The sequence below is a fragment of the Tamandua tetradactyla genome, chromosome 1 (genome assembly GCF_023851605.1).
Source record: "Tamandua tetradactyla isolate mTamTet1 chromosome 1, mTamTet1.pri, whole genome shotgun sequence".
NCBI lineage: Eukaryota > Metazoa > Chordata > Mammalia > Pilosa > Myrmecophagidae > Tamandua > Tamandua tetradactyla.
The window spans coordinates 112,125,489-112,197,577 of NC_135327.1; positions in this window are offsets into that span (position 1 = coordinate 112,125,489).

Here is a 72,089-nt window from a genome sequence, read left to right on the forward strand (position 1 = left end):
TGAAAAAGTGAAATGGAAAGGGAATCGGAGAAGCTTTATAAGGATCAGACATCTAATCTTTAAATAAGAAAGATTCTACATTTTTAAAAGTATATTCAAAAGTAAACAACATGTGCACACATACAAATGCATGGACAGAGAACAAAGTATTTTTTCTTAATCTTTCTGATTTTAATTTTATGAAAGTTCTCTGTAATTTCTTTAATAGCAATTCATTTTTGTTATATGAACTAAGTTACATGAAATACAGTTACAATAATCCTAGTAATTGATAAAATAAAATAATAACCATTCAAATTATCTGTAATCCAGACAAATGTGTTATTACCTCATTTGCCCTTAATTTTGCAAAACGTTTTACTAAGACATATATCAGAAATTACAGTGTAATGCTAATTTAATTATATAATGTTTGCTCTAATATTCTTCCAAAGAGTTCTGAGTGTTAAGAGTGGGAAAAAGAATAGGTATGAGTCCAATTGTTGATGCTGTCGATATTATTTTAATGATGGTAATGTGTATTAGAGAACCTACATACTGACTGAAGAATAAAAACAGTTGGAAATTATGAAATAGTGGTATAGAGGAGAAAATTTCTTGAGTTTATATATTGTGTTTATGGTGGAGAAGGGATAAATATATAACATTATAATAATTGATCATCTGTTAAATAAGTTGAAAGAACTTTTCTGGAATTTTTTAATATTACTAAAGCTTGCTATTGTAATTAAAAATTATTCAGAGGGTGTAATTTATATTTTATTAGAAATGACCAGGTTAATGCTTGATGTAACAAAATTTGAAATAAGTGATTGACATTTCAAGGATAATCACAGAAAGAGATTTTGTTTTGATTCTTCATTCTCAATCAAAGGAAGAGGATTAGACACACAAAAAAATTGAACAAGTTCACTATTTTGATCCAAACAAAGGCATAGAGTCAAGTAACAGAGCCTGTGCATACGACTTTTATTAGGAACCATCTTCTGGAAGTGACACCCTAATATCTGAGCCTATGAAAAGGTGAAAAAAAAGTTTTTATTTAGTACATAATACTTTTGAGGTCCAGAGAAAACTACTTCTAAATGATATAGTAAGATTTGAACAATACACAGGTGCCAAAAAAAGAAACCCAAATAGAATGCAGATGCTATCTGTCACTCAAAACATCACTGGAAAACAAGTGTGGTTTAACATGATTTGATAACATGACATTTCATTTCATAAAAAACCTGTTATTATAAAGGTCAGCTCCACATGAACACTGGTATTACAGTAATATGGATTTGGGGGGGGGCAGTTGTGTTTTTATTAAAATAATTGGTTCAGGATTAAAATTAGTTCAAGCTTTCATATCTCCTAATTTGGTGTATTCTTGTTACATATTACACAGAAAATGTGGAAAAAGTGATATAAACTTTTATTTTTATTTCTTTCAATTTTGGGAGAAAACTTTTCCCATCTTTTGGTCTGAGTAAAATTGCCTGTGAGTTTATAATAAAAAGGAAAGTGTTGGAAACAGTAAAACAATGAGGTATTGTAGATGACCCTGGGGTTCCTGAGTAATCAGGTAGGAAATGCCCACTTCAAGGAGTTCTTAGTTCAGTGGACCGCGTAAACTACCCAGCTTAAAATTTCTGAGGACTGAAAGTTTATGAAGTTACTATTAATATAAAGACAATTTTAAATAAGAAAATACAGATTAACCTCTGAGATCAATTGAATATAAGGTACATATAGAGCGTTTCTCCCCTCATTTTAGGACCTTGGTACCCCCTGTGGATAGGCATAGAGTACTCTAATTTTATCAGGACTCCCCAATATCTACCAGGGATCAAGGTGACTGGGACTAGCAGATACAGACTGAATTCAGATAAAATTTATTTCAGTTAACTCAGTCATCAATGCTTATTGTTACTTATATTAAATACCGAGTTAGGCTTTTAAAGATGATAAGCAAGGCTCTGATCCACGAAGAAATTATAGATTACAGGGTGAGTAAAAGCTAGAAAGAAATGCAATTTCAACATCATGAGATAAAAGCAAATGAAACCGAAGGGATATGTTTCCATGAATGTTAGATGTGAAGCAGGAAGTGTCAGGAGGATGGCTTAGGAGGTGGAAACAGTCCAGAACACAGACAACTCTATGTTACCTTGGTGTTCTGAATTAAATCTGAGCTGATTAAGTTTATATTTTCCTTTTTCTCAGAAACTCATTCCTATATGAAATTTAATAGCTCCATTTATAAAGTAATAAGTGTAATCCAGGGCTGGGTTAAGTAATTTCCATTCAATACCCATAACCACTTCCCCTTAAAGGTGGAAGAGAGAAATCAGACAAAAATAAAGTTCCAGTGGTTGAGAGATTACAAATAGATTCAAAAGGTTATCCCAGAGGTTATTCTTGTGCATTATATAGATACCCCTTTTTAGTTCATGGTGTATTGGAAGGCTGAAGAGAAGTACCTGAAACTGTTGAGCTATATTCCACTAGCCGTAACTCTTGAAGATGATTGTATAACGATATAAATTTTAAAATGTGACTGTGTGATTTGAAAACCTTGTGTCTGATGCTCCTTTTATTCAGGGTATGAACAGGCAAGTAAAAAAATATGCATAAAAATAAATAAATAATTGGGGCCATAAAGGGTAAAACAAATTGGAAAGATTGAAATACTACTGGTCAATGAGAGGGAGGTATAGGGGGTATGGGATATATGAATTTTTCCTTTTTTTCGTATATTTCTTTTTCTGGAGAGACACAAATGTTCTAAAAATGATTGTACTGATGAGTACACAACTATGTGATGATACTGTGAGCCAGTGCTTGTACACCATGTGTGTGAAGATAAGTCAAATTTAAAAATTTAAAAATATTTTTAAGAAATCAAAAGAAGAAGAAATATACTGCTTTGTATATAGAGGAAGCTTCTCAAAGTTTATATAAATGATCTTTATGTATCAAATATTTGTACACTTCTGGAAGATGAAGGAAAAAATTTGGAAAGAACCATTTCTTTCAAAGGTGGATTAGTTTCCATGAGAGTTGATTGCATTACTGTTGAATAAAAGAAAGCTCCATGATCTAAAATGAACACATGGTTACAGTGGCAAAAATTGGACGAATTAATGTGTGAAATCCATCTTTCTCCAAGTGATCCCTTTGCATCTTCTATTCCGCATGCAGCCCAGGGTAGTGGCCCTAGAGAATTAAGATGTCCCCAGAAACGTCAGGCCACCAGGGCAGTGGGACAGGTGAGCTGTGAGATGCAGGTGCATGCAGAGTGCCTGGAAACTGTCATTCTGGTTTACAACAGAAAACGCTAGAGCCTCATCAAGCATAGCAGGAACTCTGATTTATTTACCCTACCTAAAAAAATTAAAGATTATTGAAAATGAATTCTGTAGTTACTCTACAAGCTGATTAAGAATTCTCGTCATGTTTGGTACACATAAACATTCAAATGTGTCCGATATCATTCATGAAATTTCCCCCTAAAAGCAGTAAAGCTTGTTAAGGTTTATTGGAGGAGGAAAAATCTATAGAATAATATCAGGTAGTAGATTTGTTTTGAAGTTGCTTCATATGCACAAAAAATCATACCTATATATTTGCCTATTCTCCTTTATGTCTTCATTAATGTTTTGTTTATTATGAGGTAAGATATGACTCTTGATAACAATTATCAATATAAAATATTTTGGTATATTGTTGTTTCCTGTATCCTATATTCTATCCTTTCTTACCTTACATTATGATCGTATGACCTAAACATGACTGAGGAATGACTTGTAAGAGAAATGGCACATTATTTTTGTCTTTTATTTTAAAACAGTTACTCAAACAGGAGAGAGTAATTCAAGAGTTAACAAAATAGGTTTGGAAGAAAATATAACATACTTATTTCCCCTTGTTACCTATGCAGACTCAGAATCTCATACACCTACTCACCCAGCCACACAAAGAATTTCCCTGTACACAATAAGAGTACTAGCAGTGTCCCCAATCCCCATGACTTATACATTTCAGGGCTAGGGAGCTTAACCATAAATGAGATTTTATTTCATGGGAATGGAACACCTCATAAATGCCATACATATTCTATATTATTTTGCCTTTAAAATGGCATAAATAAAGTAATTAACATTTACGTTGTTATGCCCACTTCTTAGAGTTTTGGCAAAATGTGTACGGTGTATTCCAACCTCGACTAGCAAGATATACAACAGATACTCACTCGAAGGTATGTCCATGACTCTTTAAATGCCACCACTTCCCCAATCCCCAACACTGGCATTGACTATCTATTCTGATAGCATTGCCAAGGCATGAATGCTGCATAAATGGAATCACACAGAGTACCTCTCTTACATTAGCATAATGCAGTTGAGATTAATCCTTATTAAAAATGTCAGATTTCCTTCAAAATTACAGTGGTGCATCTTCAGCAATGTTTTTTTCTCTTCCTGAACTGAATCAGATGATATATCTCAATTCCAAGAAATAATTTGGGATTGGCTTATAAAGGTATCTAAAATACAACTTGGCAATCACTATGCACCTTCCATCAATCAAGATCAACAACAGTGAGAGAGGGGAATAAAGCAATGAATGTGACGTTGTGGGTTTCCAGGCTTGTCTTGGTAATGAATCGATAGCACTTTCAACAGTATTTTTATTTCACCTGAATCATGAAGAGGATGTTGCCAGTCAGAACCTTTAGGGACGGCAACTGAACATGAGCAAGGGCCTGGCTGTATGACCACAAGTGACAGATTTTGAAATCATTCAGCCATAAAATGTAGGGTGTAGGGTTCAGAGGCCTCAATTTCTTAATACTTGAAATAAATAAGGAAGTCTTACAATGCAAGAATTAAAACACAAACAACCCAGTTATAAATTGTGCAAAAGACTTCAATAATTTTGGGCAGTTGCTCAACTATGGTGTACATGTAATATATAGACTAAATTAATTATCTGTTAGGTGTATAAATAAAGTGCCCTTGGAAAGGCTGTTTCAAGGTAGGCGGCATTTCCTCTATCGCAGCCAAACTGTATCTATTTTGGGTGCTTTCATACTCAAAGATTTGTGGTTCAAAGGACAAATGAGAGAATGAGGAAAATTATCACACTGAAGGTGGACTAATGGTTACTACCATTAACATTTCTAGAGTTCTTAAGAACGGATAAGAAATGTTAAGCCACTGTTAAAAATGGCTAATTATAATGAAAAAATCAAGAAATCCACATTGGCTATAACTATAAAAAATTCTGATCCTCATCACTGCTTGGAAAAAATACAAATTAAAGCAAAAATAGGATTTCATCATTTATCTATCGTATCACCAAAAATTAAAAAGAAGATACTATCCACTGCTGTCATGAATGAGAAGAAAGGAAACTGTAATACATTTTTGGCTGGAATCTTAATTATTTTCCTTTTACACATATTCATATGCTAAAATTAATTAAAAATTTAAGAAAATAAACATTCAACTAGCATGTCTTCATTTGAATATAAATTCCACAGAGACCAAAAGTTGTAATCAACTTGATTATCCATCAAGCAGGGCATTGTGATATGTACATAGTGTAGAATAATACATTGTTGCTAAAAAGTGTTAAATCTATACTATGGGCACAGAGGAATGTATAGTATATGTTTTGGGAGAAAGAAGATTTGCAGAATGAATGTAATATACCCTCAATTTTGTAAAAAAGAAATCTGTTAGCATCTCGTATGGCTGCACATGTGGGTGGGTGTGTAAAATGAGTGTGAGCATGGAGAACAATATATATCACATGGTAATAACTGATTATTTGTGAAATAAGTTGAAAGTGATTTGTGGAAATTTTTGTTATACTTAAAGATTATCTGATATTATAATAAAAAACAATTCACAAGAAGTACTTTATATTTTACTAGAAATGATTTGATGAATGCTTGATGAAAAACCAGAATGATGTTTTAGTTTCCTAAGGTAGCTGGAATACAACACACCAGAGATGGATCAGCTTTTAATAAGGGGATTTATTTAGTTACAAATTTACAATTCTTCAGAGGAAGGGCAAAGAGCTTTCATCTGAGTTCCTCTGTCACAAGGAAAAGCAAATGGTGACATTTATTGGCTTCTCTCCTGGCTTCTGGGTTCTAAGAGCTTTCCCCAGTGTGGTTCCTTTCTGCATCTCCAAACTGGCTCTGAGATTGAGCTGCATTGTCCTCGGCTGTGCTGAGTTGTACTGAGCTGTTTCTCTTCTGACTTCTCCTTTAAAGCCTCACTCATTAAGGAAGACACTCCCCTTAGCCAACCACAGATGTAATCAGCCATAGATGAAATTCACATGCTGATGATTTAAGTCCCTAGCAACAGAACTACAGGACATCATCACTTGGCCAAGTTGACACCTGAACCTAACTAATACAGATGGCATAAACATTTCAAGCATAATCAGAGAAGAGTTTTTGTTCTTTATTTTGTTTTTGTTTTTGTTTTTGTTTTTTGGGGGACAGGCTAAGAAAGATATGTTTCTAAAAATAAATTAAACAAAAACACGATTTTTCTCAGGGACCCCTAACAAATATGTAGAGTCCAGCTCAAGGGTCTATACATAGAACATTTCATTAGGAAAAATTCTCTCAGGGACACACTAATTCCTGAGCTGTGGTGAGAGATAATAAGTAATCCCCCTCAGCCCTGGCTTCTGCTGTCCATGCCCTACTCTTGATTCATGAAATATCTGGTTTTCCAGTCTCTTACCGGCGGGTGGCTGTAGACTGAAAGGGTAGTAGAGGTCCACTCTCCCAAGAAAAGGGTGGGACACTGTTTAGCCCTGTTTCAGCTTCTGGATGGAAAATTTGAACTGTGAGGATTAGCAGTTTCAACTCACCCCACCTGGAGTGACTGTGCCATTGTCTATAGCCAATAGCTAAGAAAAGCCTGCCTTCTGAGAGCTGAGAGGAATAGGTCAATGAAGATTACATCTGCGAGCAGACAAGAAAAGTAAATGTCCGGAAAGACATCTAAAAAGTTTTTGGGTGAAGAATACAATAGGCTGGGCAAGCCAAGAAAGAATACCCTTGGGGAATGGAAATAGTGAATTTTGCACATCTTTACCTGACCGTCTGGCTGGGGCCCTGGGGAACTGGCATGCCTCCCTTTCTTGGGTCTCTGTCCCAGCCCTGGTTGGATAATACTGACAAACCAAATGTCAAAGAAAAGTATTAACCCAAACCCAATCAACACAAAGCTTTGAGTTTCAGAGTAAACTCAGCAAGATAATCCAATGCCCAGACACCAGCAGAAAAATAAAAAAACTATGTTAAGAAACCGCAAAATATGTCTCAGACAAAGTTGCAAATCAAAAGTTGGAGGAGATACAGTATCTGGATTAACTAATCAAAGGTATTTAAACAAATCTCCTAAACCAAGTCAAGGAGATGAGTAAAGAGATAAAGGATATTAAAAAGACATCCAGTGACTATGAAGAAGAATTTTAGGGACTTCCAGGATATGGCCAGCTAGGGCAGTTTGAGATTAGCCCTGCTCCACAGAAAAGTTAGAGAAGGGTCAGGAGTATGACTGAGGCAGCAATTCAGGAGTGTGGCTGACATGGGAGAGCCTTCTGCACCACATGTGGCAGCCCTGATTGCAGAGGCTGAGGAACTGAAAAGCAGAAAGCTGGAGACTGGCATGGAGTTGCAGAGCCCATGGGAGTGCACGGATGGGTACACGGGACTAGGAAGTAAGCCAGGCCACATTCCCAGAGTGTGCTACCCTCACTGGCGCAGCCCCATGACCGGCGACTCATCCCACACCCCATGCACCTGAACCCCCTCACCCACTCCCATTCCCCACGCTCCAGGTGCCCCCACCCCACAAACCCCCAGTGCACCTACCTACTCCCTACCCCCACCCCAAGTGCAGCCCAACCCACCTCTCCTGCACCCCTCCTGAGCACTACCTCCCTCTCCCTGTTTCCTGCATGCTGTTACCAGCACATAAAGGTTGCGGGCACTAACCTCCATACCTAGGCTACCCCACCCCCACCTATCCCATAGTGTCACACAGCCTCACCTCACCCTCCCTGAGCTCAGCACATCTGTTTAGGGCACTCCAAGGCCCACACATGTGTATGGGCCCCCAATCATATCATTCATCTCTGGGAACTGCACATTACAGCAGTCCTAGAACCACGCATGTGCACAGCCCTCAGCCACACTTCCCAGATCTGAGAAAGTGCCAACTGTACAGCTGGGTTGCATCTGCCCCCCAATCCACAAAGGAGTAATGCCGGCCTGCTGCCACAGCTCTATGCATGGGCACAAATGGCCCCATCCTTAGACCAGTGCACACCAGGGTTACACCTCCCAGACCAGTGCACCCACACAGCTACATCCTCCCTGGCCACTGCGTGACCAGTTCACAAGAACCAGTATAACATCCCCAACTGTGCCCATACCTGCCCTGAAACAAATTACCATACTGAGTACTCCACCCTGTACCCTGCTCCCTGCTGTACAACCATCCCACAAACACAATGCCTTAGACTACTGAAAGAAATTAATTCCCAAAGTAAATCAATCAAGATATCTACATGCAACAAAGACAGCATATCACAATGCAGACAGAACAGCCCTGCCCAATGACCAAATTAAAATACCTGAGGAGATGCAGATGTTGGAACAACTAATCAAAGATGTTCATACAACTGTACTTAATAAAATAAGTGGGATAGCAAATGACATAAAGGAGATCAAGAAGACAGTAGAAGAGCACAAAGAAGAATTAGAATAAATAGAAAAATAGCAGAAATCACAGAGATTCAAGACTCAGTTGGCCTAATAATAACATACTAGAGGCACACAACACCAGATTTGAAGGACAGAAAAAAAAGAATAAGTGATATAGAGGACAGGATATCTGACTTCGAAGATGCAAAACAGCAAATGGCAAAAAAAGATAGAAAAAATTCAATGGGAACTCAGGGAAATGATATAAAAACAAAGCACACAAATAAAAGAATGATTACTCTCCCAGAAGGAGAAGGGAAGAGTAAAGGGCTAGGAGGGTAGATGAGGATATAATGGGGGAAAACTTCCCAACCCTCATAAAGGAAATAAATATACAAGTCAAAGAACTCCAAACAGAATAAATCCAAATAGACCTTCCCCAAGGCACATACTAATCAGTCTGTCAAATGTTGAAGAGAAACAGAAAATCCTGAAAGTGGCAAGAGAAAAAAAATCTACTACATACAAGGGAAATCAAATAAGATTGAGTTCTGACTATTCAACTTGCACCCTGGAGGCAAGAAGCAATGGTTGATATATTCAAGATTCTGAAAGAGAAAGACTTTCAGCCAAAATTCTGTGCCCTGCCAAATTGTCCTTAAAATTGAAGGAGAGATTAAAGCTTTCACAGACAAAGAAGTCCTAAAAGAATTTGTCCAGAAGAGACTGGCCCCACAAGAAATAATAAATGGAGTTCTGCCAGCTAAAAAAAACAAAGGAGAGGGCCATCTGGAGGAAGGCACAGAATTGAAGAGTACCACTAAGGGTAAGTTAAAGAATACAGAGAGAAGGAGGGAGGAAAATATATAGATCTGACAAATAAAATTAAAAAGATAAGGTAGTGTAATCAAGAAATACTTTTTCAGGAATAAATTTGAATGTTAATGGGCTAAACTTACGAATTAAAAATACAGATTGGCAGAATGGATTAAGAAACATAATCCAGCTATATGTTGTTTACAAGAGACTCATCTTAGACACAAGGACACAAATATATTGAAAGTGAAAAGATGGAAAAAGACCTTCCATGCAAATTGTAACCAAAAGAAAGCAGAAGTAGATATACTAATATTGGACTAAATAGACTTTAAATGTAAAGACATCATAAGAGACAAAGAAGGACACTACATACTAATAAAAGGGTCATTTCACCAAGAAGATATAACAATCATAAACGTTTATGCTCCCAATCAAGGAGCTCCAAAGTACATGAGACAGACATTGGCAAGACTGAAGGGAGTGGCAGATGTTTCAACATAATAGTAGGAGACTTCAATACATCACTCTCCTCTATATAAGGACAACTAGACAGAAGATCAGCAAGGTAATAGAGAAGTTAAATAACTTGATAAATGAATTAGACCTAACAGACATATATAGGTCATTGCACTCCAAAGCACAGGGTTAAACATTCTTCTCTAGTGCTCATGGAACATTCTCCAGGATAGGTCATATGCTGGGGCACAAAACAGGTCTTTATACAGTAAAAAATATTGAAATTCTTTAAAGCACTTCCTCTGATCACAATGTAATGAAGCTGGATCTCAATAATCACCAAAGAATGAGAACATTCACAAATATATGGAGATTAAATAACACACTCTTAAACAACACATGGGTCAAAGAAGAAATTGCTAGGGAAATCAGCAGCTATCTGGAGATGAATGAAAATGAGAACACAACTTAACAGAACTCATGGGGTGTGGCAAAGGCTGTGCTGAGAGGGAAATTTATTGCCTTAAATGCCTATATTTAAAAACAAGAAAGAGCAAAAATTGAGGTCTTAACAGCAAACCTGGAGGGACTTGAGAAAGAACAGCAAAACTAACCCAAAGCATATAGGAGAAGAGAAATAATAAACATTAAAACAGAGATAAATGAATGGGAGAACAAAAGAGCAATAGAAAGAATCAATAAAACCAAAAGATGGCTCTTCGAGAAAATCAATAAAATTGATGGGCCACTAGCAAGACTGACAAAGGAAAAAGAGAGAGGATGCAAATAAACAGAATCAGAAATGAGAAGGGATGCATTACCACAGACCCTGAAAAAATAAAAGAAATCATGAGAGGATTCTATGAACAACTATAGACCAACAAACTAGAAAACGCATTTGAAATGAGCAGATTCCTGGAGACACACAAACAATCTACACTGACTTAGGGAGAAATAGAAGATCTCAACAAACCAATCACAAGTAAAGAGACTCAATCAGTCATCAAAAATCCTCCTACAAAGAAAAGCCCAGGACCAGATGGCTTCACAGGGGAATTTTATCAAACATTCCAGAAAGAACTAACACCAATCCTGCTCAAACTTTTCCTAAAAAAATTGAAGAAAAAGGAACTCCACCGAACTCATTTTATGAAACTAACGTCATTTTGACACCAAAACCAGACAAAGTTGCTATAAGAAAGAAAAACTACAGGCCAATCTCCCTAATGAACATAGATGCAAAAATTCTCAATAAAATATTAGCAGTTCAAATCCAACAACACAATAAAAGAATTATTCACCATGAGAAAGTGTGGTTTATACCAGGAATGCAAGGATGGTTCAATGCAAGAAAATCAAGTGATGTTATACAGCACATTAACAAATCAGAAGGGAAAGCTCACATGATCATTTCGATTGATGCTGAAAAAGCACTTGACAAAATTCAGTATCCTTTTCTCATAAAAACACTCCAAAAGATAGGAATCAAAGGTAACTACCTCAATATGATAAAGGGAATATATGAAAAACCAATAGCCAGCATTGTACTCAATGGAGAGAGACTGAAAGCCTTTCCCCTAAGATCAGGTACAAGACAAGGATGCACACTGTCATCACTATTATTCAACATTGTGCCAGAAGGTCTAGCTAGAGCAATCAGGCAGGACAAAGAAATAAACAGCATCCAAATTGGAAAGGCAGAAGAAAAACTCTCATTATTTGTAGATGATATGATACTATACTCGGAAGACTCTGATAAATCTACAGCAAATTACTTGAGCTAATAAACAAATTCAGCAAGGTGGTGGGATATGAAATTAATGTGCAAAAATCAGTAACATTTCTATACACAAGCAATGACCTAGCTGAGAAGGAAAAAATTCATTCAAAATAGCAACTAAAAGAATCAAATACTTGGGAATGAACTTAACTAGGGATGTAAAGGACTTGTACACAGAAAACTCAAAGGAGAACTAAATAGAGATGGAAAGGCATTCCATGCTCATGGATAGGAAGGCTAAATATAGTTAAGATGTCAATTCTACCCAAATTGATCTACAGATTCAAAACAGTATCAATCCTAAAAAAGAAGAATGAAATGGGAGGATTAACAATCCCAGACTTTAAAACCTATTATAAAGCCACAGTGGTCAAAACAGCATAGTACTGGCACAAAGAAAGAAGCATTGACCAATGGAATTGAATTGAGAGTGCAGAAATAGACCACCAAATATATGGTCAATTTTTGACAAGGCACCCAAATCCTCTGAACTGGGATAAAATAGTCTTTTCAATAATTGGGCATGGAAGAACTTGATATCGACAGCCAAGAGAATGAAAGAGGACCCATATCTTACACTGTACACAAAAATTAACTCAAAGTGGATCAAAAACGTACATATAAGAATTAGCACCATAAAGCTTCTAGAAGAAAATGTAGGGGAACATCTTCAAAATCTAGCAATAGGATGTAGCTTCCTAAACTTTACACCCAAAGCCCAAGCAACAAAAGAAAAATTAGATGAATGGGAACTCCTCAAAATCAAATGCTTCTGCATTTCAAAAGACTTGGTCAAAAGGTGAAGTGGCAGACAACTCAATGGGAGAAAATATTTGGAAATCACTTATCAGACAAAGGTTTGATTTCTTGTATATACAAAGAAACCATGCAACTCAACAACAAAAGAACAAACAATCCAATTATTAAATGGGCTAAAGATATGAATAGGCATTTTTCTGAAGAGCAAATACAGAAGGCTCAAAAGCACATGAAGAGATGATCATTTTCACTGGCTATAAAGGAAATGCAGATCAAGACTACAATGAGATACCACCTCACACCTATATGAAAGGTTGCTATTAAACAATCAAGAAACTATAAAAGTTGGAGAGGATGTGGAGAAACAGGGACACTTATGCACTGATGGTGGGAATGTACGATGATATAGACACTATGGAAGACTGTTTGGAGATTCCTTAGAAAACTAAATACCTAGTTGCCCTATGACCCAGCAATAGTACTACTTGGGATATACCCAGAAGAGCTGAAAGCAATGACACAAACAGACATTTGCACACCAATGTTCATAGCAGCATTTTTCACAATCACCAAAAGATAAAAACAAACCAATACCCACCAACAGATGAGTGGATCAACAAAATGTGGTATATGTATATGATGGAATATTACGCAGCAGTAAGACAAAATGATGTCCTGAAGCACAGGACAAGATGGATGAGCTTTGACATAATGCTGAGCAAAATTAGCCAGACAAAAAAGGACAGATATTGCATGATTCCATTTTTACAACCAACAAAAAGGTATAATCAGAGGTTTATAATACAGAATACAGGGGACTTAGGGATACATAGAAGCTAGAGATGGGTGAACCGTTAACTAATGAGGTTGAACTCCAATGTAAGGGAATAGATAGGAGTGAAGATGATTCTCTAGTGGATCTAAAAGTAATATTACTGTATTGAAGATGAACAAGATTGAAAGGGGTTGTATAGACCTATGTGTTCCACTGATTCACACTAGAAATATGAATGAGTTCTTGTAAGAATTACTTGAAAGATATGATTCTTGTACAAAGAGTGTTTAAGTCCGGAGTACAGAGGAAAACTGCTATTGAATGTTATGAGCTATGTTCCAAAGGAAACCATCAGCGCTACTATAACAACAGCAGAGGTGAATAATGGGGTGAGAGACAAGAGTTAATAGGAGGTTTAGATTTCCTATTTGTTGAGGGTATATTTATTGGTTTTCTGTCTCTTGGGAATAATGAAATTATCTAAAATTGTGAGTATTGATGGACTGAGGACTTTGGGCCCTCTACATGATGACCGATGAATGCAGGTGGCTGAAGGATGCACTGATGGAGAAGTAGAATGGTGAATGATGATGTATACTTATGAACAAAGGGTGTGCTAATATAAAAAGGAACAATGTTGTGAGGCATGCAACAATGTGAATGAATATGTGGAGATTTGATGAGAAAAAATAAGCCAGAAACAAACAAAAAAAACAGCAACAATGGTATGGTCACCTTTAGAAAATGCTTATAAGAAAACAGGGACCTCGAATGTAAGCTTGTAGAGCAGACACATTAAGTCTGGAGTGGTGATTATTATTTCTGAATTTTGAGAAGCTATTTTATTTAGATATAGGAATGAAGCTGAACAGGTTGGGGTTAAAATAATTTAGAACATAGTGGTAAGGAAGAAAAGTGTCTATATTTTAGAACCACACATACTCTATGATACCAATGGAAGAAAGGTTTATTTGGTCTGGAACTGAAATTTTTTTGTAGTGCATAATATAATTCAACCTATCTGTATAGTTCATTTGAACAACTGAAACACAGGAAGCACAGAATAAGAAAGAGGTCCTTCAATCCTGTATGGATTATTGTAATACTTGGAAACATCCTAGAATATATTAAAGAGATAATCAAAAAGTATTGGCAAAGTCCCCAGAGGGAGGTGAGAAAGACTATGGAACTATTAAACCTTAACATCAGGGAGTCCCCTGATACTATGTTAAACTTTAGGGATACCCAAATCAATAGGCCATTCCCTCAATCATGAGGCTTACTCTTGGAAAACTCATGTAGGTAGTAGAGAAGCTTAGACTACCTATAGGTGTACCTAAGAGTTACTTCTGGAGGACCTCTGTTGTGGCTCAGATGTGGCCTCAGTCTCTTTAAGCCAAACTCTGCAAGTGAAATCATTGCCCTCCCTATGTGGGGCATGACATCTAGCAGTGAAAGTCTCCCTGGCAATGTGGGAGATGACTCCCAGGGATGAATCCAGACCTGGCACCATGAAATCAACAATTCCATCCTGATCAAAAGGGGGGAAAGAAGCGTAATTAATAAAGTATTATTGGCAGAGAGAGTTCAAATAGAGTTGAGAGGTTACTCTGGAAGCTACTCTAATGCAAGCTTCAGTTAGACACTGCTACTTATCATAACCCGCCAACCCCCAACCAGGAACATTCCAGCCAATCCTAAGGAGCACCTAGGGCAATTTATAAGATTCCACAAGGGTTCCAGGCACTAGAGTAACTTTCCAGAAACCTACAACCTCCAGTTGGGTCCTTGGTCCAGATAAGTCCTGAAACCTAGCCCAGCCTCTCCAGAACATCAGATTGTTCTATCTTCCTACCCTATATTAGTGACAGACCCTTCCAATATCAAAAATTTAGAATTGCCATAGCCCAGACAACCCTAATGAGAGGTATGGAAAGATCAAAGGTGATGGTGGAATTATACATAGAAGATAGGACTTAATAAATGAATATGAATGCTGAATCATTAAACTGATATTTCTTTTAGTCTCCAGTATCTTAGAGCAGCTAGAAGTAAAAACCTAAAATTGTGGAAGTGTAACCCATGTCAATGTCTGAAATATGTTCTACTACTAATTGTAGTGTTTTGCTTGGAAATTTATAGCTTTTTTTTTGTATATATGTTATTGTTCACAAAAAAAGGAAGGAAAAAAAGTTGATTGTGATGATAAAAAAGTATTTAAGTCCTCTATCCTTCTATATTCTGGAGTAGCTAGAAGGGAAAATATGAGAGAATCGTATGGTAGCCCATGACAAACTTTGGGATCTATCCTGTAACCACTTTTTGAAAAGTGCTTTGAAAACTATTGATTTTTTTATTTCCTTGCTTTGTATATATTTTATACTATACAATAAAAAAAGTTTTAAAAAAAGAAGAATTTTAAAGCATGCAAAGGAAAATAGCGGGTCTTATGGGAATGCAAGGCACAATAGATGAAATTAAAAATACACTAGAGACACACAACAGCAGATTTGAAAAAGCAGAAAAAGGATCAGCATGCTAGGAAAAAAAGCAAAGAATGTAAAAAATTGAAGATAGTTAGACCTTGCTACCTATCATAACCATCCAACTCCCAATCAGGACCATTCTAGCCAATCCTAAAGAACACTTAGGGCAATTTATAAGATTCCACAAAGGTTCCATGCACTAGGGTAACTTTCCAGAAACCTACAACCTCCAGATGGGTCCCTGGTCCAGATAAGTCCTGAAGCCTAGCCCAGTCTCTCCAAATCATCAGATAGCTTCATCTCCCTAACCCATATAAGCGACAGACCCTTCCAATATGAAAATTTTAAAATTGATATAGCCCAAAAACCCCTAAATAGAGGGATGGAAAGATCAAAGGTGATGGTGGAGCTTTACAGAGAAGTTAGGATTTACAAATGAATATGAGTGCTGAATCATTAACCTGGTATCTCTTTTAGTCTCTAGTATTTTAGGACAGCTAGAAGTAAAGTCAAAAATTGTGGAATTGCAACCCATGTCAAACTCTGAAATATGTTCTACAATTTATTTTGTTGCTGTACTTTCAAATTTATAGCTTTTTTGTATACATGTTACATTTCACAAAAAAAAAAGAAGGAAAAAAAGTCAATTATGGGTGGGCAACAGTGGCTCAGTGGCAGAGTTCTTGCCTGCTGTGCTGGAGACCCGGGTTCAATTCCTGGAGCCTGCCCACGTGAAAAAAAAAGTTTGATTGTGATGATCAAAAAATATTTAAGCCCTCTAGCCGCCTATAATCTGGAGTAGCTAGAAGGAAAAATCTAAGAGGATCCTATGGTGGCCCATGACAAACTCTGGCATCTGTCCTATAACTACTTATTGAAGAGTGTATTGAAAATTATTGCTTTTTTAATTCTTTACTCTGTATATATGTTATACTATACAATAAAAAAAGTTAAAAAGCAAATAAAGAAAAAAAATTGAGCAGGGTCTCAACAGGCCTCAAACAAAAATTCATGTCATGGGTGTCTTGGAAGGAGAAGAGAAAGGAAAAAGGGGCATAAAGAATATATGAAGAAATTACAGGTGAGAACTTTCCAATTCTTCTGAAAGGCACTGATATCCATGTCCAAGAAGCACAAAGTACTACAAACTGAATAAGTCCAAAGGGACCTAGTTAAGAAACATACTAACCAGAATGTCACATACCAATGATGAAGAAAGAATTCTGAAAACATCAAGAGAAAAACAATTCATTATATGCAAGGGATGCCTGAGAAGACTAAGCCCTGATTTCTCATCAGAAACCATGGAGGCATGAAAGCAGTGGTATGACACATTCAAATACTAAAAGAGTAAAAACTGCGAGCCAAGAAACCTATATCTGTCAAAACTGTCTTTCAAAAACAAGGGAGTTTAAGATAATCACAAATAAGCAGAAACTGAGTTTAACAAGAGACATACCCTACAAGAAATATTAAAAGTATTCTGAAGGCTAAAGGGAAAGGACAGGGGAGAGGGGCTTTGAAAGAGAGTATAAAAATGAAGAATATCAGTACAGGTGACTAAAAGGGTACAAAGAGAGACAAAAATAAGATACAACATATAAAAGTCTAAGGTTAAAATTGTTGAAGTAAGTACTGCCATTACAGTAATAAAATGGAATGTTAATAGATTAAATTTCCTAATCAAAAGATGGAAACATGTACAATGGATAAAAAATATGAGCCCATTTTTATGATGCCTACAAGACATGCATCTTAAACCCAAGGACAAAAATAGTTGAAAGTGAAACAATGGAAAAATATATTCCATGCAGACAGTAACCTATAAAACCAGGAAAAAAGCTGGGGTAACTATATTAATATCAGAAAAAAAATAGACCTTAAAGGCAAAGCTGTTATAAGAGGCAAAGAAGAATATCATTAATAAAAGAGGGAGTCCACAAAGAAGAAATAACAATCATAAATATGATGCCCAAAAGTACATGAGGCAAACACTAGCAAAACTGAGGAGAGAAATAGATGTATCTACAATAAAAGTTGGAGACTTCAATGTACCACTTACATCAATAGATAGAACATCTAAATAGTGAATCAACAAGGAAATAGAGAACTTAAATAATTTGATAAATGAACAAGACATAATAGACCTATACAGAACAATATACCACAAAACAGCAGGGTATACATTTTTCTCAAGTGCTCATGGATCATTCTCCAGGAGAGACTACAAGTTGGGTCATAAAACAGGTCTTAATAAATTTAAGAAGATTGAAATTATACAAAGCACTTTCTCTGCTCATAATGAAATCAAGCCAGAAATCATCAGGCGGAGAACTGGAAAATGTACACATTCATGGAGATTAAACAACAGACTTTCAAACAATCAATGGTTTAAGAAGAAATTGCAAGAGAAAACAGTAAATATTATGAAATTAATGAAAATAAAAATCAAAATACCAAAGCCTATGGGATGCAACAAAGGCAGTCTTAAGAGCAAAATGTATAACCCTATATGCCTACATTAAAAAGGAAGAAAGAGCTTAAATCAAAGGCCTAGTGATGCACTTGGAAGAACTAGAAAAAGAACAACAAACTAATCCCAAAGCAAACAGAAAGAAAGAAATAAGAAAGATCAGAGCAGAAATAAACGAAATTGAGATGAAGAAAAAAAAAACAGAGAGAATCAATAAAACCAAGAGTTGGTTCTTTGAGAAGATCAACAAAATAGACAAGCCCTTAGCTATATTGACAAAGAAAAAAAGAGAGAGAAGATGCAAATAAATAATCAAAAATGTGAGGTACTTTACTACTGCACTTTACCACTGACACCAAAGAAATAAAAAAGATCATAAAAGGATACTATGAACAACTGAATGTCAACAAACTAGACAACTTAGAAGAAATGGACAATTTCATAGAAATATACAAACAACCTACATTAACTTCAGAAGAAATAGAAGATCTCAACAAACCAATCACAGGAAGGAGATTGAAACAGTCATCAAAAACTTTCCAGCAAAGAAAATCCAAGGACCAGGGGCTTCACAGGAGAATTCTACAAATCATTCCAAGAAGAATTAATATGAATTCTGCTCAAAATCTTCTAAAATATTGAGGGAAAGTGAACACTACCTATATCATTGCTTGAAGCCAATATCACCCTACTACAAAAACCAGATATATATCCTACAAGAAAGGAAAATTACCAAACAATCTCTCTAGGGAATATAGATACAAAATCCTCAACAAAAGAACTGCAAAGCAAATCCAACAATATATTAAAAGAATTATATACCATGATCATGCGGGTTTTATCCCAAGTAAACAAGGGTGGTTCAACATAAGAAAATCAGTTAATGCAATACACCACATTAACCATATCAAAGGAAAAGAACCACATGATCATCCTGATTGACATATAAGAGGCACGTGACAAAATCCAGCATCTCTTCTTGATAAAAACATTTCAAAAGATACAAATCAAAGGAAGCATTCTCAACGTGATAAAGGGAATATATGAAAAACCCACAGCTAATATTGTAATCAATGGTGAAAGACTGAAAAATTTCCACCTGCAATCAGGAAGAAGACAAAGAGGCCCACTGAGACCAATATTATTCGAGATTCTGCTAGAAACTCTAGCCACAGCAATTAAGCAAGGAATGGAAATAAAAGACATCCAGATCAGAAAGAAAGATGTTCAATTTTCACTATTTACAGATGACATGGTCCTATACCTAGCAATCCCAAAAAACACCTACCACAAGGCTACTTAGAACTAATAACCAAGTTCAGCAAAGTAGCAGGATACAAAGTTAACATACAAAAATAAGTAGTGTTTCTATACACTAGTAATGAGCAACCTGAGAAGGAAATCGGAAAATTTTCCAGTTGTACTAACAACTAAAGGAATCAAATAACTAGGAATAAACTCAACCAAGGCTACAAATTTAATGCTCTGAAAACTACAGGGTGTTGCTAAGAGAAATGAGTGAAGACCTAAATAAAAGGAAGGACATTCCATATTCATCAATTGGAAGACTAAATATAGTTAAGATTTCAATTCTACCCAAACTGATATATATATATATTCAATGCAATCCCAATCAAATTTCCAGCAGCCTACTTTGCAGAATTTAAAAAGCTTATTAACAAATTTACTTGGTGGGGTAAGGGTCCCATATAACCAAAAACATCTTGAAATAGAAAAATGATGTTGGAGTACTCTCACTTCCTTAATTTAAAGCTCATTACAAAGCTAACAATGTTGAAAACCTGCTCACCTTCCATATGGGAGACCTGGATTTGATTCCCGGACCATGCACCCCACAACAAAAGACAGATATATTGACAAATGAAATTGAATTGAAAGTTCCAAAATGGACCCTCACATCTATGGTCAACTGATTCTTGACTAGGCTACCACTTTCACTCAACTGGGACAGAGCAGTCTTTTCAACAAATGGTGCTGGGAGAACATGATATCCATATTCAAAAGAATCAAAGAGAACCTTAAGTCACACCTTATACAAAAATGAACTAAAAATGAATGAAAGGCCTACATATAAAAGCAAGAACTATAAAACTTCTGAAAGAAAATGTAGGAAGCATCTCAAGTTCTTGTGGTAGGAAGTGGTTTCTTAGACCTTATCTCTAAAGCACAAGCAACAAAAGAAAACCATAAATGGGACCTCCTCAAAACTGAATGTTTTTCTACTTCAAAGGACTTTGTCAAAGTAATGAAAAGACAGCCTATTTAATGTGATGAAATATTTGGAAACCACATATCTGATAAAGTGTTGATATCTAGGATATACAAAGAGAGCCTACAATTCAACGTTAAAAAGACAGCCTAATTAAAATGTAGGCAAAAGATATGAATAGTCATTTTTCCTCAGAGGATAAACAAATGGTTAAAAAAACACATGAAAAGATGCTCAACAACACTAGCTATTAGGGAAATAAATCAAAACCACAATAAGATATCATTTCATACCTACAAGAATGGTCACTATTAAAAAACAGAAAACTACAAGTTTTGGAAAGGCTGTGGAGAAATAGGAACACTTATTCTCGATTGGTGGGAATGCAAAACGTGCAGCTGTTGTGGAAGACAGTTGGGTGGTTTCTCAGAAAGCTAAGTACAGAACTGCCATATGATCTGGCAATCTCATTATTTGGTATTTATTTGAAAGAACTGAAAGCAGGGAGGCAAACACGTTTGCACACCAATGTTCATAGCGGTATTATTCACGGTTGCTAAAAGATAGAAACAACCCAGATATCCATCAATTAATGAATGGGTAAACAAATTGTTGTATATACATATGGTGGAATATTATGCAGCTATTAAAAGAAATGAAATCATGAAGCATGTGACTGCGTTGATGAACCTTGAGGACATCAGGTTGGGTGAAGTTAAGTCAGACACAAAATGATCGCTATTGTTTGACTTCACTAATATGAGCTAATTATAACTAACAAGCTCATGGCGTTAATATCTAGAACATAACTCAACAGAGGATAGATCGAGGGCAGAGAATGTGGAGCTGATGCTTAATTTGTACAAAATATGTAATAATCTTGATTGCAAATGTTTGGAAATAAGTAGAAACTATGGTAACACATTATAGTGAGTATAATTAACAAGAATGTGTGGGTGCGATTGTGATTAAAAGAGAAATTTAGGGTCATGTATATCACTAGAAGGAAAGTCAGAGAATGAAACATGGGACTGTATATCACAATGAATGCTCTTGAGGGTGAAAATATTCTAGAAATGATTGCGATGATGAATGCAGAACTCTGAATTTCCTGGAAGATACTGATTGTACACTTTAGATAGATTGTACAATATATGCATTTATTTCAATAAAACTGCTTTTAAAAAAGTTACTGGGCATAACCAGTCACATTTCACACTTCTCACCCAAAGCAGTGACAACTCAAAATGATAACTCAAAGAAGTCTGTTTTTCATCAGTCATCCCATTTTGAATGTGTGGATCATATTGTCTGCACAAATAACCCATCTGGATGGGTTGGACATTCCTAAGAAAAAACTTGGCTCATTAGACATTAACACAATCAGCACCCATGATGAAGCAAAGGATGTTGTTTATATCGCTATCCAAGGAGATGCAGGAGGTGTAATTCTTAAGTTTACAGGTTTTTCCAAAGTTACACACAGCTTAAGCATGGGTTTGCATCATCTGCCACAAGAACCATCATTATTTCACCAGAAAATCCCATATCAACCAAAACATCAGCATGTGCTGTTTTACCTTGTTTTCTTAGTGTTTCGTGTATGTCAGCCACAGATGGTCACTTCAAATATGGATGCTGTCCTTTCGAGTATTATTGAGATGGCATCAACTGCAGAGGTAGTATGAAAACTCTTCAGAAGATCCAAATAAACTCTGTGGCTCAAGTTATGTAATTAAGATATGCTGTTCTACTTATTCATTCCTGTTTTTTTCACATACTATTTCTTTTTATACAGTATATTTATTTTGAATATATTTCACATTTTGAAGAAAAAATAAAAGTGTGTTTTACTGAGTTTTTAGAATAATAATGTAAATATGGATAGCATTATAGTTACATTATACTATAAATGTAATAGTTATTGAATATATGCCATGCTTCAGGGTTTGTGGAAACATACTGCACAAATTATGTCAGATAATCCATAAGAACCCCACCTACTGACTGTTATTGCAGAGCCTCAGAGAATATTCCTGACATTAAGCAGCAAAGCAGATACAAGAAGGACATGGCTGTAGGTCTGATGAACACTGTCATCTTGGTTCTTTCCAGCTCACAGGGGGCATGTAGCAGCTCAGATGACGGATTCTGACATATTTCCCTATTTGCATGACCCAGGACTCTCTCCAATTCCTTCTCTTCTTTTGAGAATAAAAGAAGTTGTGGATGACTTTAATTCTGAAAGAAGTGTTTATCAATATTGTTTTCTTTTTTACAAATCAATATTTTAGCATTGACAATTTGAATCTTTTTTTTGTTATTTTTTGTGTGTTTGTTGTTCTGTTCTGTTTGTGCTTTGGTTTGCTTGAGGCCAGTTTTAAACAATAGACCTGTTAGAAAATTCCCTTTGTTCTCACTATTACTAGAGGTATTTTGTTTTTTTCTTTTTGTCTGTAGGAATAATAATAACCCTTTAAAACCTAAATGTTCTTAGAATTAAAACTCATTACAAGGAACAAAACACAAATCAACCTCATGCATTTCAGTCATTTCACTAAATGTTAAATATCAAATAATTAAAAGATATCAGTTAGAAATTTAAGGAATATAAAACTATAAGTTCATAATATATTCCTGGCATTTTGCTCTTTGAAATGTTAATTATCCCTGTCATGCACATATTTGGTAAATTAGTATCTGTCTCAGTTTCCTGGCTGTTACAACAAATACCATACAATGGGTTGGTTTAACAAAGGAATGTATTGGCTTGTGATTTTAAGAGGCTAGAAAGCTTTCTTCCTCCCAAAGCTCCTGATCCAGGTCAGTATATTCTGGCTTGCCAGGAATCCTTGGGGGTCCTTGGTTTTTCCTTCACATGGAGATGAACTCTTTTTCTCTTCTAGGTTCTGTTGCCTCCAGCTTCTACTCTTCCATGTGTCTTTGTCTTCACAAAGTCTCCAGTAATAGGATTAAAACCCATTCTTATTGGGCCAGACTTTAAATATCTTCAAAAGTCCTATTTAGGATTGGTTCACATCCACAGGAATGGATTCAGATTAAGAACTTCTTTTTTCTGAGGTACATATTTCTATCTACCCTAATGTCTAAATTTCTCAATTGCGCTCTGAAAGATTGCAATCCCATTTGTGGTTAGCAGCCATTCCCAGCATCAGGTTCCGCTATGGGACTAATTACCACATATGATACTGCTTTCCTAGCTCATTATGCTTTTCCTCATTATTCTAGAAGTAAAATAAATATGAGGGAAAAAAGAATTATGATGGCACATATAGTGGTTATTGTTTAATACAAGCATCAAAGTTTTCAAATTTCAGAGAATTTTATTATAAATAATTCCTAAGGGCAACATGTGTAGACTATATGAACAATTTAGCCTTCTCCCCTGAATTTTAGTGGTGATTTGTAGGCACCTATGTGGAAAAAGCAGGGAATGTGTTGCCCCAAATATATGCAAATATAAACCTGGTTACACAGGTTTAACTGTCAAATTGGTAAGTACAATACTCATTAGTTTGCATAATGAATTTTAACTGATAATTAATATTTATAAACCAGAGACTTTATTTTATACAGCTATATTCCAGCCCAATTGCAAAAGCATGGAAAATATATTAAGACTAACATTGTGAATATCCTCCAGGACTTGGTGGAGCAAGGTGAGAATTCAAATAAAAAATCAAGCTATAGAATTAAAATATAACTTCATTTCCTTTAAAATCTTCTAAAAATACAATTCAGTTTTATTGCACCTATACTAATATATATTCATTAATGCTAGTAAGACACTACGAGGTTTTTATTTAATGTTTATTAAAAATCATTTGCAGATTAAAAAAACTCAAAATTTCCAAAATCAGAGTTCCAAACACCAGAAACTGTTTTGTAGTTGATAAACTCAATGAATGAAAAGAGTTCATTCTCTTTTGAAATGATTTCTTCAGGTTTAGTTTATAAGGTGCCAAACTATTGCTACAAATATTTTAGCTTCAAGCAAAGGATACGTAATTATTGAATGATTTCTCAAATATATGATTTCAAGGAAGAATTAAAATGCCAAACAGAAGTTATCAGGCAGAAAAAACCTAAGAAGTGATTTTTTTTTAAATGTGTGTTTGTAGCCATATAATTCTGTTTCTTTGGTTAAGATCTTAAGAAGTAAACTAATGCCATGTAAACTAATACATGGCTTTCCTAAAATGTATATTTCAAATAAACAAATTTGTTGTTTATTTTGGTAGATGGCATATATAGTTATTAATAAATTAAGTTATTAATAAATTGTGACTCACCTTTCATGATTTGTTGATAAGGCAAAGTGTAAATTAACAAATTAAAGTAAGTTTAGGGTGAACAAATGGAAATATCCAATACAAATATCATATGAAAATAACTATAAAAATATAGAAATGTATTTTTTCTATTTGTGGAGTACTGATACTTCAGTCCAAGTCTCACTTTTCAGATGAATCCTAGGGTCATGCATTTCCACCTAGTTAAGTAAAAATTGTATAAACCAAAACATACTGATTATTTGTGGGTGTTTTCCAAGTTTTAACCATTTATTCCATCCCACAAAGCTAAACTCACAATAAAAGAGAACTAAGCCCATTGTTAATTCCTCTTACAACAAGATTTTTATCATGACTGTGTGTCATAAATAAAAACTGACTTTTTTATTAAGAGTTGCTGTAATAACATAATCTGTTTCTGGGATAACGTAGTAACCCTCCTTTTCAACATGGTGGCACATGTTTGGCTGGCAATCTCTGTATTTGTCCTTATGGTTTTCTAGGACCAGTGTGTAAAAGAAGTAAGAAAAACTCTCTTGTAATCCATTGAAATGGAGCTGCTCCTTTGAATCACTGATGGCTTTTATCACTAAATGAGATGACAGGAAACCCTAAGGAAAGAACACATTATTCGTGATTTAGTACCACTATTAAATGGCCATCCAACATATCACTGGGAGCAGCATGATGACCAGTATTAAGATAGAGAAGTTTGTTTTTAGAAGCAATGCTGCTCTTGACCACATCTGTGAACCTGGCTTTGAGAAAACAGAATTCCCATTTGTTGATTTGCCTGTAAACTTATCTCCTCTAATTTATGTCTATAATTACTTTCATCAGTAACTTATAATTTTCCCAAATAGCCAATTTTTATTTGCTGCCCAATGGTTTTCTTGCCAATTATGTGTGAAGGATGTTGCAAAGGGAAGCAAAGATCAACTTGATGTTTGCCTTGGTTTCTAGTAGCAGATCGCTGGCAAAGGAGACTCACATTGTAGTTATTAAAAAAAGAGACTAAGGCAAATTGGGATATGATATGTAATGCCCACAAACATGGAAGCAGAGAAGAAAGAAATTAAGTCCAGCAAATGGCATTCAAAAGAAAATATCATCTGAGGTAGATGTTGGATAACGTGTAAAATATGAGCTGAAGAACAGAATTGCAGGTGCCTTTCTTAGTGGAGAAAAGGTAAAGAAGCAAAAACAGAACTTTTTTTTACGTTTGCCAGGACTAGTGGGCAGAGTTTCTGTTTGAATTGAGGAGTGGAATTTAAGAGGTATGGATGGCATTGGCAAATTAAAAGTTATCTGATAGTGCTGTTGTGAACTGTCTTCTCTCGACTGCCAAGCATTTCTTCAGTTTACCGAGGGCATTCTGAATTCTAATCACAGCCTGCACATTCTTGGCTAGGCATTACTTATAAAGAAACTTCCGAAGCTATTATTCAGTAATTTCACTCCTCTTCTTTCATGTTTGGCAAAGTCTAGTCACTTATAGGTTATGGGTTTTACTTGGAGTAAAACTGAAGTATTTCATTATCTACTGTTTTGTGCAACTTTCATTTTTTAAAATAATAAAACTTTATGGTCTCTTTACCCCCTTTGTTCATGGGCCTGTGTGACCCCATTTGCCTCAGTGGTGGTTCCTGTAATAAGCCAAACACTTGCCCCTCTCTAAGTGGATTCTTTGGTGTTCAGTGTCAGAATGGTAATTATTCTTCTCATATAAATAAAAGGCAAAGGGAAAATTAGATGTAAATAGAACTATGAGTAATCAAAATAATGCAAGTTTCAAAGGAGAAGATGCCATTTTGTTTTTTCCTCTATTTTTTCATATATTGCAGGTTTTACCACCAAATGATGGTTCATAGAAATATACCAGAGTTATTATAAAAAACAGTTATATTTATCCAACGTGTACTTGGCTTGCAACTTTGGCACTTGTCTGTACAATTTTGTAGGACCAGTCTGTTACAAAGAAATGGTGTCATTTTTGCTATTTTAGCAGTCAAAATGGTTGATTTATGGTCCACTTAATGCCCACTATTATTCCATGTTCTCTCTTAACTGCAGTTTCAGTAAATATTCATGGAGAGGCCACGACGGCCAGCACTATGCAAAGTGATGTGGTGAAACAGAGATCTGCCAACTTCCCCCATCATGGCCTATTTGTGACACCTTCTAACATATAATTAGTGATCCAGATTTTTTCAGAATAATGGGAATGCTCTGAGGCTGACAGTGTGTGCATGGATTCATGATAATAAACAGAATTTAAAATGTACTCTGCATTTTCATATTTATAAAATATTTACAAAATGTAGAATACATTTTTACCGTAGGCCCCATCATATTCTCATTCATAAAATCCATACTTTCCTTCCCATATTACACTATGATTTGCAGTCACTTTTTTTTTAATTTGGAGATTGGCTGGGATTCTTAGGATGAAATTGACAGAAGATAAACCATCACTCTATTACTAGATATATGGGCTTAAGAAATGAGTTAATGTAATTCAGATATCCTTAAGGAACCAGTTTGAGAAATGAAAAGAAGTAAAGCCTAAGTTAAAGCAAATCTCGAAGGTTAGATGAAATAAACCCATTCTGAAGAGATACAGACATATTGAGAAGCAGAGAATGTAAGGAAGGAAATGAGCTGCCTACATTTCACATGCTACTTGCAATAAATTGAAAATATAATAAGAAAAATTCTCCTTCTCCATAATTTAGATGCTAACCTGTGTGACTGGATAAAGGAGGAAATCTCAAAATTATTCATTTGAATTAAAAATTATTGCTGAACATATGCTATGTGCATAAAGGCTGGAAAACAGGTCATTGCTGTGGAGAAAGAGCAGGTCATGGAGCTAGCTAGTCGCTACTGGTATGGACTTTGGAAATCTACTTACATTTTCTAGGCCTCTGCCTTCTTCACTTTCATGTTTGACATTGAGAATGCTGTGAAATATGAGACATACAGTGGACCACCGGCACGTGCAGTGGCCAATCAGTACACGTTTGGACACCACTAAATAGTATCATTATTGTCATTAAGACAGGCTATGGATGATGCAGAAGAAATAGAAACATGATATTTACCCTTACCAAATCACATCCACTTAGGAGGCCAAATGGTGGGAAGGAAAGATGGCACACCCACCAAGAGCAATTGAATAAGGTCAGGCCGAATATGACTAAATGTAAAAGTAAGGAGCATATACTGTATGTGCTATAGCATTTCAAAAGAGGAAGAGAGCAACTGAGCTGGAATAAAAGAGGAAAGGGTTAAGCTACTCTGTTAACAAGCATGGGTTAAAAATGTTTAGCTGGAAAGATGTTTGTGTCGTGAGTCCATTACACAAGGAAGGTGTGCCCAGATTATTTGGTTCACTTTGGAATTTGATGAGAGATGCATCTGAGACCTATAAAATCTCCAAAACAAACGTATGATGGATTTTTTCATAAAATCCCTTTTCCTAAAATGAATTAAGTGTGGGCATGGCCAGGTCTAAATTTTAGCCTTTTTCTAAGATATTATTTTACATATATACTTGTTTTCATATAAAAGTGATATTATAGAGAAAATTTGGCAAGGTGGTGGTTTAGTGAGGTGTGGAAGTTAGCTCATCCTCCATGGCAGTTTATAAATAGCCAGGAACAGTACAGAACAACTGCTGAGGGCCACATCAGTAACTGGACACATAACAAACACTAGTCTGGACAAGAGGGACCAGCTACCATCCCACACAGAACTGTAAGCCCCCAAGATGTAGAGGCTGGTGCCTGGCTCCCTAAGGGGGAAGGAAACAGACTCTACTGGCAGCAAAGGCTTTCCTCAGCCAAGCTCCAATTGCAGAATTAATTAACAAATTTTGACTACTGAAAATAGGCCCCCAGCTCAGATAAACTTGGAATAAGAGATAAAAGTACTAGGAGTTTTTGCTCTGACAGAGAGGGGATGGGGTTGATGAAAAAAGAAGCAGGCTTTTGACACAAAATATTTGAAAACAGATGGACCCTAAAAAAAGGGGACACAAAGAGCCTGGAGATGCATAGAGCCATGTACCAACTTAAGCTCTTGATTGACAAAAGCCAAGGAGCAGGGGTCTTGCTTTTTATTTTTTTATTTTTTTGCCTTGTTTCTACTACTTAACAGTTCACTAGATGCAATGGTAAGCCTTCACAGTCTTCAGCCATGCCCCAGGCAGGTGTGGAATTAAGCAAAGTAACTAGTCTGGTGAAAGGAGTTAATTCCCCAGAGAATATATTTTCCCTAAGAAAAAAGTGGGGCCCAGCTCAAGTGGAATCTCTACCTCAAGGTATTCAGGCCCCAGGGACTGGAAATTAATGCCAACCTCCAACCTCACCACTGCGTTAACCAGCAGGGAAGTCTGCTGAAGTTAAATGCACCACAACACTTTACACTGGAGGGAAGTTGTGGGCAGACAAGTGCCACATACTGGGCAGGATAGGAAAAACAGAGTCTAGAGGTTTAATAGGAAAGTCTGTCAACCTGCTGGATCTCACCCTCAGGGAAAACTGATGCAGATGACTCTTTCCTCCTGAGTAAGACCAGGTCGGTTTGGGAAAATCTTACTGGGGACTACAATATCTGAGAAAATTCTCTTCCTAAAAAAAGAGGTCCATATAGGCAGGGCAAGAAACAGTAAAACAAGAACTGAAAAATTCTGATCGGCTAAACAGAACCTATGCTAGAGGTATAGAATAAGTTGAATTAAGTGTAAAAGAACAAATGGAGAACAAAGCCATAAAGTAAGAAATTCCTAGGTAAAATGGTGGAAAAAACTTCCAAGACAAACAAATTAAGGAAATCAAATGCTTAGATGCCAGCAAAAGATAGAGTCATACTAGGAAAGTTGAAGATATGGCCCAGTCAAAGGAACAAACCAACAATTCAAATGAGATACAGGAGTTGAAACAACTAATTCAGGATGTTCGAATAGACATGGAAAATCTCATCAAAAATCAATCAATGGGTTCAGGGAGGATATAAAGAAGGCATTGGGTAAATAAAAAGAATAAACTGAAAGTTTGAAAAAACAAATTATAGAACTTATGGGAATGAAAGACACAGAAGATGAAATGGAAAAAAAATGGAAATCTACAGCAATAGATTTGAAGAGGAGAAGAAAGAATTAGTGAACTAGAGGACTGCACAAAACAAAATATAGAGAAAAGAATGGAAAAATATGAGCAGGGTTTCAGGGAGTTGAATGACAACATGAAGTACATGAATATATGTGTTATGGGTTTCCCAGAAGGGAAAAAGAGGAAAAAGGCTAATGGAGGAAATAGTCACTGACAATTTCCCATCTCTTATGAAAGACATAAAATTACAGATCCGAGAAGTGCAGCATACCCCAAACAGAATAGAATAGATACAAATAGACATTCTCCAAGACATTTACTAATCAAACTGTCAGATGTAAAAGACAAAGAGAGAATTTTGAAAGCAGAAAGAGAAAAGGAACCCATCACATACAAGGGCAACCCAATAAGTCTATGTGTGGATTTCTCAGCAGAAACCATGGAGGCTAGAAGGCAGTGGTATAATATATTTAAGATTCTAAAAGAGAAAAACTGCCAACCAAGAATTCTACATCCAGCAAAATTGTCCTTCAAAAATGAGGGAGAGATTAAAAAATTTTCAAACAATCACAGGGCGGATTTGTGACCAAGAGACTGGCTGTGCAAGAAAAACTAAAGGGGGTACTACAGGCAGATAGGAAAAGGCAGGAGAGAGAGGTGTGGAGAAGGGTGTAGAAATGCAGACTATCAGTAAAGGTAAAAAGAAAAAAAACTAGTTATGACATATAAAATGGTAGAAGAAAGTACTGCCTTTACAGTAATAACACTAAATGTTAATGGATTAAACTCCCTTAATCAAAAGACAAAGACTGGCAGAATGGATTAAAAAATAAGACCCATCTATATGCTGTCTATAGGAGAATCATTTTAGACCCAAGCCTCTCTCCATCCCCTGTGCACATCAATTTATGGCACTCCTAGACCTGTACTTGCACTCAGGCCCAAGTCATGTCCCTCAGCTCTGGGAACATAAGTTTACAACACTCCTAGACCATGCATGTGCACAGCTCCCAGTCAGGTCCTTCAGCTCTGGGAACAGCAGTTACAACACTCCTAGACCTGTGCATGAGCACAGCCCTCAGTTATGCTTCCCAGTTCTGTGAAAGCTCTGACTTGTGTAGCCAGGTCACATCTGCCCCCAGCCCATGAAGGCATAACTCTGACCCACTGCCATAGCTCTGAGCATGCGCACAAAGTACCCCACACCCTAGACCAATGCACACCAGGTTGATGTCCCCCAGACCTGTGCATACACACATCTACACCCTCCCTGGCCACTGGATGCCATGTTCACAAGCACCAGCATATCATCCCCAACCTGTGCCTATTCATGCACTGCAATGCATCACTGCACTATTGTGCCCAGCCCATACCTGCATCCAGCTAGACACCCATCCTACAAACCAAGGCTTCAGACTACTGAAGGAAATCAACTACCAAAGTAAATCAGTCAAGATATTTACATGCAATGAAAACAACAGAAGGTCACTAAGCATATAACAATGTAAACAGATAAAGCCCAGCCTAATGACCAAAATAAAACACAAAAGAAAGGAGACACAGGTGCTGGAACAACTAATCTAAGATGTTCACATTAACTCTACTTAATAAAATCAATGGGATTGCTAATGACATAAAGGAGATCAAGAAGACACTAGAAGAGCATAAAGAGGTATTTGAAAGAATAAATAAAAAAAAATAGCAGATATCACAGAGAACAAAGACACTGTTGACCAAATAAAAAAAAACATTCTAGAGGCACACAACAGCAGATTTGAAGAGACAGAAGAAAGAATAAGCAATTTAGAGAACAGGATAACTGATTTCAAAGACTCAAGACAGCAAATAGCAAAAAAGATGGAAAAATTTGAATTGGACTACAGGGAAATGATAGACAAGACAAAGTGCACAAATATAAGAATTCACTGGTGTCACAGAAGGAGAAGACAGGAGTAAAAGGCTAGGAAGAGTAGTTGAGGATATAATGGGGGAAAACTTCCCAACATAAAGGACATAAATATGTACGTCAAAGAAGCTCAACAAACTCCTAACAGAAAAAATCCAAATAGGCCTTCCCCAAGACACATACTAATCAGTCTGTCAAATATTGAAGAGAAGCAGAAAATTCTGAAAGTGGCAAGAGAAAAGCAATCTACTACATACAAGGGAAGCCATATAAGACTGAGTTCAGACTACTCAACTAGCACCATGGAGATGAGAAGGCAGTGATATGATATATTTAAGATCCTGAAAGATAAAGATTTCCAGCCAAGAATTTCTGTACCCAGCCAAATTGTCCCTCAAAACTGAGGGAGAGATTAAAATTTTCACAGACAAACAAATCCTGAAAGAATTTGCCAACAACATACACTGGAACTACAAGAAATACTAAAGGGAATTCTGTCAGTTGAAAAAAAAGACAGGAGATGGAGGTCTGGGGGAGGGCACAGAATTGAAGAGTACCAATTAGAGTAACTTAAAGGATAAACAGAGAAAGAGGGAAAAGAATATATAGATCTGACAAACAAAATAAAAAAGATAAGATGGTGGATTCAAGAAATGCCTTTCAGGTAATAACTTTGAATGTTAACAGACTAAACATACCAATTAAAAGATACGGATTGGCAGAATGGATTAAGAAATATAATCCAGCTATATGCTGCTTACAAGAGACTCATCTTAGACACAGGGATACAATAGATTGAAAGTGAAAGGATGGAAAAGATCTTCCACACAAGTTGTAACCAAAGAAAGCAGGAGCAGCCATACTAAATCGGACATAATAGACTTTAAATGTAAAGACATCATGAGCGACAAAGAAGGACACTATATATTAATAAAAGGGAAGATATAACAAAAAGAAGATATAACAATCATAAATGTCAATGCTCCCAATCAAGGAGCTCCAAAGTACTTGAGACACATACCAGCAAAACTGAAGGGAGCGATAGATGTTTCAACAATAATAGTAGGAGACTTTAATACACCACTATCTCTACAGATAGAACAACCAGAAAGAAGATCAACAAGGAAACAGAGAAGTTAAACAATTTGATAAATGAATTAGATCTAACAGACATATATACATCATTACTCCCCAAAACACAAGGATATCCACTCTTCTTTAATGCTTATGGAACATTCTCCAGAATAGATCATATGCTGGGGCACAAATCATGTTTTTATAAATTTAAAAACACTGAAACTATTAAAAGCAGTTGGATTTAGACCCTCTCATCCACGGCCAATTGATCTTTGATAAGGCTGTCAAGCCAACTCACCTGGGACAGAGCAGCCTCCTCAAGAAATGGTGCTATGGGCGGGCCATGGTGGCTCAGCAGGTAAGAATCCTTGCCTGCCATGCCCGAGGATCCAGGTTCGATTCCTGGTGACTGCCCATGTTAAAAAAAAAAATGGTGCTTGTACAACTGGATATCCATACGCAAAAGAATGAAAAAGGAACCATATCTCATACCCTACAAAAAAATTAACCAAAATGGATCAAAGACCTAAACATCAGAGCTAAGACCACAGAACTTTTAGATGAAAATGTATGGAAATATCTTACAAATCTTATAATATGAGGAAGTTTCCTAGATCTAACACCCAATGCGTAAGCATTGAAGAGAAATAGATAAATAGGAGCTCTACAAAATTAAACACTTTTGTGCATCAAAGAACCTTGTCAAGAAAGTAAAAAGGCAGCCTATACAATGGGAGACAATATTTGGAAACCACATATCAGATAAGGTTTAGGATCCAGAATACATAGAGATTCTTCAAGTGAAAAACAAAAAGATAACTCAATTTAAAAAATGGACTAAAGACATGAACAGACACTTCTCAGAAGAGGAAATACAAATGGCTAAAAGCTACATGAAAAGATGCTCCACTTCACTGGCTATTAGGGAAATGCAAATCAAAACCACAATGAGATATCATCTGACACCCACTAGAATGACCATTATCAAAAAACAAAAACAAAAGCACCAATTGCTGGAGAGGATATGGAGAAAAAAGTACACTTATCTATTGTTGGTGGGAATGTAAAATGGTGCAACCACTGTGGAAGGCAGTTTGGTGGTTCCTCAGTTAGCTAAGTATATAATTGCCATATGATCCAGCAATCCCATTACTAGGTATCTATTCAGAAGACATGAGGACAAGGACACAAATGAGCATGTGCACATGAATTTTTCACAGCATTAATTACAATTGCCAAGAGATGGAAACAGCCCAAATGTTCATTAATGGATGAGAGGTTAAACAAGCTGTGGTATATTCATACGATGGAATATTATACAACTGTAAGAGAGAGTAAAGTCATAAAGCATGTAACAAAATTGATGAACCTTGAGGACATTATGCTGAGTGAAATTAGCCAGAAACAAAAGGACAAATACTGTATGGGCTCACTGATAGGAACTAACATTACTGAATGAACTTGGAGAATTTAAGTCAAGAACACAGGTTTTCAGGAGATAGACATAGGGTAGAGATTAGGCAATTGGTGCTGAAGGAACATAGATTGTGCAACAAGACTGATTGCAAAAATTCAGATATGGATCACACAATACCACCTGATTGTAGCACAATAATGTAAGTACACTGAATGAAGCTGAATGTGAGTATGGCGGAGGGAGAAGGGCTGGGGGCACATATGAAATCAGGAGGTAGGATAGAGGATAAAGACTGATATGGTATAACTTAGGAATGTCTGGAGTGTACAATGATGGTGATTAAATGTACAAAAAAAATATTAAAATATTTTTGCAAGAGGAAGAACAAAAGAATGTCAGTATTGCAGGGTGTTGAAATAGATGCTATATGGGAAAAGTACAATCAATGTAAGCTAGGGTCTATAGTCAACAAAAATATTGTAATATACTTCCACTGAATGTAACAAAGGCATTTGCCAAAACTAAATGTCAACAGGCAGGGGCAATGGGAAAGGGGTATGGATTCTTTGTAGAAGAAAAGGAAATGTCTTCAGATTGAGTATGGTGGCGAAGGCTTGTCTATACACCTAGGCTGGATTGTATGATATATGAATAAAACTATTTTAAAATGTTTAGAGAGAAACAAGTGCAAGAGAAAATGTGGAGAAAGAAATTACCTATTCACTGTCAGTAGGGAAATGAGAGTTGCAGCCCCTTGCATAGCAGTGTGGTAGTTCCATGGGCTAGAGGTGGGTATGCCTGAAACCTGTTGCTTAGGGGGAGGGACTGAGTGTGGGGACATGAATGGACACTTGCACACAGGTGTTTCTGGTGGTAGCAATTGTGATCCACAATGAATGGAGGTGACCTAAGTGTACAACAACTGAGAAATGGAGAGGGAAACTATGGTGTATACATACAATGGACTACTGAGCCATCAGTCACATATATTCAGGAGGTATAGTTGTTAATTCTAAATTCTGAGATACTGAGCCATTTGTATATAATCTAGACATTTCCAGAAATTTTGGGTATTTATGTGACATCTGAAACTCAAAGTCAGAGCTCTGAAGCTATGGAAGTCAGCAGTACCCTATACAGGAATTGTTTAAAAAGTTGAAAAAGTGATCAGACTTTGAGTAGAAATATTATAATGAAGCTGATCTGGGTAGGACTAAGGTATATCAGAAGAATGGGTAAAGGATGATGTCATCCTTATCTTAAAACTTCAACTTCTGTGTGAGACTAAAGGGAGAGATGTTTATTTGGTGCAAATTTTTTTTCTTTTCCATTTTTCACATGGGCAGACACCGGGAATCAAACCCAGGTCTCCGTCATGGCAGGTGAGAACTCTGCCACTGAGCCACCGTTACACCACCCAACTTGGTGCAAAATTAAAGTCTGACTAGTGCATTTCCTAATTTAATTTGTATGATCAGTTTAGTTGAACACTGTTTTTTGCATGACTTTTCTGTAAACTCACAATTTCTCTAATAAAAAAATGAAAAAACAATAACACCAAGGTCTTGGCCTACACCCGGAGATTCTGGTTTCACCGGACTGGGGAGAATCCTGGGACTAGGAAGCTTTAGCAGTTCTCCAGCTGATTCCAACGCACAGTCATGACTGAGAATCCCACCCTTGATGAAGCGAAACACCTTCTTCTCTAATACATAGCCTCACTGTATTCATCATCAGAACTTCTTACCTCTTACATTTAGTTGACTGTCAAATTTCATTAGACTTTGCATCCTCAGTACTTGCTTCAGCAAATAGAGGGGTGTTCAATACGCGGGTTTCAAGTGAATGAAGAAAAAAACCACTTCATGTTAATTAAAAAATTCTAAATGTAATCAACTACAATGGAAAGTTTTCCCTAATAAATACAAATAATCTTGAATTGTATAAAAGTTAAGGAACAGAATTTGCAAGAACATTTCTCCATTTAAAAAAATATCAGGATAATGCCACATGAGAGAAAGTGGATTCAGGCATGAACCAGAAAATGCTTAGTCTAAAACAGTGGAAATTATCCATTCACTAGAAGGCATTCAATGATACTATTTTTATACTTAGTATATTTAAATACTACGTTATTTTTTTTATAAACTCCTTTGAAAGCAATGGATTTTTCTTCAAGGTGTTTGAAAATTTAAAAAGCAGCTATTCAAAATGGTTTTAATGCAAACCAGGAGGCAGTCTACATGAGCCCTGCACTCAAAGCCAAATAATAAGTCATACATTTTAAAAATACAAACTAATTTCTAGACCCAAATGGTATCTTTGATTTCAGGAAATTCTTAATACATTTAATTAAAACTTGGCAAGAGGTTAAAAATTCCAGGCAGGTTTACCTGTATAATATTTAGGAATGATTATTTAGTTTACGTATCTGGAAGAAACATCGAGCAGAATCATATACACAGAAGCCACTAGTAGAAGTATTCAAGATTACCCAGTAAATTATTTCTAATAAATCTAGGGACTTATTATTAAGATTTTCATCAGGCATTTACAGGAATTAATTACATATAAAGCCCTGCCTTCATTACTTCATGAGGTATTTAAAAGTTTTTTTGAAATTATTTTCTAGTCATCATGTGACAGATTGTTGAGATTTTTCTAATTTCCATAAGAACGTGTACATTCTTATTTTGAGCTACTTTTAACTTTTTCCTTCGTTTTATCTAGACATTTCACTCCTTATTCAAAGTACAGCAGTACAGAAGCTAAGGCTCGTAATAGTTGCACTATATTATCAAAGACTCCATTTGTTATGAACATTTCACCAATTAAATTTCAGCTTGTGCTTACCCACTAGCAGCTTATAGCTTCGAGCATCTTGTTTAGTGATTTAGAAAGGACGGCTTTATTGACTAGCGGTCGTAATCTTTCAGGTTAACGGCACACCGTTCTGCCTTATGGCCTTATAGATAACAAGTACATGATGCAATATATAATACAAAGATAATTGAATATGTAACATTCACAGATTGCATGCATGTATTCTTTTAGCTTTCTGTCATCCTCCCTGCAAGAATGGTGGTGGCTGCGTGAAAAATAATGTGTGTGCCTGTCATGAAGAATACCTTGATAGGAAATGCCACAAAAGTAAAATGCTACTAAATGTATTTACCAAATACAGGTAAAGCAAACCCAAAACCATTGCTACTTAAAGGCTGATTTTCACGTTTTACTTTAAGGCATCTGTGATATCATGGGCATAAATGGAGGAAAATGTGTGGGACCAAACACTTGCTCTCGTTCTTCTGGTTGGAGAGGGAAATGATGCCAAGAATGTAAGAGAAATATTCTTAAAGTGCTAAAGTACTCTTCATCTTTCATGGGAACAGAAAGCAGAATTTGAAACATAGCATTTGTTTCTTGTTTTTGTTTACTGTTTGCTCCTGCTTTCGTAGATATCTTTTTGAAATAGAGACTGAATTGCAAAGTTCTCTGAACTCATTGTTTCAGGCTAGTAGAGGAGGAGGGTGTGTTTTCCAGACTATCAGGCTTTTCATGATAAATGATAAGTTCTTAAGTCCTTGTCTCCTAATCTTAAGCAGGGGGTAGTGGAAGTTTTAAAAATATGACTGGTTCCTTGACCCTACCTCAGACCAACCAATTCAGAAGCTCCCAGGTGAGGTGCCTCTGCTGTCAGATCTGTTTAGTTCCTCAGATGATGTCTGCAATATTGGCAGCTCTCCTCCTTCGAGGGTTTCGTTTTTCCTTTCTAAGAAATTATTATTTAATTGGGCAGCTATTTCAGTGTATTTGGTGAAGTGAAAAAAGAAGTGACATAAATGGCCAACAAATGGTAAGAAGTTAAATAATGATGCAGTCAAATAATGGAACATTACACAGCCGTTAATATCACATTTTCCAAGAATGCATAGGGACATTGGAAATGTTCTCAATGAATTATTAAGCAAAAAGATACTTTATTCATATGACTCCCTTTTCTTTCTTCTATAAAAATGTTTGTGGTTTGTGATGAGATTAGACACATGGTTTAACTTTTTAACTTGTATACATTTCTATCTGCTTTCAGAAATGTCAAAATGGTGGTGAATGTATTGGCCAAGCACATGCCAATGTCCTCCTACTTCAGAAGAAGTGCAGTGTCAAATACATATGATTTCAGGATTCATTTTCTACTATACATTATGGACCTAAATCTCCTAAATGTTGTATAGCTATAGGAGAAAGTTATAGGGAAAAAAGTCCAGCATACTGATTTTTTTTAATGGTTTTAGAAATAAAAGAAAATCTTAATCAAATTTATACCCATCTGAAAGAAGAAAGTATAGCATAATTGTCCTGGTTTGAAAAAGTTTATGTACCCTAGAAAAGCCATGCTTTAATCCTCATCAACCTCGTGGGAGAAATGGTTTCTTCTAATCCCTATTCAGTACTATATGTTGGAAACCTTAATTAGCTTATCTTCATGGAGATGTAACTCAATCAAATGTGGGTATTAAACTTGATTAGGTGGAGATGTGTTTCCCCCATTCCAGGTAGGTTTTGATTGGTTTTATGGGAATCCTTTAAAAGAAGAAATACTCTGGAAAAAGCTAGAGAACAAGAGAGAAAGCCATGAGATTCTGAGAAAGCAGAGACAGCGACTTTTAGAAATGAAGAAGATACCTCCCAGGGAGCTTCATGAAACAAGAGGCCAGAAGAGAAAGCCAGCAGATTTCCCCACGTGACCTTCCAGCCGAGAGAGAAACCCTGAACCTCATTGGCCTTCCTGAACCAAAGTATCTTTACCTGGATGCCTTAGATTGGATATTTCTATAGACTTGTTTTAATTGGGACATTTTCTCGGCCTTAGAACTGTAAACTAGCTTATTAAATTCCCCCTTTTAAAAGCCATTCTGTTTCTGGTATATTGCATTCTGGCAGCTAGCAAACTAGAACAATAATATATTAATATTTTGGGTGACATAGGTAGTTTCAAAATATGACCTGTGCAGTCACCGATTAAGTTCCCCCAAGTAGGACAAAGAAGGTTTTAAAAACAGAAATTTTTAAACTTTTTTCCATATTATTAGATAAATATATACCCACTATGGAAATTTTATGAAATATATAAAAGCATAAACACAAAAATTAGTCATACCAAATTCCACTACCTGAAACTTAATTGCATTATGATTTTAGTATTTTAATGTATTTCCATTCAGTTTTAATTATACATTTTTTATATGGACAATATCTGATGGTATAGTGGAAAATCAAATTTTGTGAGATTTTACATTATGAAAATTTGAAATAATACTAAAGTATTATCAAAGATTAACATCAAAGGGCAAAATTGGAAATCCTCCAAAAATGTTTTTAAATGCTTAATCACATAATTTGAAAACAGGTGGTCCAAGTATATTATAAACTGAAATCATACAATTCAATCATGACCACGCCTGCCAATAGAAATACCTACCATCTTTGGGGATATCTTGTGAACCCATCTGTTGTTGCAATGCATCAGAAATTCTGCATGTAATTTCATGAACGTAGACTCTTACTAGTCATTGCTATTATAATTTATATACTTTACCCTAGAAAAAAATTATCAGAGCATTTGTTAAATGCTAATACTTACATCAGAAACGTGTGCTCAAAAACTAATAATTCTGACCAGCAGTTAGATATGATAAAATGCTAGGAAGAAGAATTAGCAACCACAATTTGGGCTACTCATTCTAGAGAGGGGGTTTAAGGGACCAGGAGAGATAAAGCTGAGATGTTAAAAGCTCATTAACGAGGAAATAATGCTTCAGTGGCTGTATACTGAGGTTCTCTGAGAAGCCCAATCAGTTTGTTCACCCCGAAACAACTTGGCGTGCATTACAAAAAATCCTCTTCCTTAAGTGCTTTACTTCAAACTCCAGTAACTGTCGCAATAGTGACAATGTTTTCTGAACGAGATGTGTTACTGCCATCTGCTGGAAAATTGTTGTAATAAGTATTCAAATCCCTGACGTCTACCAAGTGATTGATGCTTCCTTAGCCTTGGAGCCCTTATGCATTACAAAATCTGCCCAACTATAAACAGCAACCTTGATGGAAATGCATGCCCTCGATGTTGTATTTATACCAAAGGGAACTTTATTCTTGAATTATGCAAGCTTTCAATATGAGGTATTGAATCAGTATGCTTCTCATGAAAATTGAGTGTACTGTATATAATTTTATATTCTGCTCATTTTCCCCATTATTACTTAAAAAGCATATTCCATATCATTAAAGAATAATTTCAAATGGTATATTAAATTTCATAATATAAATACTATAATGTACTTGACCTTTCCCTTTATGTTGAATATTTTATGCTATTTATATTTAAATATTATAAGCATTTTCTCTATAGACAGACAAATAACTAGATAGAGACATAATAGTGAGGTAAATGGAATTACGGAGAAATTTTTAAATTTCCTTGGGAGGGATTTTAAGTAAGATATTTCTAATAGTGTGAAAATCTTTAAAAAGATTCCAATAGTGTTTCACATTAAACTTTCAATTATAGCAAGTTGTGTGTTTTTTCTTACACTGACAGGTATTGAATTCTCTTTTTAAATCTTGCATATTTGTTAAAAATAAATTATAAATGCTATTTTCCATTAGTGTTTGAAGCTTCTCTCTCTCTCTCTAAAAAAAAAAAAGGATACTCTAAAATGTAGTCCATATAATTGTTTGCTGCAATAACATCTTTATAGAAACTGTAAAAATGTTGCTTTGAAGTTAGAGTGCTTTTTTTTCCTCTGTGTGTGTGATTGCAGGGAGAGGGGAGTGCAATTGGTCTTTCAGGGGTTTTTGTGGTCCATTTTAGTAGACCAGTCACCAAGTAACTGCAGGCCACTCGCGTAGAATATGTCATAAGTATTGTGTATCAAAATACGGTAGTTGTAAAAATGTATGTTTCACAGCAATTTGCAATCAAAAGTGCCTTTATGAATACAGATGTGTGATTCTCAATATGTATTCTTGCCACACTGTATATTCTGGAGTCATGTGTGAAAAGAAAATACAGGTATGTTCAATTTTAAAGAGAAAACAAATGTTAGGTATTGACAGCTTCATGTCTAACCAGATAATCTACCTAGTAATCCACAGCTGTCTATCAATGTCTGACTTCATTTCCAAAATAAAAAATACCCACTGGTTTCCTATTTGCCTCTGAAACTAAAAAATAATATCATCTCAGTGTTGTTATGCAAAACTCTGATATGCACTTGAGGAATTTAATGTGTAAATACAACTGTCAAAGCACAATTTTTTTGTGTGTATTTATTTGGTTTCCAAACATAGGGTCAAAAGGAATTTGTTTTTTGCAGGACGGAAAAACACCTACAATTTATGACTTTCATGGAATCTTTCCTAACTTCTCCTCTGGTACCTTCACCCTCCTTCCCTAAAAGAGAGTCCTGACTTGCTAGATCACTTCCTGGCCCTTCATGGGGCACACTGCAGTAATGGGTGAGAAACAGAAATGGACAAGACTGATGAGATTCCTGGAATTTCAATGAAAAGGAAAGAGCACTACTGGCTAGAGACCAAAAAAAAAAACAAAAACAGAGAGAAATGGGAAATGGGCAGGGGAGAAAAGAGCAGGAAGAGAGTATTAATAAGCATTCTCAGAGGCACCCTACCCAGATTTGAGAAGTATCAAACCCTTCCTGGGTGCAAGGACTGCTGATCCTGCCACTTTTCCCCTTCCATGACCTCATGCAAGTTATTTAACCCCTGCGAAGCCTCAGTTTCCATAACTACAATACGGGACTAAAATAGCACCTAATCAAATCATAAGGATGTTGTAAGAATTAAGCATTTTAATGTATGTGAAGGATTTGGAACAGTACCTGCCACATAGTAAGCACTATGTAGGAGTTTGTTAAGTTTTATTGTATTGAATAGAATAGAAAGAAGAGGCAAAGAAAAATGATCAAGAAACACAGTTGAGAGAAACATTATAATGAATTATGAACATAAATCCTCCTTTTCTGAAGGATAACAGGGAAAAAAATAATGTGCTTTATCAGGTTTATATGTTTCTTGAATGTAACTCTTTATCAAGATGTCATCATTTGAGTCTAAGTTCCATCAGTTACAACTGCTTTATTCTTTAAATATGATCTTCATTAAGACCCTAGTTTTATGAAAGCAGTGCTTAGCGTCCATTGGCAAACATAGAATCAAGAGAACTTTATATATCATTGCAGTGGAAAGGAGGCAGAAAATAGTGATTAAGGGTTAAAATTATTTTCTTCTACTCATTTAAACTTGATTTCCCTCTTCATACTACTCTTCATACTGTTAAGAAATATCAAGTACATGAAATATAAGCATTTGTCTTAAGAATGGGAACTTTTTATTGGAAGTTTGAACATAATTTTAATTATATTAAAGACTGGATAAACTAATAAAATATATAATGATCTCTGTTGTCATTGTTAGAGAAAAGCAAAAAAGAAATCCAAGTAATCTAAATATAAATATTTACACATTGAGATGATGTATCAGATATTCCAGCCATTCACAATGTTTGATAAACCAAAGATTTCCCCATTCTTTACTGTGACTGTGTCTGTATCATCAGGGTTCAGCCAACATAGCAGATGCCACTTGATGCATTCTAGGTATAAAGTTTTTATACAGAATTAGTGACTTACAGCTTGTTGAAGAGTAGGGGTTGGGGACAAGGAGGTAGAGGTCATGAATTGGTTGGGGAAAGGTCAGAGATTAATACCAAAGATGTCAGCCTGAAACCCCAAGGTGGCGCTTCACAGAAGGCCTCCTGGAGTTGGTGCAACCCTTGAGAATCTTCAAAACCCACCATCAACTGTCTCAGGCAATGCACCATGCTCAAAAGTTTCTAGAAAGTCACTGTGAATCTTTCATCTCCTCAAGCATCTAGCTACAAACACTTTTGAAGAATAATGGCTTCCTCTTCATTTCCATCTTCCAACTTTCTTTATTATTGAAAAATCCTAATCTAGAAGAGGATTAGGGAGAACATTGTTCTAGAAAACAGTGAGTTAACACAAGACATGCCAAAAGTTCTGCCTCTTATTACTTTCAACCACATTCCAGAGATCAAAGCCATCACTTTCTAGTGATAAAAATACAATATTTACTATGGTATGTTTCCTTTTCCCTTCCAATATTTTTCCTGCTCTGGTTTATACCATTCCTAAGTAAAGGAATAAAAAGTTTTGGTTTAAAAAGACTTACTTGGTCATTATGTTTATGTGTAAAAATAATCTTAAAATGTCATTTCTATCTTTCCATTCTTTTGGTACCATGATCCATTTAGGGGTAGGAGTGAAGAGAGAGACTATCACAAAAACCAGGTCTTTCTACAAACATCAAAAGAGAAGTGGATGCTTAATAAAGCAAAATTGATGAAATTAATTGTGGGGAAGTCAGTAATGTCAACTAAATGAATATACATATAATTGAAAGATCTGTCTCAGTGATACAAATAATTGCAATTCAGTGAGGGCTATAAATCTTCCCTTTCCCTACCAGCTCATATTTGACATTAAACTTTTCATTTGACTTTCAAAGAATATTTTCTTTAATTTGAACATATTCATCTTAAATCATATGAATACACAAAATTCATTTTCTTCTTTTAAATAGAAAGACTGAGCATTCTTAAGCCACATCTAAACTATAAGATAAGACAGTGTCAAAATTATTGCTAGTGTTTTGCTAATGAGATTTTAAGTAACAGCTCTAATGTCAGAATTAAAGTTTTAATTAATTTTTAATTTATCATTTTATATTTGCTGAGGGGTAGTATTAAAGAACTATTTAACAGAACATAAATGTCTCACTAAGTTTTGTTTTGCATTACTAAAAATTCAGAAATGTAAGTGCAAAATGAACATTTAGACAGTGTGTACTTACATTTTAAGCGCTGGTAAAAATATGAGTGCTAGAAAGATGAAATACTGTAGATTAAAATGAATTCCAACTGTGGTGGTTGGATGCTGCACATACCCCAGTAAAACGTGTTGTTAAATCGAATCCATTCCTGTGGGTGCGAATCCAGTGCAAGTAGGACCTTTTGACCTTTTAATTAAAGTGTGTCCCACCTCACTCAGGTTGTGTATTAACCCTATTGCTGAAGTCCTTTTAAACTGAGTGATATTCGGGAAGAGAGAGAAAGCCACAGGAAGCAAGAAGCTGAAATTCAATGGCACCTGGAAGAGAAGGGAGAGGCCACGAGACAATGCCATGTGGCCTGACATGTGACAAACTAAGTACCAAAGATTGCAGGCTGCCAGACCCTCAACACCACAGTCTTCAGGAAGAAGGCTTTGCCTTAATAATGCATTGATTTGGATGTTCTCTTAGCTTCAAAACAGTGAGCGAATAAATTCCCATTATTTACACCAAATTGTTGCATAGTATTTGCTTGAGCAGCCCAGGAAAGTAAAACAGGAACTAAAATCCCTACTCTGAAAACAGGCATAATTTTTAATCACTCCCTTTGCCAACTTTGACCAGTATATAACATGACAATTTTATCAGTATTCTTAAGTTGATTTTCAATTTTACTTTTTATGGCTAAAGAGTTACTTAAGAATTCATTTATTCTGAATTGTCTAAACTAAATACTAAAAATAAGCTTATACTAATAATAATTAATACTAATAATAAGCTTTTCATAAACTTTCCTAGATCCACACTAAGAATTTCAATACACAATTAAAATATGAATCAGTAGACTATTCGTTTATAACAGATTTAATGGACCTGTCTATGCTTACAATGCAGAAATGCTTTATATAAAACTTCTCATTTTGAAAGTTAATGATTCATAAAATAAAAATAATTTTTCATAAATATAATGTGAGTTTAGGAAATCAAGAAAAATGATAAATTTATAAGGAAGAAATTTAATTTTTTGCTTATTTTTTGGTTATATTGTCATATTAATTAAATTAATAAAAAGTTTTATTCTAAATCCATTTGGAAAATACTTTGAAGATAAAGATTGAGAATTTAAGCAAAACCACTTAAAACTTGCAACTTTCGAATGCTTGCCTGCCAAACCCAAGGACCCGGGTTCAATTCCCGGTGCCTGCCCATGTAAAAAAAAAAAAAAAAACAACTTGCAACTTTCAAAGTACATAAGAAGTTAATCTTAGAAATCATTTTAGTGAAAGAATTCATATTATAGACGTTGTTTAATGTATTTGGCTGGTTTGTATTTAGTCATGTTAACATTAAAATGAAGTGTTTGAGTTTAGTCATGTTAACTAAACTTTCCTTTGACTCTCTGAAAAAAGGTAAGCACTTCTCTAAACTTTAAAATATTCTTAGTTATCCTTAATCTAAAATATTAAAATTTCACAATATCACATTTTTTGATAGGCAGAATTATAAAATTATCTTCTTTTTCATATTTGAACATTTTTAATTTATCCTAATTGCGATATACACGAAAAATTTTAAATTTCAGCTATTTGGGGATATTAAGAGCCATAACGAGAATAAACATATTTGACTTACTATGTCAATTTTATTAAACACTACCATAAGCATGTAATTATTTTTGAAGTATTTATATGCTAGGTTTAAAACCATGAATATTTATATTAAAAATTATATTAAAAATATAAATATGCTACTTAATTTGTTTATTCCTTATGAAATACATGTCAGTTAATTTTAAAATGAGACAGAAGTGGCCTAAATATTAAGCAACATATTAAACAGGGAGAACAAAAAACAGTAAAAACAGAAAATCTAAAAGGGGAAACACTGTGTATCTACAATGTTATAGATAAAAAGTAAATAGTAGGCAGATTTATAAGATTCTTTTTCAAGGAGTAATAGCCATTTGTTCATAAAAATAAAGTAGGAAATCCAAGTGGAATGTATGAATTAATACATAATGGACACTGAATAACATTGCAAGTCATATTTTTCTCAATCTCTTTTTGCAAATGATTCTGAAAATATCAACCCAATTCCTTTTTATAGAAAAAAATTAGTCTGAAATAAACCTTAAAGATTGCAAGTCTTAATCACATTTTCCTTGTCTGATGAAGGGAATGAAATGGTACATTTGTTAACAATGGTAAGACAGATTTGTGATGAAATCACAAGTATTTAATGTTGAATAAGAATATTTATCTTGTAAAACTTACATCTAGATGCCTCCCATTTTTCATAGAACTCAACCCTTATCACCTGAACACACACCAAAAAGTCTGTTGATTAGTTATTATTAAGTGTTTCCCCCATCTTCCAATTTGCTTAAAAAAAGACGTCTTTTTATAACACTTAAAACTCTTTTCTGGTATTGAAAAGAGTCTTAAGTTGCTGATAACCTACTCCCTCTAGTTCATCATGTTTCACAATAGCCTGGACTGATCCATAGCTTGCTGCAGGCAAGGATATTGGAATGCTATCTATGTCCCAGGGTTGAAAAATGGAAAACTGCCCTCTGTTCCAGGTTTATAGAAACTGCCTCCCTTCAGCCAGGTGGGAGCTGTTGCATTGAGACTTTTGTTTGATTCAACTCAATGGAAATGGTGGTTCACCAAAACGATGCAGAGAGATTTCTCAGAGCCCCATGGCAAGAAGTGAAGCTAGACGTATTGGGAACCAGAAAGCAATCAAGAAAAAAAGGCCTACTCCCTTCTCCTTCTGCAGCTGCGTGGTCTATCCCATCTTGGCTTCAAAGTCTCATAGTTCTCTCTGCCCATTGTCATCCTTTCTCGATCTTTCCAAAGACCATCTGTGGCCACCAGATCTACATGGACTCTTTCAGTTGCAATGACTGGCTAGAAACCATGTTGTTTTGTTCGCACCTTCAGCAAGAAAACCCTCAGAGGGCAATGATCAGTCAGTGGGACGAGTGGGTTTCAGCCCATGCTCATTTCTTTCTGATCAGCTATGATCAGGAGCAGCTCTGAGTTGGGCAGGACAGGTAACAGGTATAATGACTGGAAGTTGCCAGGGTACCACAATTTCTAGAGCTTGGCTTTTATGACAACAAAATTAATTGGATGAATAATTAGGCCAAAATAGGTGACTGTTCTTGAGAAGTTGTGGTACTCTAGACAGAGCATGTTTTTCAAGGGAGTTTTGGGTTTTTTTAAAAATATAAAGTAGGTAAACTCATGGGAAATTCATGTGAACAAAATATATATCCTGAGACAGTGCTAGCTATGGCAACAACTCTAGTCCATATCTGCTTTACTTTCCTAAATCATTCCAGAGACACTATGAGAATCAAAAATCTTTTAATTGTTTTCTTGATTGGAGGCAGATCAATTCAGATTAACAAATTGACAGACTAATTAGGGTAAAGAAAACTAAAGTTTATTGTGCATAAATATAAATGGATAAATTTTCCAAGAAGAATTCCTTACTTAGGAGCCTGTTACATTTTAGCTGTGGGATAAGCATCCTTACCAAGAGAGATGTCTGTTAGGTTAAGAATATGTTTTGCAGAGGAAAGCAGCATGTCACTTTGGGCTTTAGAGTCACTTGCACCTGGGTTTGAATTCAGCCCCAAATCCTGGCTCGACCTCTTCCCAATAACGTGCACTTTTACAGTGAACTTTACCTCTCTATATACTTTAATTCCCTTATTTCCAAAATAGGGAAAAAATAATACTTATAAATTAGTGGATAGTTTTACATCTAAAAGGAAATTATTGTAAATAAGTTTCACAATGACTTTCATCCACTAAATTCCCTTTTAGTGGCTTTTTATTGGCTTTTATTATGTTTTCCATTGATAGAAATGAACCTGTGGAACCAGCTGAGGAAATGACACAGATAGTCATCCCTATGTGGATTTTCCGGATATTGGTGTTTCTTGTTCTCTATTAAATAATTTACTTTGAAATCTCTTAAATCATCAACAGGTGAGCTAAAAACAATATTAAATTAAGTGATTAAGAAAATCAACTATGGTATAAAATTAGCAAGAACTAAACCAAGAAGTTTAAAAGCAACTGGCATATAATGAGTAAAATTAAAGAGTTGAATGAGTGCCAAGCTCGGTTCTGAATGGTTTATAAGGATTGTAGTTAATTAATCCTCAGGACAAACCTGTGAGGAGGTTGTCTTAGGAGTTCCGTCGTCATGGGGGTGGGGTGGGGTGTCGTGGTGGAGAATACAGAAGACTTAAGTGACAACACAAAATGGCAGAGCTGGGAAACAAATTCAAAACACCTGACCCAAGAATCCGTTCTTAACCATTACACTAAGGCATCCACGGGTACTGGGTAAAGGAAATTTCAGACCTTTTCTATAGCATTGTTCCCCATGCTAAATAGTATAACCATATTTTGAAAATCCTGGCCTACAAAAATCATGCATATAGCATCTCCTTTTGCTCTAACTTTTAAAATGTAATGCCTTTGCATCATTCACCATTTTGCACCATTTTTCAACCAATCTTTCAGTGATACTGCATTAACTCTTCTGTGGTTTTTAGGCACTTTTGCCCTCTTTCATTTAAAGACATAAAAAATTACATTTTGGGACCATGTTGGCATAAAGATGAATATATTAACACTATATATTAAAACTTTTTATTTGACTTAAAATTGATTTTCTTTCTGATTTTAAAAGAAAGTAAAGCTTTCTTGTGGACCCTCAAAAGGTCCTCCGGAACCAAATGGAGAAGGGGGCCCTGCCGGCAATCACGTGGTAGACTTATTCATACAGCGTGATGCTCCTCTTCTGTGGAGGCTTTGGGAGAATAAAAGAAGAAAAACTAGATGCCAGTACAGTTTAAATTTTTATGGTACAGGACAGTCTTTCCCATCACTGTTGAAACCATTTTAACTTCATTTGTAAAGTTTCTGTAAAATTGTTTCTAACGCCAGATGAAATTAGCAAATCTTGCCAGCAGATGGTGCTAGATCCTCAGTTCCCATTTACACCACTAATGGCGCAAGACCTCTCCGTTTAGAGGACTTATTAAATATTTAAGGCAAACATGGCATTTTTTGAAAATAAAATTCTTCATTAACACATCAGGCTTTCCCGTGAATCTAGAAGTCTTTGTTACACCTTGTGATTACTCAATAATTTTAGCCACTTGCCTGAGTGCAAGTAACAATTCTCATTGTGCTACTAAGGGATATTACTACCAGTCAAAGCTTTGGTGAATCTCTCTGAAATCAAAATTGTTCTGGGTATATCAGGATATGCAGAAAACTTTTTTTCCTGTATACAGTGCAAGTGTAAAAGTCATGCAATAAAGATAGCTAGTACTTTCAGGTATTTCACGATTATCATACTTTTCCCGCTGTTATTGGAAATAATCATCAGTCAATATGTAGGACATCCTGACATAAACAGTCTTTGTAAGAGTGCTGCTATCCTTAATCTGCTTTTTCTCAGCACCCTAACCTTGTCTGAAGTTAAGTAGGATTCCTTTAGCTATTCATCTGTACATGACAATATCTGGAGAATCTTTAACTTGAGATACTATGAACTGGAGAAAAGTAGTAAGACTAACCGGACCTACAAATTATAATGAGAATTAATTCAACTTATACAGCAGTTCTCTTTCTCTCTTTTTTTCTCTTTCTTTCCATAGATAGGTAAACAGATGATAGGTAGATATAAATATCTATCTATACGTACATATATGTCAATTATCTACTTCACATACGTATATAGATGCACACATACACACATAGAGTGGATTCTGATATCAGATTTACATATTCCTCCCCAAGCAATTGATGATAAACCTTGCCAAGTGTGGCCAAGGGATGTTGTGAAATCTATTAGGGGTTCATTCTCTAGCATCTCAGGATTGTCATCTGCATTTTTTTGCTGCTTTGGATTCAATGCTGCCTGAGCTTAGATATCCTTTTCTCAGTCTAGGGCTCTGATTTCTAATCAAAGGAAATCCTTATCGTTTGCTTATCTCACTACTCAAAATTGTATCCTTAGGCTCCGAGATCTGTCAACTGACTTCTACCGAGAACTTTGATATAGCCTCCTATTAGTTAGTGGAGATTTCAGCTGTGTGGTATGGCATTTTTCTAATCCGACAACAGAGATCACTGTAATAATGCATTCTCACCGCTTTTTTGACATTTTCTAGGAACTGTGGAGGCAGACAGGACTCTTTCAAACCCTTTTTCATGACGATTGTCAATTCCTTCCTTGTATTTGAACTGAAAACTTTCTCCCCATACCAAAGCATGAAGCCATTTCCAGTATCACACCTTAACATACCTCTGCTGCAGCACTACAGATGAGTTTACGGGTTGATCACTTCATTTCCAGTAGAGGGTAGGCTACGCAAGAAGGGTAGAAGGAGACCTCCCAGTTCAATCCAGGGAAAATATCGCACTTGTGGCAACAGAGCTTGGTAAAAACTTGGGCACATCAGAGAAAATTACTCATTTGAGTCATGGGCAAATATCTTGAAAAATTATTTTAGTTTTCTTTTCTCTCCATAAAATAAGAAATATCTGTAGAAAGTGGAAATTTACATTACTGGGACATAAAATCTGAATTGCTCATCTTGAGGGCTGCCGTACAGCTGAATGCTTGGCTTTGCAGTATGAGAGAATTTTTGTACAGCCATATGGCTGAATTAAGAAGGGCAGTGGGCTAGAGAGGACAGAAGGCACTTTACAGTTAATGGTGGAGCCCTGATGAATAATACATTCTAAAAATCTTCCCATCTTGAATCACATTAGAAAGAAAGAGGCTGCCAAGGAAAACTGAAGATTTTCTCTTGAAATGAGAGAATGAAGATTGCAGATAGGGCATTACTTGTCAGTTCTGCTTAGGTGGTCTAATCTAATCATGGTTAAACCAAACAATTAAGAGTAAATTCCTATTTCTAATGGTTTTGAACACCATTATAGTCTTCCAAGGGAGTAAATATTGTGTTTCCACTAGAAAACAAAAATCCTTTACAGATTAATGTAGGTAGGCAGACACCAGTCTCTGCCAGTCCCTCATACTAAGCATTAGTGAGGGAACTTGCTAGTAGGAGAAAATTATCAGGTCTTCCTCCCCTCGGGAATACTGAAATGACAAGCATGGTTGAAATCAAAATGAATTACCAGTTTGCAGCTTCTGATTCAGCCCTCATGTTGAAAATGTGCATGTGAGATTGTAACTAATTAGGCCCCAAGCTCTTTGTAATGGCCACGTTGCAATTAATTAAAATGATTGTTACTCATTATTTCTTTAAAAACTAAAGTAAATTATTTGTCATACATACAAAACTGTCAGGGAAGGGTAAACACACAAACCACCGCATTAAAGTTTTTATGTTAAAATAGAGAAAATATTTAAAAGACCAACTTTATTTATTATTAAGCTGTTCATTTGAGTTGAAATTAACATACTATTATGAATACTTCAGCTAATACTTAATAATAATTGAATTTACAAGGGAAAATCAAAGTCACTAAACTTTCATTGGAGCTCCAATTTTTTAAAAAGTCACCACATCTAAAATTAAGAATAGTGCAGGAAATGGGACCTCAGATGGAATTTTGAGAGCTATGGCTTTTTAAGAGAGGACCTCAAATTTTTAAATAATATAAAAATATTAAATAAAACCCTCTGATATATCAGTTACTCCTCTAATTTATCTGACAGAAATACTTATGCTGAAAAGGTGTTTATTGTAGCATGGCTTCCAAAACTAAAATTATCAAATAATAAATTTTTAATGACCATCCATGAAAACAGTTGAATTATTATATATCCTGCTATGGAATGTTATATAGCCAATTTAAAATTTATTAAAACAGAACCATACCTAATAATACATAAATATGGCTATATTATATTAATGAAAAGGTAAAAAGGACAATAATTACAGTACAATCTCATTTAAAAGTGTATGTGTTTGCATAAGTATAAACGCATTTTTTAAATCATAAAAATGTCATTTTTAGATCATAAAAAATGTCTAAAAAAAATAGTTACCAAACATTTTTAATTGGGGAGTGGAAATAGGGAGTGAGGGGTGAATTTAGGTATATTCCAATTATTACTTAGTATACAGTTGTAGAGCTTAAAATTCTAATAACGATTTTGAATTATTTTTGCAATATTTTTAGCAGAATATGTAATTCGTTTCAAATGACGCAGCTTTCCAGAAATATAAATTTAGGGATATTCTCAATAAAATGAATTAAACATTAATGAACTACTGCATTCTTTGGTTAAATCGAAAAGGGAATAGTATATAAAATATTAATGAAAAATTTAATGTGTTTTTCTTATAAGATTTTAGACATAGTAGTTGCATAATTCTACTTTTGCAGTGTAAAAAAATCACCTCATTATTGCGTATGATTATAGTTTGAGATTGTTGCATTTAAATTAAGGAAAATGTTTTACGGACCCATGAGTTTTATCAGAATATTAAAATTAATTGCTCAGAATTTTCCATATGAGGCCAAATTTAGACAGGCAATCAGTCATAGGCTAATGTTATTAGCTTGATTCATGTTATCAAACTGTGTCTCTGATAATACTGGGCATGGGGATAGGAGAGAGAAACAGTACATATTAAAATGATGAAACCAAGTTCCTCTGTTTGCATTACTTCTAATATTTAGAGGTCATATACACAGAAAAGAGGTGATTTTATTACCAGAATAATTCAAGCAAAAAAATTCACATTTGCCTAAATTTATGGGAACAAACATACCGCAAAGCAATATTTTCTATTTATGAGTTGGTGGAGTGCTTTTTATGTGAAAATTTTGAAGACATTTAAAGGGCTAAATTAATGATACTTCAAAATTAATTAATATACTTTTCATATTAAACATAGAATTAATAATGGATTCATTTTATATATAGATAATCTGTCATGTGCAGGGATGAAGTGATCCTCCCAAGAACTCATCAATCAGATGAAATGCAATGACTAGTATCTCCAATTCCCATACAATATTTCAGGTTCATTCTAGTCTTCCTGATTTCTTATAGACAACTAGTTCTCTGACAGTGAGGAAACTAGCTTCATTACATAGATTATAACAAAAGTCTTTTGTGCCTTCCAAGAACCAACTATGAATATGATGATCTTCTCTTTTCTTGTGCTTTTATTTGTTCTTTTATAAATGTCAGCTATCTTTATTTTCTTCCTTCAATACATATACAATCCTTTATCTACAAATCGAAACTCCAAAATGTTTTGAAAGACAAAAGTATTTTGTAGGTTTGTGGGAAACTCATTTGTTGGCAAAACATGACCCAACTTGACATATTATTCCTTTTTGTAGTTTTTTTTTATCCCATTTACTGTAAATATTCATATGAATTCACTGAAGAAGCATGATGTCCTTTTGATTATGGGTGCCACTCCCTAAACCATGAGGGTGTTAATAAATATGTAGTTGATCTTCTTTCTAAAAATTCAAATAATTTTGAATTCTGAAACATGTCTGGCCCCACAGGTTTTGAACAAGGCATTGTGAATCTACACTTTCAAAAGATTTTTTTTTCCTGTGATTCTCTTATTAATTTCCATAACTAGATGGTTAGTTTAAGTTGTTTTCTCCTGTTATACATTTAAGTGCAGTTTAAAATTCCCTGAAAATACAGCTTTTACTGTATGCCACAAGTTTTTATGTGTTGTACTATTGTTTAGTTAATTTTAAAATTGCATTATGTATTATCTTTGATGCAGCACTGCTTTAGAATATTTAGAAATATTTAACTTGAAAAGCATGGATTTTTACATTTACATTTGAATTATTTATTTCTACATTAATTGCTTTATAGTTAGATAACAGATTCTTTAAAAATATTGGTTAATTGAAATTGAGACTTGATCTTGTATACTCAACTGTTATAAAAAGTCCATATGTGCTTTATTAGAATATGATTCTCTAATTCTTGAGGCCCCGAGTGTTAAATCAATCATACACTTCAAGTGTTTTGTTCAATTCTTCTATATCCTTGCAAAATTTTTCTATCCTTTTAACCTATTAATAGTTTCCAAAGGTGTCAACATCTCTATCATTTGGATTTGTCTATTTCTCCCCATAGTTTTATCAAATTTTTCTTTATATACTTGAGGCCATTAAGTTAGGTGCATTCAAGTGGTGGTTAAGCCCTTGAACTTTGGAGCCAGACTGCTTTCTGGGTTTGAATCCTGACTTCACTTCTTACTAGCTGTGAGACCTAGGGGCAAATTACCTAACCTCAGCATCTCTTCACTTCTTCACATGAAAAATGGAAATATAAATAATATTTACCTGATGGGATTGAAATGATGATTAAATAAATTAACACTTGTGAAATGCATAGAACAGTGGTTGGCACATATTTAACAGTATTGAGTAAATGAATAAATTAATAAATGTCTGACCTCTTTATCTCTAATAATGCTTTTTGCTTAAAAGATATTTTGCTGAATGTTAATATTGCTTCCCTGCCTTTTTTTTTTCCTTTAAAACCATTTTCCTGATTAGTCTTTTTCTATTATACTAGCAACATTTTTGTCTCCATACATTTTATCTGCATCTATTAAATTCAATATAGGTGCACAGGTAGTTCAGTGGTTAGAATGCTCACCTTTCATGTGAGAGACCCGGGTTCGATTTCGGTACCATGCACTGCCCCCTGCAAAAAAAAATTCCAGTGTTCGATTTTTTATTGAATTAGTCATGCTAACTGGAAAGAATTAAATTTATTGTGACTATAAAAGTATTTTGACTTATTTCCATTATTTTATTTTTATGCTGTTTGTCCCACTTTTACTACACTTTTTTTTTCTCCTTTCTTGCTTTCCTTTGTATTAATAGTGGCTTTATATTTTATATTCATATTTCTTATTACTGGCTTGGGAGTAATGTATACTATTCTCATTCTTTTGATGGTTACCTTTGAAATTCTCATACCTGATAAACTAAATATGAAATTTATCACTCTTTACCTTCTTTTTGAAAAAGTATGAGACTCTTTAAACAATTTAACTCCGGTCACCCCTTTCCAAGTTACAAGCTATTATTGTATAAGTATTTAAATTCTGCTCATTTTTACATCCTAAATTAAGAATCATTACTATTATTTTAGAAAGACAATATTTGCTTAAATTTAGTTAAATGTTTACCTATGTATTTGCTTATCATTCTTTCCTGCCTCTCAAACTTTTTTTGGAATCATTTTCTTTCCTTCTGAAGTACTTCCTTTTTGAGTTCCTTTAGGGATAGTCTGTTGATGATAAACATCCTGCTTATGTTTATTCAAAAATATTCCCTCATACTTGAAAATAATTTTGCTGGATACCTAATTCCATGTTTAAAGTTATTTTCTCTCTAAATTGAAGCTATTGTTTCCTTGTCTACTATTCTTTTGTCAATAGAATTTCTGTTACTGTCTTTTACTCTGAATGTTTTTCTATTCTCTTTTTGTTTGGTTTTCTCTTTATTTGATTGCAAGGTGTCTAGAGGTCTTTTTTTTTTTTTTTTTTGGCACTCAATAATTATTGTGCTTCCTCAATCCATGAATTCAATTCATACCTACTCCCAGGTTTGGCATGATGATTAATCTAATCAACAAATGTTAAGCTTCTGAACAATACCTGGCACATAGTAAATGTGATATATGTATTTTCTGTTATTGAATAATTATTACTTTTCTTATCATCTCCTTTTATATAGCCCTTCTCATCGCTCTTATTTGTTTCTTTTCCTCTAGGATGCCCATTAGAAGTAAACCATGTCAGTTAACTAAAATTTCTTATTTTCCAAATCTTTGTCTCTGTTTGCTACTGGGTGATTTCTGCAAACCACTCTCCTAAATAAATAATTCTCTCTTAAGTTGTGTCTAACTGGCCATTTAGCCCATCTGTGCTAGTGGTTTGCCATTTGCGCACAGAGAACCAATCTACGTCTTTCTCAGCCTGGCCCTGTGCCTGGTAAATCGTCCTCACACGGTGCCTCACCTGGGCTCCCTTGGCCTATGGCTTCTGATTTGTCCAGAAAAAAAGGGGGCCATCAGCAGAAGCAGGAAGGGAGAAAGGTTAGGGGATTTAGCCCCTTCTCTCCCCCTGGATTCTCCTTACACTTGCATTTAATAGGATTGACATTTTACTTCTCTGTAAAGCTGGGACTTATTATTTGATATATGAAAGACACAAGTAAAAAAGGCACTTTTTGTCAAAGAAGACTGAATTGAATTCTGTAGAATCATGGCTAATTCCCAAATAAACTAGCAAAAACAAAAATCTTTGTTGCTTCACTTGAATATCAGCATGCCCATCATTATTGAATGATTCATGTGAAATTGCCTCAAGAATGTTAAAGATAAATAAATGAATCCTTTTCAATTTTAAATGAGAGGCAGAGCAAGTCTCCATAGAAGGAGCACATCTGGTAACAAAATGATCATTGTTGAAGGAAGATGGAGGATCTGATTACAAAAAGGAAAAAAAGTGTTTAGAGATTGACATAATATGATCCAAAGTTTTCAGAAAAGAAAAAAATAGACAGCTGAAAATGCATTTAAGAGCTAAAATGGTTTTACCTTGCTCACATAAAAGATGGAGGCAAATCATATAAATGTGATGCTACTCTTCTATATAGTTTATTATTTATCTGTATGTAATTATGACAATAATAAGAATATAAGTAAGGGTAAACAATCATGCAGTTAACTTCTAACCTTAAGAAAGATAAACAGTTTGTATGTTGTTTGGGTTTCTCAATAAATAAAATATATATATATATATTTTAAAAAAAGAAGGATAAACAGAATATACAAGAAAAAAAGCTTGAGGAAATTCTAGTTACACATTGTAATGGAAACTGTTGCTTGACAAAGCTCTGTCACCCCTAACTATATTTTACAAACATTGGCTAACCACATCAATTTCATAAATGTGAACCTGGACACTGCAATAGTCCCAGCTCATTTTTCATTTCTCTGCAAAGTTTCAAAAGAACCAAAGCATATGCACATCTTTTCAGAGCTGCTGTTCACACATTCAACAACGCTTACTTTGAGTTAGTGGCAGGAAAGCCTATCCAACTCCTCAGGTCTTCTCAACCCTAATTATATTAATCATGACCCTGCCATAGCCGCCCCAGTATCCTTGAGCTGAGAAATAATCAGGTCAATTTACCCACCCCAAGGCCCTTCTGACAGCTCATAACCTGTGAGCTTTCCTGCTCACGTAACTGTTTTTAACTGCCCTCTACATGAGCACAAATAAAATAGTAATGAACACTAGTACGACAATTGTTTACCTTGATATACAAATTTCTAGTTGTAAGGTCAGAGATGTATTATTACTTGTAAAGGAAATCATCTAAAACATGTCAGCACATGTAAAACATAGTTCAGCTCTTAAAATATAGAACATTTAAGAAAGAAATAATCTAATGAGAACTTGATCTATAGCAAGTCAAGACACTAAAAAACACTGATATTCATGTTTTGGGGTTGACAAATTAAACTTGTCTTAGGAGTTTTAGACTTATCTAAGGAGAAATCCTAAGTTCAGAGTATTCTTGGCAAAACCACAGATTGTTTCTATAGAAAAGATGGCAATAAAATAAACGTTCATATCAAACCAACAAAAGCAGACATATGTTTATTTTGAAAGTGCTGAAGAAATGGTAAGTATGAATATTTCTAAAACCAAAACCAATTTATTATCATTTTTGAAAAAGTGGACCAGAGTATAACATCAGTAAGCAAACGTGAAATGGCACTCCCTGTGTTGCTTAGTTAGACATGAAAAGCCACGAACAAATGTGTCTGTATGGAAAAATACATAACTGAACTCAGCAAACTAGCTGCTTTTATCAATTATTAAAGACGCATGCAAAAGGAATTTTTAAGCATCCTTTCTGTCTTCCTCTCTACATTATAGTCTTAAAGTTTCTTTTTTTCCTTCTGATTTACTTTTATGTTTAGGCATTGCAGCCCCAGAGTCACAGTTAAGGGGCCAACTAAAATTAAGGAACTAAAGAATAATCTGTCAATCTTTGCCCCTTGGGTAGAAGACTGCTATAAAACAAATGAAAAGTGAAGTGTCATTAAGAATAAATTGTAGGTTTTGAGTGTGTTCTTTTATTTTCAAAATGAGTTTTCTTTTCTTTTTGAGAATCATTTCTTTCCATTTGAGTCGGCTTGTATTATAAGCTGATTGTGGCATTCTGTTTTCATCAGAATCTGCCCAGATGTTCCTTCCATTTACAGAATAAATTTCTACTTCACATACAATGTTCTGTATTATTCAGCCCCATATAATGAGCTAGGGTTTTAAGTCCTTATAAAGTTTTCAAAAACTTATGATGTTTGTGTTTCTTTGTGAAGCTATATTTTACTTTCCAATTTAAACAGAACTATTGCTGACTTTTTCATTTTATTAAAATTTCTAAAGTTTTCTTGCATTTCATCAATCACTTAATTTTTACATTCAAAAGCAGCATGATCATGTTAAAAATTATAACTTGGATATTCAGTTATAAAGAATATTTTAATATTCTTACTTTTATAAGTAAGAATATTATATTTTATAAAGAATATTTTATAAAAAGAATTCTTACTTTTATAAGTATAAGAATATTACTAAGTAATATTCTTACTAGTTTTACTTTTTATTTCCACTGATTATTTTTACAGATGGAAGTATTAATAATTAGTTTCTTTTCAATTATATTGAAGTATAGAAGCCATATATACAGACACACACATATGAATTAAATATCAGAGTAAATAGTGCTTCTTCATTGCCCAGGAAATGAAGAATACACTTTTGTAATTATGTATAAAGGCAAGAGGGTAAAAAAATGAAACCTAATGATTCAAAGTGATTAGTAAAGGCAATCTTAATACAAACTTTCATTAATAACAACTCCAAGTTAAATGGAATCACTGAATATACTGTATATATTTATTAAAGCACTCGTAAAAGAATAAAACCAAACAGAACAATTTATCAATCATGTATTTCTGCCTTATTTTCATGTTGATCATAAGAAAAAATGAATTCTGCCAATATCATTTAGTTTTCTGTTTTCTGAATATTCCTTGAAAGGCAAGGACTTCTCAAACAGATTAGAAGGAATTGGTTAAAAAACACTCAGGTCGGGTGGGCCACAGTGTCTCAGCAGGCAGAGTTCTTGCCTGCCATGCTGGAGACCCGGGTTCAATTTTGGGTGCCTACCCATGCAAAAATAAATAAATAAATACACTCAGGTCTACACAGAAAATACATAAAAACTTCACGTATAAATCAGAGCTCACAGATTAAGAAACATTAATCAATTAAATTTGGAAGAAAGCATTTCTGGTGCCTTCTGTATGATACCTCAAAATGGACTTCTAAAATTAAATTAAGAAAAAGTGCTGTCATCAACACAGCAGCATAAGACATCCCCTGGAAAGGTCACCCATCAGAATTAGCTAATAAAAGGACAATTCCACAGGCTTGGAACTCTGGAGGATGATAGAAACTAGAAAAAGAGTGCAAAGACCCTGAATAGTAAGAAAAATTAAAAGATCTCCAATATTTGTTAGGAGATTTTCTTCCCAGAGCAAACAGTCTGGACCCTCATTCAGTTTCATGCATCTTGGGAGTCACACAGAGGCAGTATGGACTGGGTCCTCCTGCCACAGATGCAGACTACAGAGCCACTCAGAGTGGCAAGTTAGCCCCCCATACAAATTCACGCAGAGTGACCCAATGCACAGACCCAAGGCAGAGCATAACCCATGGAGGCATGCAACATACAAATGAGCCTCCAGGGGGAAAAAAGAGAGAGAGTGACCATGGCAGAACTGCTGTCAAGGAGGTTGTACATACTCTATCCAGTTTCTGTTGGCTGGACTACCCAAATGCAAGACAGACCTTTCTGGATTGACCCACCTATTTGGATTAAACCATCTGGGTCTCTGAGGAGAGATATCCTAAGGGGTAAAAAATCGGAGGCACAAAGCTTGACAGAAAAAGGGGGGGCAGGGAATGGAGGAGGAACTGAACTGCTGTAAGATAGGATGGGTCCCAGAACTGAAAAGTATAAGAAAAGGAAGGACTGACTGAGGGAGAAAATCTAAAAAATCATAGGAACTGGGGAGAAAATGCTTCATAAAAACAGCATAGATCAATATTCCTGAGAAAGAACAGGAAAGGAAGATTTCTCTTCAAAATGAAACAATTGCACAAAATGTACAATCTTAAAAATTGTGCCACATATTCAGGGTAAGAACCAGGTGAAAAAGAGATGAGAAAATCTGAACAGTTAGACATAGACTATTCTAAAGATCAAGAATAAGTTGGGACTTCCGGAGAAGATGGCGGCTTAGTAAGACGCGCGGATCTTAGTTTCTTCTCCAGGACAGCTACTAGGGAAGTAGAAACGATACAGAACAGCACCCAAAGCCACAACAGAGATAAAAAAGACAGCGTACCCCATCCTTGAACGGCTGGCTGGCTGAGAGAAGCCGCTCGGGTGAGATCGCCAAGGCGTGCGGGCTTCACGGGGCAGGGCGGCAAGCGGCCGGAGTCACTCCCTTCCCCCTTCCTGGGCCGGCTGGGAGAATTGGAGAGGCGGTCCCCTGAAACCGCAGCGGCTGGTGCCCACACCACGCGCGGCCCCCTGGACCAACTGAGAGAATTGGATCGGAAATCCCCAGGCCGCGGAGAACGGTGATGGGTGGGGGAGGCCCCTTCCAAACCCGTGACTCCCCGGGAACGTGCACTCTCCTGGGCGGGCTGCTGCCGCTGGCGCCCTCCCGCCACACTTGTCGCCCGGGCGACTAGGAAATTCAACCGGGCGCTTTCCTGGGCTGCGGCGGCCAGGGTCGGCTCTAACCCTTCCAAGCCGCTTCGGCTAGCGAACCTCCCGGAAGGCGAGAGTTTTCCAAAGTTAAAGGTCCCACAGCACCTTTTACTGGTGGGACCCGCAGACAAACATGTGCCACGAGCGCCACCTACTGGGCAGGATAAGAAAAACAGAACCCAGAGATTTCACAGAAAAATCTTCCAAACTTTTGGATCCAATACCCAGGGAAATCTGTCTAAATGCACAGACGCCAACAGAAGATAACGGATCACGCTCAAATAATTGAAAATATGGCCCAGTCAAAGGAACAAACCAATAGTTCAAATGAGATACAGGAGCTGAGACAACTAATGCTGAATATACGAACAGAAATGGAAAAACTCTTCAAAAACGAAATCGATAAATTGAGGGAGGACATGAAGAAGACATGGGCTGAACATAAAGAAGAAATAGAAAAACTGAAAGCACAAATCACAGAACTTATGGAAGTGAAGGACAAAGTAGAAAAGATAGAAAAAACAATGGATACCTACAAGGGTAGATTCAAAGAGACAGAAGATAGAATTAGTGATTTGGAGGATGGAACATCTGAATTCCAAAAACAAACAGAAACTATCGGGAAGAGAATGGAAAAATTTGAACAGGGTATCAGGGAACTCAAGGACAATATGAACCGCACAAATATACGTGTTGTGGGTGTCCCAGAAGGAGAAGAGAAGGGAAAAGGAGGAGAAAAACTAATGGAAGAAATTTTCACTGAAAATTTCCCAACTCTTATGAAAGACCTAAAATTACAGATCCAAGAAGTGCAGCGCACCCCAAAGAGATTAGACCCAAACAGGCATTCTCCAAGACACTTACTAGTTAGAATGTCAGAGGTCAAAGAGAAAGAGAGGATCTTGAAAGCAGCAAGAGAAAAACAATCCATCACATACAAGGGAAACCCAATAAGACTATGTGTAGATTTCTCAGCAGAAACCATGGAGGCTAGAAGACAGTGGGATGATATATTTAAATTACTAAAAGAGAAAAACTGCCAGCCAAGAAGTCTATACCCAGCAAAATTGTCCTTCAAAAATGAGGGAGAAGTTAAAACATTCTCAGACAAAAAGTCACTGAGAGAATTTGTGACCAAGAGACCAGCTCTGCAAGAAATACTAAAGGGAGCACTAGAGTCAGAACCGAAAAGACAGAATAGAGAGATATGGAGAAGAGTGTAGAAAGAAGGAAAGTCAGATATGATATATATAATACAAAAGGCAAAATGGTAGAGGAAAATATTATCCAAACAATAATAACACTAAATGTTAATGGACTGAATTCCCCAATCAAAAGACATAGACTGGCAGAATGGATTAAAAAACAGGATCCTTCTATATGCTGTCTACAGGAAACACATCTTAGACCCAAAGATAAACATAGGTTGAAAGTGAAAGGTTGGGAAAAGATATTTCATGCAAATAACAACCAGAAAATAGCAGAAGTGACTATACTAATATCCAACAAGTTAGACTTCAAATGTAAAACAGTTAAAAGAGACAAAGAAGGACACTATATACTAATAAAAGGAACAATTAAACAAGAAGACATAACAATCATAAATATTTACGCACCGAACCAGAATGCCCCAAAATACGTGAGGAATACACTGCAAACACTGAAAAAGGAAATAGACGCAAATACCATAATAGTTGGAGACTTCAATTCCTCACTCTCATCAATGGACAGAACATCTAGACAGAGGATCAATAAAGAAATAGAGAATCTGAATATTACTATAAAGGAGCTAGACTTAACAGACATTTTTAGGACATTAAATCGAACAACAGCAGGACACACCTTTTTCTCAAGTGCTCATGGATCATTCTCAAATATAGACCATATGCTGGGTCACAAAGCAAGTCTTAACAAATTTAAAAAGATTGAAATCATACACAACACTTTCTCGGATCATAAAGGAATGAAGTTGGAAATCAATAATAGGCGGAATGCCAGAAAATTCACAAATACCTGGAGGCTCAACAACACACTCTTAAACAACGAGTGGGTCAAAGAAGAAATTGCAAGTGAAATTAGTAAATACCTCGAGGCAAATGAAAATGAAAACACAACATATCAAAACTTATGGGATGCAGCAAAGGCAGTGCTAAGAGGGAAATTTATTGCCCTAAATGCCTATCTCAGAAAAGAAGAAAAGGCAAAAATGCAGGAATTAACTGTTCACTTGGAAGAACTGGAGAAAGAACAGCAAACTAATCCCAAAGCAAGCAAAAGGAAAGAAATAACAAAGATCAGAGCAGAAATAAATGAAATTGAAAACATGAAAACAAAAGAGAAAATCAATAAGACCAGAAGTTGGTTCTATGAGAAAATCAATAAGATTGATGGGCCCTTATCAAGATTGACAAAAAGAAGAAGAGAGAGGATGCAAATAAATAAGATCAGAAATGGAAGAGGAGGCATAACTACTGACCTCACAGAAATAAAGGAGGTAATAACAGGATACTATGAACAACTTTATGCTAATAAATACAACAATTTAGATGAAATGGACGGGTTCCTGGAAAGACATGAACAACCAACTTTGACTCAAGAAGACATAGATGACCTCAACAAACCAATCACAAGTAAAGAAATTGAATTAGTCATTCAAAAGCTTCCTAAAAAGAAAAGTCCAGGACCAGATGGCTTCACATGTGAACTCTACCAAACGTTCCAGAAAGAATTAGTACCAATTCTCCTCAAACTCTTCAAAAAAATCGAAGTGGAGGGAAAACTACCTAATTCATTCTATGAAGCCAACATCACCCTCATACCAAAACCAGGCAAAGATATTACAAAAAAAGAAAACTACAGACCAATCTCTCTAATGAATATAGATGCAAAAATCCTCAATAAAATTCTAGCAAATCGTATCCAACAACACATTAAAAGAATTAAACATCATGACCAAGTAGGATTCATCCCAGGTATGCAAGGATGGTTCAACATAAGAAAATCAATTAATGTAATACACCATATCAACAAATCAAAGCAGAAAAATCACATGATCATCTCAATTGATGCAGAGAAGGTATTTGACAAGATTCAACATCCTTTCCTGTTGAAAACACTTCAAAAGATAGGAATACAAGGGAACTTCCTTAAAATGATAGAGGAAATATATGAAAAACCCACAGCTAATATCATCCTCAATGGGGAAAAATTGAAAACTTTCCCCCTAAGATCAGGAACAAGACAAGGATGTCCACTATCACCACTATTATTCAACATCGTGTTGGAGGTTCTAGCCAGAGCAATTAGACAAGAAAAAGAAATACAAGGCATCAAAATTGGAAAGGAAGAAGTAAAACTATCACTGTTTGCAGACGATATGATACTATACGTCGAAAACCCGGAAAAATCCACAACAAAACTACTAGAGCTAATAAATGAGTACAGCAAAGTAACAGGTTACAAGATCAACATTCAAAAATCTGTAGCATTTCTATACACTAGTAATGAACAAGCTGAGGGGGAAATCAAGAAATGAATCCCATTTACAATTGCAACTAAAAGAATAAAATACCTAGGAATAAATTTAATTAAAGAGACAAAAAACCTATATAAAGAAAACTACAAAAAACTGTTAAAAGAAATCACAGAAGACCTAAATAGATGGAAGGGCATACCGTGTTCATGGATTGGAAGACTAAATATAGTTAAGATGTCAATCCTACCTAAATTGATTTACAGATTCAATGCAATACCGATCAAAATCCCTACAACTTATTTTTCAGAAATAGAAAAACCAATAAGCAAATTTATCTGGAAGGGCAGGGTGCCCCGAATTGCTAAAAACATCTTGAGGAAAAAAAACGAAGCTGGAGGTCTCGCGCTGCCTGACTTTAAGGCATATTATGAAGCCACAGTGGTCAAAACAGCATGGTATTGGCATAAAGATAGATATATCAACCAATGGAATCGAATAGAGTGCTCAGATATAGACCCTCTCATCTATGGACATTTGATCTTTGATAAGGCAGTCAAGCCAACTCACCTGGGACAGAACAGTCTCTTCAATAAATGGTGACTAGAGAACTGGATATCCATATGCAAAAGAATGAAAGAAGACCCATCTCTCACACTCTATACAAAAGTTAACTCAAAATGGATCAAAGATCTAAACATTAGGTCTAAGACCATAAAACAGTTAGAGGAAAATGTTGGGAGATATCTTATGGATTTTACAACTGGAGGCGGTTTATGGACCTTAAACCTAAAGCAAGAACACTGAAGAAGGAAATAAATAAATGGGAGCTCCTCAAAATTAAATACTTTTGTGCATCAAAGAACTTCATCAAGAAAGTAGAAAGACAGCCTACACAATGGGAGACAATATTTGGAAATGATATATCGGATAAAGGTCTAGTATCCAGAATTTATAAAGAGATTGTTCATCTCAACAACAAAAAGACAGCCAACCCAATTACAAAATGGGAAAAAGACTTGAACAGACACCTATCAGAAGAGGAAATACAAATGGCCAAAAGGCACATGAAGAGATGCTCAATGTCCCTGGCCATTAGAGAAATGCAAATCAAAACCACAATGAGATATCATCTCACACCCACCAGAATGGCCATTATCAACAAAACAGAAAATGACAAGTGCTGGAGAAGATGCGGAGAAAGAGGCACACTTATCCACTGTTGGTGGGAATGTCAAATGGTGCAACCACTGTGGAAGGCAGTTTGGCAGTTCCTCAAAAAGCTGAATATAGAATTGCCATACGACCCAGCAATACCATTGCTGGGAATATACTCAAAGGACTTAAGGGCAAAGACACAAACGGACATTTGCACACCAATGTTTATAGCAGCGTTATTTACAATTGCAAAGAGATGGAAACAGCCGAAATCTCCATCAACAGAAGAGTGGCTAAACAAACTGTGGTATATACATACGATGGAATACTATGCAGCTTTAAGACAGGATAAACTTATGAAGCATGTAATAACATGGATGGACCTAGAGAACATTATGCTGAGTGAGTCTAGCCAAAAACTAAAGGACAAATACTGTATGGTCCCACTGATGTGAACAGACATTCAAGAATAAATTTGGAATATGTCATTGGTAACAGAGTCCAGCAGGAGGTAGAAACAGGGTAAGATAATGGGCAATTGGAGTTGAAGGGATACAGACTGTGCAACAGGACTAGATACAAAAACTCAAAAATGGACAGCACAATAATACCTAATTGTAAAGTAATCTTGTTAAAACACTGAATGAAGCTGCATCTGAGCTATAGGTTTTTGTTTTGTTTTGTTTTGTTTTGACTTTACTATTATTACTTTTATTTTTTTCTCTTTATTAACATTCTATATCTTTTTCGGTTATGTTGCTAGTTTTTCTAAACTGATGCAAATGTACTAAGAAATGATGATCATGCATCTATGTGATGATGTTAAGAATTACTGATTGCATATGTAGAATGGTATGATTTCTAAATGTTGGGTTAATTTCTTTTTTTCCGTTAATTAAAAAATAAAAAAGAGAAGGGGTAATTGGAGCTGAAGGGATACAGACTGTACAACGGGACTGGATATAAAAACTCAGAAATGGACAGCACAATACTACCCAATTGTAATGCAATTATGTTAAAACACTGAATGAAGCTGCATGTGAGGTATAGGTTTTTTGGTTTTTTTTTTCCTTTCTATTAATGTTTTAATTCTTATTCTGTTGTCTTTTTATTTCTTTTTCTAAATCGATGCAAATGTACTAAGAAATGATGAATATGCAACTATGTGATGTTATTAAGAATTACTGATTGTACATGTAGAATGGAATGGTTTCTAATTGTTTTGTTAATTCTTTTTTTAATTAATAAGAAAGGTAAAAAAAATAAAATAAAATGCAATATTTAAAAACCAACAATAAAAAAAAAAAAGAATAAGTTGGACCAGGCATCAAAGAAGAGCCTTAACACAAAGACAGTAAACAATAAAGCCATAGAAAAGAAGAAGCTACAGAGTTAACACATCAAGATAATCAGATGCCTAGAAATCAGCAAAATATTACAAGCCATACTGAGAAATAAGAAGATATGGCTCAGTTGAGGGAAAAAATTAGAACCCAGGGGTGGAAAATGGCAGCATAGTGAGCTGTGGAATTTAGTTCCTTCTGACTACTGAAAACTGGCTGTGAACACAGATAAACCTTGAGTAGACACTAAAGGAACCAGGATTTTTGCTCCTGAAGAGAGGGGGAGAGGTGATGGGAAAAAAACAAAAAAACAGAGAAAGACAGGCTTTTTTAGTTGGACAGCAAAAATACTGGACCCCAAGAAAACATTATTGAATATTCTGTAGGAAGTTCTAGCCAGAGAAGATTAGACAAGAAAAAGAAATAAAAGGCATTCCAATTGGGAAGGAAGAAGTAAAACTCTTATTGTTTATAGATGATATGATACTATATATTGAAAATCCTGAAAAATCAACAGCAAAACTACTAGAGTTAACAAATGAGTACAGTAAAGTGACGGGGTACAAAACCAACACCCCCAAATCAATACTGTTTCTAAGCACTAGTAAGGAGCATTCTGAAGAGGAAATCAAGAAAAAAAATTCCCTTTACAATAGTAATAAAAATATAAAATATTTAGGAATAAATTTAATCAAGAACACAAAAGACCCATACAAACAAAACTACAAGAAATTGTTAAAAGAAATCATGGAAGACCTAGATAAATAGAAGGGCATACCAGGTCCATGGATTGGAAGACTAAATATAGTGGAAATGTCAGTTCTACCCAAACTGATTTATAGATTCAATGCAATACTAATTAAAATCCCAACAATTTATAGAAATAGAAAAAAACAGTAACCAAATTTATTTTGAATGACAGGGTGCCCTGAATAGCTAAAAATATCTTCAGAAAGAAAAATAAAGTGGAGGTCTCACACTACCTGACTTTAAAGCATTCTACAATAGTCAAAACAGCACAGTACTGGCATAAAGATGGATATACTGACCAATGGAATCAAATTGAATGTACAGAAATAGACCCTCTCACCTAAGGACAATTGATCCTTGATAAGGCCATCCAACCAACCCAACTGGGACAGAGCAGCCTCTTCAATAAATGGTGTTTGGAGAATGGATATCCATACGCAAAGGAATGAAAATGGATCCATATCTCTCACCCTATACAAAATTTAATATGCATGATGGAATGTGTGCTGGTTTGAAAGAATGTATGGACCCTAGAAAAGCCATGTTTTAATCCCATTTCATAAAAGGGCAGAATAATCCCTATTCAACACTATATGTTTGAATCTGTAATTAGATCATCTCCCTGGAGATGTCTCCCAATCAAGAGTGGTTGTTAAGCTGGATTAGGGGAGATGTGTCTCCACCCATTTGGGTGGGTCTTGATTTGTTTACTGGAGTCCTATAAAAGAGGAAAAATTTGGAGAATGGGAGATTTGGAGAGAGCAGAGAATGCTGCAGCACCACGAGGCAGAGAGTCCACGAGCCAGTGACCTTTGGAGATGAAGAAGTAAAATGCCTACTGGGGAGCTTCATGAAACAGGAAGCCAGGAGAAGAAGCTAGCAGATGATGGCATGTTCACCATGTGCCCTTCCAGCTGAGAGAGAAACTCTGACTGTGTTTATCATGTACCTTTCTAGATGAGAGAGAAACTCTGAGCTTCATCAGCCTTCTTGAATCAAGGTATCTTTTCCTGGATGCCTTAGGTTGGACATTTCTATAGACTTGTCTAATTGGGGCATCTTCTCAGCCTTAGAACTGTAAACTAGCAACTTATTAAATTCCCCTTTTAAAAGCCATTCTGTTTCTGGTATGTTGCATTCTGGCAGATAACAAATTAGAACAGAATGTTATGCAGCTGTAAGACAGAATAAAGACATGAAGCATGTAACAATATGGATGGACCGTGAAGACATTATGCTGAGTGAGATTAGCCAGAAACAAAAGGACAAATACTGTATGGTCTCACTGATATAAACTAACATTAATGAATGAACTTGGAGAATTTCAGTTAAGAAAAGAGGTCATTAGGAGATACAAATAGGGTAGATATTGGGTAATTGGAGCTGAAGGGATACAGATTATGCGACAGGACTGATTGTAAAAATTCAGAAATGGGTAGCACAGTAGTGTAAGTGCACTGAATGAAGCTGAATGTGAGAAGGACAGAGGGAGGAAGGCTAGGGGCACATATGAAACCATAAGGAAAGATAGAAGATAAAGACTGAGATTGTATAATCTAGTAATGTTTAGTGTTTACAATGATAGTGACTAAATGTACAAATTAAAAAATGTTTTTGCATGAGGAAGAACAAAGGAATGTCAATATTGCAATGTGTTGAAAAAAATTAATGCAAAATGGATTGAAGACCAAAATATTAGAGTTAAGACTATAGAAATTTTAGAAGAAAATGTAGGGAAAAGTCTTATAAAGCTTGTGGTAGAAGGTGGTTTCTTAGACCCCACACTGAAAGCATGAGCAATGAAAAAAGAAATAGATATATGGGAGCTCCTTAAAATTAAATACTTTTGTGCATCAAGGAACTTTGTCAGGAAACTAGAAAGAAGCAGCCTACACAATGGGAGATGTTATTTGGAAACCACATATCAGACAAGGGTCTAATATCCAGCATACATAAGGAAATTCTACAACTCAACAACAAAAAGACAAATAACCCAATTAAAAGTGGACAAAAGACATGAACAGACACTTTTCATAAGAGGAAATGCAAATGGCTAAAATGCATATAAAAAGAGGATCAACATCACTGATTATCAGAGAAATGCAAATCAGAACTACAATGAACTATCATTTCACATATATTAGAATGGCCATTATCAAGAAAACACATAATTACAAGTGCTGGAGAGGATACGGAGAAAAAGGCACACTTATCCACTGTTGGTGGGAATGTAAAATTGTGCAACTTCTCTGGAAGGCAGTTTGCCATATGATCCAGCATTCCCATTACTAGGTATGTATTCAGAGGAACTGAAGGCAAGGACACAAATGGACATTTGCACACCAATGCTTATAGCAGCATTATTTACAATTGCCAAGAGATGGAAATAACCCAAATATCCATCAACAGAAGAATGACTACACAAGCTGTGGTATATACATAAGATGGAATATTATGCAGCTTATAAGACAAAATAACATCATGAAGCATGTAACAACATGAATGAACCTTGAGGACATTATGCTGAGTGAAATTAGCTAGAAACAAAGGAACAAATATTGTATGGTCTCACTAATATGAACTAACATTAATGAGTGAACTTTGAGAGTTAAAATTAAGTACACAGGTCATCAGGAGATAGAAAGAGGGTAGAGAATGGGTATTTGGTTCTGAAGAAGTACAAAATGTGCAACAGGACTGTGACAGTTTGAAGCTATTATGTACCCCAGAAAGGCCGTGTTTTTTCATCCTCATTCAATATCACTGGGTGGAATCCTTTTTATTCTTTTCATGGATGTATGACCTACCCAATTGTGGGTGGTAACTTTTCATTAGATGGTTTTCATGGAGATATATCTCCACCCATTCAAGGTACGGCTGCTTACTAGAGCCCTTTAAAAGGGAACCATTCTGGAAAAAGCCTTAGAGCCACCAGAACAGACAGAGTCAGCAGGACAGAGCTCCAGGGAAGCTGTTGAAGAAGACTGGAGAGAAAGCAGACATCACCATGTGCCTTTCCAGCTGAGAGAGATACCCTGAATATCATCCGCTTTCTGGAACTAAGGTATCTTTCCCTGGATGCCTTAATTTAGGCATTTTCATGGCTTTAGAACTGTAAACTTGCTACTTAAATTCCTCTCTTTAAAAGCCATTCTGTTTCTGGTGTGTTGTACTCTGGCAGCTTACTATCTAAACCAAGGACTAATTGTAAAAATTCAGAAATGGATAGCACAAGACTATCTGATAGTAGCACAATAATATTAATACAGTGAGTGAAGCTGAATGTGAGTGTGGTTGAGGGAGGAGGGCTGAGGGCATGCACAACACCAGAAGCAGAGACAGAGGATAAGGACTGAGAGAGTACCATTTAGGAGTGGATAATGGTGGTGATTAAATGTACAAATACAAGAATGTTTTTGCATAAGGATAACAAATGAATGTCAACATTGCAAGGTGTTAAAAATGGAATGGTGTGCCAGTTTGAAAATATTATGTACCCCAAAAGAGCCATGTTTTAATTTTGCGTCAATCTAATGGAGGCAGCTGTTTCTTTTAATCCTGATTCAGTACTGTAGGTTGGAAAATTTTAATTAGATTAACTTCCTGGAGCTATGATAGGCCCAATTGCAGGTGTAACCTTTGAGTAGATGGAGATGTGACCCCACCCATTCCAGGAGGGTCTTATTTAATTTACTGGAATCCTTCAAAAGAGGAAACATTTTGGAAAGAGCCAGAAATGACAAAAGTGAAAGAAATGACAGAAGCAACAGAAGTAACAAAGCCTACAGAAACTCAGAGCAGTGCTAACATAGATATTGACACTTGGAGAACACAGATAACAATGTTTGGAGATGCTTGGAGCCCAGAAGATGTTGCTACAGGATATTAAACAAGATAGAACCCAGAGAGACTGAAGGGAGGCCAAGAGATGAAAGCCAGCCCTGGAGAAGCAAAGTGAGGAGCCCCAACAGGAACAAGGGCTGAAAGCAATGGAGCCCAGGAGCAAGAGACCAGCAGATGCGAGCCACATGACTTTCCAGCTGAAGGAGCTGTTCTAGACCCATTGGCCTTTCTTGAATTAAGGTATCTTTCCTTGGATGCTTTAGTTTGGGCATTTTCATGGCCTTAGAACTGTAAACTTGTAATTTATTAGATTCCACTTTTTAAAAGCCATTCCAGTTCTGCATATCACATTCTGGCAGCTT